The sequence below is a fragment of the Nuphar pumila genome, chromosome 10 (assembly GCF_984573655.1).
Source record: "Nuphar pumila chromosome 10, dmNupPumi1.hap1.1, whole genome shotgun sequence".
Classification (NCBI taxonomy): domain Eukaryota; kingdom Viridiplantae; phylum Streptophyta; class Magnoliopsida; order Nymphaeales; family Nymphaeaceae; genus Nuphar; species Nuphar pumila.
The window spans coordinates 84862488-84934216 of NC_143258.1; the positions used below are offsets into that span (position 1 = coordinate 84862488).

Consider the following 71729-nt stretch of genomic DNA (forward strand, 5'->3'; position numbering starts at 1 on the left):
ACATGATTAACTATCCATATTTGATTATTGTATTAAGAGTACCACTTACAAGTTGATATTTTTGTCCAAAGATTAAATATCAATGTTGTACTGGGTATCTTGTGATGAGGTTCATCGTAGTTTAAATATGTTATTTTATATTAATATATATAAAAATATATATTAATCATGAGTTTATTTTGTTCTTGATTCAGTTAATACTTCTGCTTCTACGATATCTGTAAACATAAATTTGATCCTTGTTTTGAGTGCTTCTAATTTCAAAAACTTAAAAAAGAATGTTATGATTGTTCTCAGATGCATGGATTTGAATCTTGCACTGCGAGAGGATCAACCACATGCTCTTATGGATATAAGTTCCGCTGAGGATAAAAGAAACTCTGAGCGGTGGGATTGATCCAATCGCATGAGTCTTATGATCATGAAACATGTAATTCCTGAATCCTTCAGGACTACTATGTCCGAAGAGGTAATACCAAAGGATTCCTTGAAAAAATTAAAAAATATTTTTTTTTAAAAATAAAAAGGCTAAGACGAGCACTCTCCTTTTGAGTCTTGTTTCTATGAGGCATAAAGGTAAATGGAATATTATAGAATACATTATTGAAATGTCCCATCTTGCTTTGAAAATAAAGGCACTAAAGTTAGAGTTGTATGAGGACTAACTCGTGCACTTGGTTTTGATATTTCTTCATGCACAATACAATGAGTTATAACTGCCAGAAGGATAAACAGACTCTTAATGGGCTTATTTCATACTGTATGCAAGAAAAGAAAATGATAAAGTAAGAAAAGACATAAAGTGCTCATTTGACAATAGCCTTTAAGGATAAGTTTAAGAAAAAAAAAGAATAAGAAAGTTGCAGTGGACCCTCAATCGCAGAAGAAACAGAAAAGACATCACGATCCAAAGTCCAGTTGCTTCTTTTACAAAGGAGAGGGTAACATTAAGAAGGACTGTACCAAGTATCACGCTTGGCGTGAAAAGATATGTATGCTCTTAAATTTGGTTTGTTCTTAGGTTAATTTGACTTCTGTACCCAAACACACTTGTTGGATGAATTCTGGTGTTACCACTCACATAAGTGTGTTTATATAGGGTTGCCTAAGTTGTTGAATGTCAATTGATGTTGAAAGATTCATCTATGTTGGCGATGACAAATCAATTAAAGTTGAGGCAATATGGACATTTATGTTACTTTTAAAGACTGAAAATTATTTAGATTTGAAAGAAACATATATTGTGATGCCTTTTAGACAGAATTTGATTTCTATTTCTACTTTAGACAAATATGGTTATTCTTGTTTATTTGAAAATAATAAATTTAAATTGTTTCTTAATTCAAATCTTATTGAGACCAGTTTTTATCTACGGTTGATAACCTATATTTGCTTAATACAATTGCCTCTTAGAATGAAACTTTGCATTCTAGTTCCCATGGTATAAAATGAAAATTAGTCAATGAGAATTCCACTTTATTATAGTACAAGCGCCTAGTCATATTTCTAAACAAAGAATTGAAAGGCTTGTGACAAGTGAAATTCTTGATTTTCTTGTTTTCACTGAATTTCAGGTTTGTCTTCAGTGTATAAAAGGAAAATGAAAAAACATGAGAAAATTGGGTGCCGAAAGGAGAACAAACATCTTAGGACTAATTCATACAGATATTTGGGGGTCAAATCATACGACTTCTTAGAATAGTCAATAATATTTTATTACGTTCATAGATAACTATTCTCGTTATGGGTATCTATATTTAATTCATGAAAAATCTCAGTCCCTGGATGCATTTAAATCATTTAAAGTTGAAGTTGAAAACCAACTTGGCAAAATGATTAAGGTTGTCAGTTATGACCGTGGTGATGAGTACTATAGTAGATATGATGGATCAAGTGAACAACGTCTAGGGCTCTTTGCTAAATTCCTAGAAGAATATAGAATTGTCCCTCAGTATACCATGTCAGACACTTCTAGCATGAATGGTGTTGCTAAGAGACGAAACAAGACCCTAAAGGATATGGGAAGGGGTATGATTTTTCATTCTACCTTATCAGAGTTTCTCTGGGGAGATGCATTAAAGACTGCAACTTATGTATTGGAAATAATACTATATAAAGCAGTAACCAAGACCCTATATGAAATATTGATAGGCAGAAAGCCTAGTATGAAATATTTTTATATTTGGGGATGTCCAGTTGAGGCTATGCCCTATAGGCCACATGAAAAGAAACTAGATCAAAAAGCGGTTAACTGTTATTTTGTTGGGTAATCTGAAAGGTCGAGGGGCTATCACTACAAGAAAAATGTTAATTAGAGACAGAAATTTGTGACGAATTTTTTCTGTCTCAAATTTACGATGGATTAGCTAGAGAAAACTATATGTCACTAACATTTGTATGATTTGTGAAATTAGCGACGAAAAAAAATTTCATCGTTAATCCGTCGCTATTTAGCGATGGATTAGCGACAATAGTTTTTTATCGCTAATTCTCAATACAGGAAAACATTTTAGCGACAGATTTAGCAAGGGAATTTTTCTCTCGCTAATCCGTCACTAATTAGCGATGGATTAGGGACGAAAAAATTCTCTCGCTAAATCCGTCACTAATTTTTAATTTAAACCGACCCATCTAGAGCACAAAATTTTTCCTCTTTCCCCATTTGAAATTTAAACCGACCTCTCCATCACTCGATTTAAACCGACTTCTTCCTGGAGGGCGACAAAGTTTAGACGACTTCTTCATGGAGGGCGCAAAGCAGTTTGCTACGACCAGGTTGACACCATCGCCGACGAGGTCACTGATGCTGCAAAGGTTCTTCCGATGGCTATTTCCTCGACCGTCGTCGGCGAAGCATATCAAGGCATCCCTCGCCAAGTGACAAGGAAAAGGGAAGCAGAAAATTGGAAGGGTTGATATCGGAGAACGGCGACGAGGCAGAGCGACCGTTGGACAAAAGTTTCATGGAGGACGGCAGTGCTAATATCATAGGATAGTGACGCCAGAGAGCACGCCGGTTCTGTGCAGAAGACCCCGCAGTGGCGGGTCGGTCCACTCGGGTCTAAGACTTTAAGCAATGCCTGACGGATGTGGTACAAGTCTGGCTTATTGCTGCCGGAATACCGCTCGACAAGAAGCAATTTTTTTTTTTAATTTAGCGATGGAGTAGCGATGGATAATGTCTATCGCAAAACAAAATCTGTGCTGCTTATTTAGCGATGGACTAGCGACGGATCATGTCCGTCGCTAATTTGTCATAAATTAGCGACAAAAATAACGACAGATAAGTTTTGTTACTAATTAGTGACCAAAAATTTGCGATGGGCGCTATCCATCGCTAATCCGTCGCTAAACAGTTTAGCGATGGATTAACGATGGATATCGTTTATCGCAAATCCATGATTTTCTTGTAGTGTATAAGTTTTATGACCCTATGAATAAGTCCTTTTTTGAAATGAGAAACACTTGTTTGTTTGAGAATGCTGAGTTTGAGGAGAATGATAAAGTAAAAAACATTGCTTTTATAGAAGAGTTTTTTTTTCTTCCTACAGTTATTGTTGACAATGATCAGATTTTTGTTCCTAACATTGTTCCCACAAATTTAGATCAATGCAATGCTTTAGATCTCTTTATCCAAAATCAATCATTTACTTTTGGAGTACAAACTCAACAACCTCAAGAACAAGTGCCATTAAGGAAATCCACTAGAGAGAGGAGAATGCCAATTCCAGATTATTATATTATCTTTCTACAAGAACATGAGGGTGATACTGAATTAAGAGAAGATCATTCAATCAACTTCCATTAAGCCACATAAAGTTCTAACTCTCAAAAGTGGATTGTTGCAATGCATGAGAGGATTAAATCCATGAAGAACAATGACGTGTGAGATCTTATCCCATTACCTGAAGCTATGAAACCCATTAGTTGTAAATGGATATTTAAAACCAAAAGAGATTACAAGGGTAATGTGAAAAAATATAAGGTTCGACTTGTAGCAAAAGGGTTTACTCAAAGGGAAGACATTGATTATACATAGACTTTCTCTCTTGTTTTTATGAAAGACTCTTTTAGAATTACGATGGCACTTGTGGCTCATTATGATTTAGAGCTGCATCAGATGGATGTTAAAACTGTATTTCTTAATGGTTTGATGAGACAATACATATAATCCAACCAAAATATTTTATTTCAGGCAATACAAAGAAAATGACTTGCAAATTAAAGAAATCTATCTATGGTCTTAAGCAGGTTTCTTATAAGTGGTATCATAAATTTTATCAAATTGTCCTCTTATTTAGTTTTGAGATGAATGTGATTGATGAATGCATATAGCATAAGTTCTGTGGAAGTAAATATATTTTCCTAGTTTTATATGTCGATGATATATTGCTTATCAGTAATGATATAGGCATACTGTATGAAACCAAGAGATTTCTAACAAAGAAATTTGAAATGAAAGATCTTGGTGATACCTCTTTTGTATTAGGGATCCAAATACATTGAGACTATTCTTGAAATATTTTTGGATTATCGTAAAAGCGCTATATCGAAAGGATTCTGGATAGATATGGCATGAAAGATTGTAAACCAGGTGATACTCCTATTGCAAGGGAGATAAGTTTAGTTTTGCTCAGTGCCCCAAACACCAGTCTGAAATTAAGGATATGGAACAGATTTCCTATGCGTCTGTTGTGAAAAATATTATGTATGCTCAGGTGTGTACACATAAAGATATAGCATACATTGTTGGGATGTTAGGCCGATATCTTAGTAACCCAGGTATGGATCATTGGAAAGCAGTCAAACGGGTTATGCGGTATTTGCAGAGAACAAAAGGTTAGATACTCATATAAAGGAAGTCAAATCAGTTGAAGATCATTAGGTATTCTGACTTTGTTGGATGCCAAGATAGTCACAGATCCATGTCAGGTTATGCTTTTTTGTTGTCCTAGGAAGCTATTTTCTGAAAGAGTACCAAGTAGGTACTCATTTCTTCTTTCACTATGTTAGCAGAGTTCATAGCCTGCTATGAGGCATCCAATCATGAAATATGGTTACGTAATTTTGTTACATAGCTACAGATTTTGGATAATGTTGAAAGACCGCTAAAGTTATTTTGTGACAATAATTCGGCAGTGTTATATTTCAATAACAACAGGAGCTCATCGAAGTCAAAACATATTGACATTAAGTTCCTTGTTATTAAAGAAAGAATGCATAATGATCATATATTGATATAACATATTGGTACAAACTCCATGATTGTAGATCTACTTACCAAAGGTTTGCTATCCAAGGTTTTTCACGTGCATACTGCTCGAATGGGTGTTTTATCATTTTATGATATGCTGGTTTAGTGGGAGTTTATATTTGGACATTCTATGATATAATAAAGTTTATTTTACTACTTCAGTATAAAGTTTAAAGTTTCAGTTTTATTTTGTACTCATTTGTTGTGATCTCACTAAATATTAAGGAATGACTAGTTGAAAATAGGCATGCTTGGATCACATTACATGTAATTTTTATGTTTCACATCCATACTTGATTCATGTCATTTGGTTATGTCAATATATGTGATCATTGATGGGTTCAATTACGTTATTTGTAATGAAGACCACATTGTTTTATGTTGACATGATCAATAGACCGAATTGGTAGAGATATCAATTGATAAGACAATGTTTTTTGTGCTCATAAAGATATAATGCGTGATTATAAGGTGACATGTAGCTCAAGTGAAAGATTGTTAAGAAAATTTGTGTGGGCTTACATATGTACAATCACACATTATGTATTGTCTAATGTTTAGGCCTATATTATGTGATTTAATACGGTTGGGTCATGTGATATTTCATATGATATGGTTTTATTATGTGAAGATGCCTCTTATGCCCTTATTTGTCGATCTTCAATTTTTATGATGGACTAAATTGAAAATACACTCCCAGGTGGTTACAATTAGGTTATGATCTTTAAACCATATATAGTGGCTATTCTTTGAGGCTTTCATCAACATCAAGAAAATTTTGTTTCTCTCTCATAAGGTTTAGAGAAAGACAAGGCCACCTATAGTGGTTTTGAAAGATTATACTCATCAAAGATCTATTGGGGGCACCAATGGGTTTCGGCATCAAGATTTAGTTTATATTTTTGCTTTCAACTATTTCGCACAAATAAGATTAACAAACTATTTAGTTTTTTGATGAATGCAAAATCCAACATCAGCAACCTAGTCGGGATGACTAAGCCTGCTGTACTTACAAGCTTCAGCTGAGCAAGATCCATTGCATCAAATCTTTAAATCTGAAGGGCTTTTTTTTTCCAACCTACCAGATAAGACACGACCAAGCCATTGGCTTCTTCCCGAAGAAAACTTTGAAATGATACCAACATTGGTACAACTTTAAATCAACCAACTGGCACAAGACAAAATAGGATAGCTGCACCTGTTAAGTCCCTCACATTAAATTAATCAGATCCGGTCATTTAAATATCTTAAAAAGTTGGTGATATTGAATGTTTTGGGTGATATCGAATCTGCACCAAACACGTACCGCTCTTATGGTTCTTCCATCATTGGCAAGCTGAGTGTGGAGTGTGGTCAATTGCAAATATGACCGGATTCTCTCTAACATGAGGTCTCTCAGGTCTGAATCCGGGATCAATTTCATAACCGACCTCATGAGTTACGTGATGCAAGATCATGGGGATGTGTCTCCTTGAAAGGGCCTAACACTGGTTTGGTTGAAACCAGTGTTATCAAAATCTAATCGAGGGGCATCCCTTCCTGCAAGGCCGAAGTTGGGTGTACTTTTCAGTGGGTAAGGGGACCTCAAGGGTTTTGTCAATAGGAAGCCTGCCGGCGACTGCTTGGGGGTTTTCCTTTGAATTGGCCTAAATCCGATGATTCAAGTCGAACCAGCCCTCTTGGATTCAATTTGGAAGCCAACTTAGGCCACCTACTCGATCGACCGATTCAGGCCCAATTCAGCTGTATCAAGCCCCATCCGCTCAATGTTGTCTGAATTGGGTCTGAATCGGCATATATATATATATATATATATATATATATATATATATATATATATATATATAACTTTCTGATTTTTCTTGAATTAAAAAAAAATCATTTGTTTAAATAGATCTCTCTCTCTTTCAGAAAGTTATCCAAACAAATGATTAAAAACCTAACACCATTTTTAAATTCAAACAAATAACTTTCTGTTTCTTATTTTGGTTCCTTGGCAACGTTTTTTTTTTCGGGTACATCTAACTAATATATGCCAATTAGTCCCAACAAGTTCTAAGTGTAGTCTCACCGCTAACTTGCCATAGTTAGGTTCGTCTACCTTGTAATGTTTAAGACCAAACACCATCAAGTGATACTTGTTTACTCATTACATAAATCCAAGGCAGGCCCCATGCATCTGAACTTCAAATCTCTAACAGCCACCCTACCTTGGTTCTAGACTACTTATTGATCCAGCGTTCGCTTTACTGGAATCTCCCCAGGGTGCAGATGCTTCCAAGGTTTTGACATTGGAACTTCCCGCCACAGGCACATTATTCTCAAGCTCCATAGCCTCTTTCAGCCGGTTCAGAACATCACTTATTGTGGGTCTCACGGCAGCAGTCTGTGCAGTACACTTCATGGCTGTCTCTGCTACATTCCATATGGAACTGCTATTATACTGTCCTTGAAATCTTGGATCAACCACACTCAGAATATCCTCTTGCAGAAGCTTGGGTGTAATCCATTGAACTATATGAACTGGTTCATCTGTATTAAAAATAGCCGTCCGCCCTGAAATGAGCTCAAAAAGAACCACACCAAAGCTGTAAACATCACTCTTCTTGGTGAGCTTATTTGTATTGAAATACCTGCAAAGAAGCGAGTAGCAAAGGAAAATTACATTGGGGAAGCTTTAAGATTGATGCACGATAATGCATTTAGCAATTTGACATACTCTGGGTCTATGTATCCGGGTGTGCCTGCAAATGCAGTTGAGATACATGTTGTGTCATCCGCCTGACCAGTCTTGGACAACCCAAAGTCAGAGAGTTTAGCTTCCATGTTCTTGTTTAAAAGGATGTTGGATGTCTTGACATCTCTATGGATGATTGAGGGCCTGCATCCTGAATGCAAATATTCCAGCCCTGCATCTCAAAACTACTAATTATTACTCCAAATGATAGAACATGGTGATGCACGTATGGCTGAAAAAATATCCTTCCAGAAACAGGCAGATTCAATACCAAAACCAAAACCAAACAACGAACCTAAGATATCTAGAAATAACTAGATACTAAACTATTTAGGAAATTAGAAAACATTGCTACGAGTATATATGATACAAATGCAGACCTGATGCAGCACTTAATGCTATTTGAAGTCGTTTTCCCCATGGCAATTCTGTTGCTGACTTATCTGCAAAATGGCAACATTTCTTGTAATGTTGTTTTTCAGTTTCTTTCAGATCATTCGTTCAGCCTTAATAGTTGAAACAAAGTTGTCATGTACACAAAAATAGATCTGTAGCTAGTGATAAATGGGAGAATTTAACACAGTTACGACTATACAGAACCCCCATGGAGTACTTTAGGTACTCGGTAAAAGTGTGACGGAAAACAAAGGAATGTATTTGTAGTTTTATACTTAACGAGGGTTGCAGGAGGACTGGCAAGTGAGGAATGATAGGCAAGAGTTTTACAAATGGGATTCTCGGGACTGAAGCAAAATCACAATTAGCGCAAAGATCATCTAGCTAATCATAAAGAAAAAAAAAACATGAGCTGGTGAGGAGAGTAAAAAGAAGAGGTGAATTGAGAGGGGCACAAAACATTGATCAAATCTTTGTCTATCAGTGTTGAACAATTTTCATGCCTAATTGCAAAGACAACCTGCATAGTGGAGGTATGTTACCCGCTAAAAGCTGGTGCAGATTGCCATTTGACATGTACTCATACATGAGGATCATATTGGCACCTTCCTCACAGAAGCCAATAAGAGATACTAGGCATTTATGATGAATTCTCATCAACAACTTAACCTGCAACAAGGTACAAAGTGCTCAATTGATCACTAACTGCATCATCCTTTTTGTATTTTTTTATTGTAGGTTGCTATATAAACCTCTGATGCAAACTCTTTGAGTCCTCTTCCAAGTAATCCTGTCAGCATCTTGACTGCAACTTCAGATCCATTTTTAAGGCAGCCATAGTAAACAGTAGCAGATCCCCCTTTACCAATGACTTTCTGAAAGTCACCGGTGATACCAACAATCTCAGTATACGTGAAAACCCGGTTACTCTCTAATTCCAGAGAGTCTTTTTTCTTAGCAGCAATACCTGTCTTGCAGAAAAGGAGAATCACAGGCATCAACACATGCACTTGCAACAGGAAAAAAAAAGTCAAGCTACTGGGACGATTTTCAAAGCAATATTATCTCACATCTCAAACTGAAATGAAATTAAATTCTCTATAGATGCCAAAACATATCCAGATTTACAAATTAATCATGGTCACAGATTCTCTAAACCAACAGATTTTTAGTTATTTTCAGAAGGGTTCATTCTCATGCCTACAAAAATATATATTACTAAATATTATTAAAAAACATAAAAACTATTCAAATTTTGTAAGATAATGTCACATAGAGTTTGGTACTGGCCTTGCTTTTTCCTCGTTTTGACCTTCATCTTTATAATAATCACAATTAACATCATGACTATTATGCCAACTATGCTAAGTATCACAATCAACAGCACTGCTGGGCGTCTTTGTTTTGGAACTTGATTGCAGGAATCACTTTGACAAAGCTGTGGATTGTTTTCAAGTCTGCATCCATCAAAGCCAAGTTTGAACCTCTGTATTGATTAAATAGGTGAGATCGCTTAATCCATATTGAGCATACCTTAATGAAAGCCATCCCTTTTTAGCTTTTTCTTGAAAACCACCTGGAACCTCTCCAGACAGATTATTGCTTGACAAATCTCTGAATTTAGATATCAATGTACCAATATTAGTATCGGCTACTTCTACCAATCATCTGCATAATCAGTGTCATACTCACAGTGATTTCAGTGTCGGTAGATCTGCTAGGAAAAGAGGTACTGGACCTTGCAAGTGATTCCCTGATAAGTTCCTATATCAAAAGATGAAATTGGTATTAAAGTGGCAAACATGAAACTGCTGAATATCATGCATGCTTTAGTGCACACTTACAGTGATTGGATTGCAGTAAACTCTGCTAGGAAATTGGCAATTGTACCATTTAATTCACTGTTGGAAATATCCCTATAGAGAAGTAAAATATAAAACTTAAGAAATCATATAGCTACTCTTCATTTGAAGCAGTTTTTCAGGGAAGTACATTCAATTGCTACCTACAATGCGACAATTCTTGGTGATGAAGAACTATAATTGCTACATATCACACCATCCCATGGATAATTCTGTGGTATGCATGGATCTGCTTTCCAGTTCCGCTTTATTCCATAGTATTCTTTAATTGCCATGATTGAAGCTACTGCAAATGAAACTGCGAGTTTATCTTTCTATCTTTATAATGTAAGCAAGCATTTTGCAAATAACTTTCTTATATGAAAAAGTAATTAAAACCAAAATTTTGTGGAAAACTGACCATCTTGAGCATCAGTAGCAGAGCCTGTGAGCTGATTAACTTTGTAAACATGGAAGGCGTTGAGAATCGGACCATGTGTTGAACTTGTTGGTACAGATAGTGAGAATGAATAATGGTTTGTACCCGAGGATGGTTGTATATACAATTTGTGAAACAAGGTATTTGGTAGAAAATGGACCAAAAAAGTATGCCCCATTCTCTGTTATTGTTATATTTATTGATATACTTTTTCAAGATTCATACCATCTTTTCTCTAACATGATTGTTCTCTTGATTTATTTAGTTTTTTCTTCTCCTTGCTTATTAAAGGCAAAAAAAGAAAAAGCCTTTATTTTTTGTCCTTGGTTGATTAATGATTCACTATGCACTTATTTATATGTTGTCATGAAGGGAATATATAGCTTGTCTTTTTTCCGAAAACGGATACAGCAACAAGTAAATAGAATGAGCACAGGTAGAGAGCCCCAGATTCCTCCACCGGTCGTTCTTATGGCGTTTCAGTTCCACTCTCTGAGCTGCCAGGTCTCATTGACATAACCTGACACAAAAGTTCAGGACAAGTCAATACAGGTTGCGTCTGAGAAGACTTTCACCAACTAGGGCCGGTAAACGAACCAAGTAGCTTGTGGCTCGAATTGGTTCAGCTCGGCTCGGCCCAAGCTTGTTCTTGTTCAGTTTGTTTGGATGGCGAGCTGAGCACGAGCTCCTTCATTATGGATAGCCAAGTTGACTACAAACAAAGGGTGTTCGTCTCGACTCCATAGGCTCATTTGGACAGATTGATAGAATTTATGTGTCATAAGCATGTTAACTCAACTGGTATGATTACATATACTTGCATCCAACAGGTCTAGGGTTCCATTCTCACTAGAGACCCTTTGATAAAAAAACATTTGTTTATTTAGGCAAGTCAGCTCAGGCTCCGTTCATTTTTCTTGGGCCCATAGCTGAGCTGAGCTCACACTAGCCATATGAGCAGAGCTCGAACACTACACGGCTGTAAACAAGCGAAGCCCCAACAGCTCCTGTCCAGTTCGTTCAGCTCGTTTACAGCCCTAATACTATCACCAACTCCAAGGCAAGCTGATTTGTGATCAACAAGATACTCCGTCCAATCAATGGGTGTGACACATCCTTGTTGGAAAGGGTGGGGGTAGGGGGATAGGGATCCAGAGAGCGGGTAAGAGACATGACTATTTGATGCAGCCACTCACATGACATCATTTCATGTGGGGCCTGGACTTTGTAGCTGTGGGCCCCACACAAATGCTGTCATGTGATTGGCTGCGTCCAATAGTCATGGCACTTAACCCGCTCCTTTGATCTCATTCCCGGGGGATGCGCTGCATCCATACACATCGAGCGAGTACCTTTGTGATGTACTCGCCGGGTACTGGATCTTCTGTCAACCAGAAAGCAGTTGCCTAGTCTCTTAATTGTTCTTTTTTTCTTTCAAAGGAAATATCATTAAGTAGCAGAGTAAAAATACATAAATAGGAAAACGAATCACAGAAAAACAGAGCATGATGATGAGTAATCACCCTGAACTAGCCATGTCTTAATTAATACTTACTACTATTTGCTGGAATTCACTTTATCCATGCCTGAGGTAGGGGAAGAACAGTAGCCATACACATTCTCATCATTATCAACTACCAACTCTTGTTAGTAAAATGCAATTATCGATATGCAAGATGTATGTTACTCTCTGTCAACTGGTAACTATCCCTTATTACCTGTATGATCAAATGCCCCACCCCTAAATAACCTTGTATATCATCATCTTCTCCAAAATAAACAGCATGATGGTCATACCAATGTGTAGCTTCCCTAGTGGTCTCAAAGACTGGATTGCCATTTTCAATGACCCCTATATGAACAAGCGCTGGACTCTTATCTGAGCCCCTGTATAAATCCAAGCTGTTTATAAGCAAGTGCTTGCCTGTGGAACCTTTTGGAAACACAAAAGATATTTGTTGTCTCACAGGCCTGCTCTCAGTTAGACTTCCTTCAATAGTGAACTTCTCCAAATGTTCAAATGTGGCCTCCTGTACCAGATATACTAACAAAATTAGACAGAAAAATAAGCAAATTGTGTAACACACAGACACACCTGTACGCGCAGACACATAACAACAAGAACATGATTCACACAAATGTGCATTACCTTAATTATTTTGTTCCTTAAACTGTCAGAAAGGCTGGAACAACCTTCCATCTCTAGGATTTGCAGTGATTTCAAGTTTTGAAGGCCATGAATTTGAACAAGCTTCTTGCATCCCCGTAGCAACAATTCCTTCAAATGCTTCAGGTTTGAAACATCTGTGATTTCTTCCAGAGCTTCACTATAGGAGGCAGCAAGATTGATTAGGGATGAAGGAAGTTGAGGTAGAGACTGAAGGTTTTCGCAATGATCTACGTAAAGTTCCTCAAGTCCACAAAGGGTGCTAGCAATATTTGAGGGTAGGCTATAGATATGGCTGTAGCTTAAGCCCAATTTTCTCAATGATGACAATTTTCCAAAATCACTTGGCACGCCACTCTTAGACAAGCAAGATTGAGAGGGATCCTCTTCTAGTGCAGGACAAGCAAAACAAGATGGAAGCATGGTGAGCCCAGAATTTCCCCACATTTGCAGATCCACCAACTTTGCAAGGCTGCCAATGCTTTCAGGAAGTTCCGAAATCCCAGTAAATTGTATAGATAGCTGACGCAAATTTTTTAATTGCCCAATGGATATTGGCAGTGTTCTTAGCCTTGGGGAGCTCACCACTTGAAGTTCCTCTAGTTTTTCCAGTAATCCGATGGACTCAGGCAGCTCTTCAATGACTTTGCTACCCAAGTGAAGGATCCTCAGACATTTTGCATCCCCAAGAGAGTTGGGCAATCCAACAAGTGATGTGCACTCTCTAACATTTAGTACTTGGAGATTGGTTAAACATCCAATGGTGTCTGGTATTCTTTTTATTGCAGAGTATCTTAGATTGAGCTCTTTCAACGATTCCATACCTTCCAGCTGCTCTGGCAAAGTGGAAAACTTGGAGCACCCTTCAAGGTCAAGGACTTCAAGGTAACTCAATCGGAAAACACCATTAGGTAGTTCTTCTAACTTTGAACAACTTTTCATACTCAAGAAAACCAAATACTTAAGAGTCCCGATGGATTCATCAACCTTAACAAGGCTGCCACACTTGTCCAGAGTTAATTTTTCTAGGCATGGAGTACTATGAAAATCAGTAGTAGTAACTAGATTCTGGCAATCATGAAGATCAAGCACTTTCAGCCCATGAAAGACCTGCAAATTGAAGCTCTTTTTGTTTTAATAAGATATATAAATGCAATGATGATATAATTGAGGAGGCATTCACTCTTCAGACTTACCTTAGAGCCTGATCCTTGCCAGTCCCAAACTTGGTTGATCATGCTCTCGGACAGATCAAGGACAGCAACTTTGTCAAGATTAAGTTCATGTGGAAGACAGTCCAATGGACAACCTTTCCATTCAAACCACTTTAGTTTCTTAGGGAAACAATGAAAGTCTCCTTTCAACTTGGCATTGTTGACATGAAGAAGTCTGAGATTTAACATCTTTGCAAAAGTCTCAGTGCTCAACGGCAGCTGATTTGAAGCTGCACTAGAATTTGTCTGCTCTCCAGATCCATAGCATCCATAGTATGGCCAAAAGTACAGTCCCCAATATGAGAATATCTTTCTTTCAGATTCAAAATTCAACATAATGCATTCAACATTCATTGTTCCCTAAAGACAAACAAGCAAGTTAGATTAGTATGATATTAGCTCTTAAACCAGAATTCTGACTCAGATGTTTATGTCAGTCTAAGATATGGAAATTGGATGATAAAGTTGGATTAAGTCATGGCTTAGTTGAGATCGTAACAGTCCTTGCTGCTATTGTTGAATTAAGTGATTCAATCGTTTAGATAAATTTCAAAGTTTTCTTTGTCTTCATAAGAGGAAACAAAGAAATCAGAAAAACTTTAAATCTTTGAATGGAGTTTAATATTCAAAATCTGACAACATTTTCAAACATTAAAAGTGTGCTGAAGAAAGCAAAATGTATCAGTTTTTTTTTTCAATATTTAACAAAGCGGAAGCCCTCGCCCAGGAGAGAATAATGCCCAGCCGTATAGGCCAACCCCATGCAAGTAATCCCTGCTTGCCTGCCCCCCTCACCCATGACAGCTGAGTTCAGCTTCACTAATCCTTTTGGATGGCACCGATTATAAACTTTTATCTAGAAAAACTTTCACAAGGGCTCTGAGTTTGAACTAAAACTGACGTTAAAATGATGGAAAATGAAAATAAGAAAATGAAGAGAGGAAAAGAAAAGGTTTTTCAATGTCATATAAAAAGTGATGGATAGGACTGCAAACAAGATCAATACTGGTTCTGGTTGGTCTGGTAGATAAAACACTCCATGGCCATGTTAAGGATCAGTAAGTCCCATAAATTCAGAGACTTTGCCGAGTCTTAAGCCATCTATCACATAAGATCATGTTACAGAAACTTTTGAGTCCTATATTCTTGAGTTCCATAGTTAACTTGAGTCTGAACATAACACTTGAGAAGAACAAAGTAGATCTAAACAAATCTTGGCCTCTAGCCAGAATCTTGATTTATAGAGATATATGGAAAAAGAAAACAACCAAGATAGAGTTAGACTTTACTTCGGGGTCTTCTAGAACTTCCAGAATTTCATCCTTGTTCCACAACCTGCTGCGCTTTCTGGGGTCTGTAGGGCTGTCATGCAGAACAATTTGTCTGCCCATGTCTCGAATTTGGTCATGCATTTCAAACTCATCCTTGTCACTGCTGATTTTTATAAGAGACCTATGCAATAAGGTATCAATTGCTATGTCAGGGTAGAAATCACAATCCCTCCACATGTGAATTGCATTTTCTTTACCCTTCCCAACAAAAAAACATGCAATGTCCAAAAATATTTGCTTCTCTGTTTCATCAAGTCCATCGAAACTTACTTTCAACCTTTCATGAATTTTTTTGTGTTGATCTCTCTTCAACTTCTCCAGCAAAACTTCCCACTTTCTTGGAGTTTTGAGGTCGAAAAAAAGTGATCCAAAAACCTCGAGAGCTAATGGAAGTCCATCAGTGGTCGCTACAACTCTCTTAGATAACTCCATGTACCGTTCAGCTGGCTTTTCCTTTCCAAATGCATGATAGCTGAAAAGTTCAAGAGACTGGTCAGGGTTCAATTTGGCAAGTTGGTAAATTTCATGTTTGGGAACTCTTAGAACATTCAACAGATGATCATCTCTTGCTGTGATGATTACCCTACTTCCTTTACAAAACCAGTCTTGAGTACCAGCCAATGCATTAAGCTGGTCTTGATCATCGATGTCATCAAGAATTATCAAAACCTTCTTAGCTTTAATCCTTTTCTTGATCAGGTTGACTCCTTGACTAACACTAGTTATTCTTATACTTTCATCTTTTAGAATGTCATGCATAAGCTGCTCCTGCGCAACCTCAATTTGTTTATGCCTAATATCAGAAATAAAGCTGTTGGCTTCATACTTGGAAGAAATTCTGTTGTAAATGGCCTTTGCGAGGGTGGTCTTGCCTATACCACCCATTCCATGGATACCAACCATTCGAACATCATATGCTTCGGTATCCAACATCATCAACATATCATTTACAGAAGAATCAAGACCAACAGGGTACCTAGCTACATCCATGGGAGTCTTATTAACTTCACTTAGAATCCTCTTAACAATAATTTGCGTAAGCTTTGATTCATGTCTGCAAAATGGAAGAGAGATAAACAACTCAAGTAAGACACATGCTTATCATAATCATAAATAGAAGAAAAGATCAAACATATTGAAAGAAAGAAATGAAAGCATTATACTGTTTGTCATGTATTGGAGTTGCTGAGTCTAACGTTGATAGCTAACTGTAAACAAGGATTCTGAGATTGCATCCCCTTGAGAATTATCCTCAGCTTGCTTATTAAATATAAAACAGAACAAATAAGGGATTTCTGCAAAATGGTCCCTGCCTTATGAGCAGATTTTCAAAAATGTCCCCGCCATATGTTTTTGCAAACAGTTCCCTATTTTTTTGTTAACTTTTGCAATAAAGTCTCTGAGGTTTCTGTCACCCCTTACAGAGATCGTTTAAGAGAAAAAAATGATGTTTTTACCTTTAAAGAGGGTCTTTTTGCAAAAAGAGTTACAAATGGCACCAGATCGATTTGTAAAAACGCACAAGAGAGATGTGTTTGCAAATCGCCCATAAGGCATGCTAAAAGAATTTAGCATCATTAAACTGAATGAGGGTAGGTAACCATAAGGTGGTCGTGCCATAGATCACCGAACTCTGTTTAGTGTGATTGAATGAAGAGATCTACAATGCTAAACTGGATCAAATGAATCTGCTTACATAATTTCCCAATACAACGAGCTAAAATCAACAGAGAGAGAGAGAGAGAGAGAGAGAGAGAGAGAGAGAGAGAGAGAGAGAGAGAGAGAGAGAGAGAGAGAGAGAGAGGGAATGGTCACGCACCCATCAAGCTCAGATCTGAGATCATACCCAGAAATCTCTCCTGCTTTTCTCAACGCGTCCCTCCAATCATCCACCTTCTTAGCGTCCAATTTCTTGTTCTTCCGATGCCCTCTGAATGCCGATTCGAATGTTCCGGTCTGATGCCGCACATCAGAAGGATCGACATCGAAGAACACAGGAATGATCAACCTCCCGCAATTGACGATTTTCGCGATCTCCATCAAACACCATTTAGACTCGGCATAGCGCTTCGAGAAGATGGGCACGAAGATCTCGCACCTGTCGATTACACCGAACAGTTCATCGATCCTTTTGCCCTTTTCGAGCTTCTCACTATCTATGAAAGCAGAAACACCACAGTCCACTAAAGCTCTGTAAAGATGGCCGGTGAATCCCTTGCGGGTGTCTTCTCCTCTGAAGCTCAAGAAGACATCGAACTCGAACCCACGGCTTTCTGATGATGAAGGAGAAGGTGGTGATGGTGATGGCTGGGCTTCCTTGTTGGCTATCCTTCCAGGATCTCTAATGTTTCCTTTCTTTTTTCTGAAGCAGTAGATGGCTATGGCGATGATTATGGGTGCTAGTAATCTGTTCATTTTCTGGGTTGGAAAAGTTGCTTACTGTCGCCACCTTTTCTCTCAAAGCGAGTTTTGGATACAACAGATGCTAGAATAGACACTGCTGCTCTGTTAGTGATGGACTCTATCTATAGGAGCATAGGCGGAGCTTGGGGCGGGGGGGGGGGGGGGGGGGCGGGGGGGGCGCAGAACTGGGCTGTAGCCCTTTTTTTTAAAAGCCCAGCCCTGATTCCATATGAAATAGATTTTTATCTATTTTTGTAGCCCAGTCCTGGCCCAGCCCTGACTGCAGCAAATAGTTTGATTTGTCCATATGAAATAGATTTTTATTAATAATTGTAGTCATTTTTTATTTTATCTCAAAAAAAAATTTTCCGAGGGCGCTGCCCCCGAACCCCAGACTATCACACCAATTTTTTTTTCTGCACCCCTGTTTGCACCCCCCTCACATCAATCCTAGCTAGGAGAGAGAAGATATAACAACGAGCACTTCATGTACAGATTCATACACATCCACCTTCCCTTGTAGACTAACCTCTCTCTATGAGTGTTTTGTAAACATGAAGTTAGCCAATATTGCTCCTCAACAAATACACATACAAGTGGTTTTGCAACAAATGTGTCTAGTATCATTTATTTACTATGTTAGAAGGTAAGTAAGCGCACAAGGCTGCGAAGATGTGCTGCGCGGCACCTCGGCGTGCGATGCTGAGCGCTCACGCAGTGTAGCGCGCTGCTGTAGAATGATGCGTGTTCTTGCGCGCTGCTGATAGATGGTGTGTGGCTTGCGAACACGTCGATGATGCAAGACGTTAGTTGCGCTGGATGGCTCAGCTGCGTGATTCCGGAGAAGGACAACGTGTGCAGAATGCTTGCCAGGGACGGTCCCGCACAAGTCTTGCTGATCGCCCTGTCAGGGGAGGTTCTGTCACCGGGGTTGATGATGCTCGATCCTGAAACCTTTGGTAAACTGGAATCGACTGCCGATGTGGTCTGCCGCATGCTGTACTGCATGCACCTGAGGAGCAGAAAACCTCCCTTCAGTTTTGGCAAGAGGGAGAAGGATGCACAAGGTGAAAAACCTCCCCATGCTTGTGGCAAAGGCGAGAGGGATGCACAAGACAGAAAACCTTGCAATTACGACAAATGCAAGATGAGCTTGCAATCGTGTGTCAGCTGCAAGAACGGTTCAAGGCGTGTGCTGCACATCAATAGAATGAATATACGAGACAGTAAGCGATGTGCGTCAAGTGAAATGAAAATATCTGAAAAGAAGTCAAGCACTCACCGATTCCATGGATGACATCTTCACAGCAACAATGAAGATGAAAGAACCGCAATAAAAACACGCTTGCTGAAGTTCTACCTTACGGTTGAGTCCGTCCACGACGCTCCAAAATTGCTGGTTGTGCGATGAGCAGGCTGGGACGATGCCGAGCCAACACTCTATCTGAAATGCTCAACATTCGGTTGATCAATTGGCCCAAGAGGTCTGGTTAACCCAACTCTTCAAAAATCTCACAAAGAGACCAAATGCCAAAAGGTAAAGAACTCACAATTCAATTAATTTTTCAACAATGAAATACATTTCAAAGCCTCAACTATTAATAAGCTACAAGACTCAAAACGTGGGCCGAATGAGGTTCCTGCTAGGTCGATCAGTTTGTAAGCACACATCAGCGTGTGTTTGCTCAAGTGATGAGAATGAAGCCTTGTCTGGAGCTGTGACGGAACCTATATTGTGTCCGCAGTACAGGGCAATTCTTGCGACTTATGCACCTTGACTTGTGCATGCAATGCAAGGAGGGAAAAAGGTTGGGCTTCAGCTTACTTTATTCATTCCTCACCACCGTTCATCCCATCAACCTTCCGGGTCAAAATGAATTTTCTTTTACCTGAAATTTTCTTCTATCGGTCGGCCACATCTTATTGGCCGTCAAGTGTTAGGCTACTGGTAGGCGTCGATATTAAGAACTTGTGGAACAGGTTCTTGTAACCTTCTCATACCGGCAGGGGAGCGTACCACTGGGGCCTAGCCCATACCACATAAAGGTTGCTGCTACATGGTTCTACCCCAGATCTTGGTATGTAATAAAGACTTGACCTCCTTCCACATGTCTAGAGCCTTGCTCTAAAGTTTGGTAATTTTTTATGCAGTAATTTGAGAGAACTGAATTTTCTCTCGGACTCTGTAAGATCCAAACTGAACTAAACCCTGCCCTATCTCGGCCAAACCTTGAAACTTGGTTCGTACCTTCATCAAGGTGTTTGAAATAATCCCTCAAATTTTGAGATTTTTTCTCCACCGTTTAGGCATACCAATTTTTCTATCAAACCCTGTCAGTTTACCGACCTTGTTTAACCCAGTTTTGACTTTGACATAAACCTAAACGTGCATACCCACTACCTTAAAATACCTAACCCAGCCATGAAACAGGAACACTTCAGTTAGTAACCGGATCCATATTAAGATAGAGTGACAAACTTCATTTTGTTGTTTATTTACCTTATAAGACTTGATCCTGTTATCTTCAATACGACAGTTGAATTCCTAGCATGTTTGAAAATCTAATGAAATGGTTATTTCTGGGTAACGACTACCTAGGAGAGGATAAGTATCACAGTCCCATGCCTCTGCAAGAAAAATAGAGCTCTCCATAAATCCATCAAGAAATCCCTTCTAAAGAAGGTCCTTAATCACAACCTTATTCCCTTCCCTTCATCTTCACTGCGTACACCTCAGTCCTATTTCTAACAGTGGTATCAAAGCCATAATTTTTTGGTGTGCGCAGTCCCAATGTTCGAAGGTTTCTTCTATGCTGGATGAGTCCTACGGCTAGGCCTTGCTGCCGAAAAATGATAGCTGCATTAGTCACCAGAAACCACCCACGAAAACACAATGAAGGAGAGAGAGAAATATGAAGAAGGACAAGAGTAGATGTAGAGGGTTGGCCGAGGAGGGAGGCGGGTGGAGTGGAGCATGACAGCGAGGGCATACGATTCGTGCAAGGCTCACTGGCGCTGCTCTTTTGAAGGGCAAACTCTGCCTTCTTCTGCGTTGACTGCGACGACAAGGTCCACAGGGCAAACCGGATGGCATCTTGCCACGAGCGAGTCTAGATGTGTGAGGTCTGTGAGCAAGCCAGTGGCGGAGCCAGGGGTGGGCGGTCGCCCACCCTAGAATTAGAAACCGAAAAAAAAAATCGAACAAGTGTCAGTATAATACCAGTAATAGTTTTTTGCACATTATCCAATAATTCTATTACTTTACCTTATATTTTTATATACATTAGCTTAAAAGAGTATTTAATTAGCTCGTAAATGAATTGATTCCCTCTAGTTTGGATTCGAACCTAAATTCACACGGGTCTGGACTGTAGTCCAACCTGTATGCAGCCCTAGACTCTCTCTTTCGCTCTCCCTATATGTCTCTCTCCCTCTGCCCCCAAGGCTGAAATAGAACAGGAGAAGACGACCATCTCTCTCTGAAACCGATGGCCTGCACCATTGATTTTCGACGTCTAGATGAAGGGCTGGGAGGCCAAAACAACAACAAGCGGAAGAGATCGGCTGCCGACGACGGTGGTCAGCCCCTCGCCATGGAGATCGATGACCACCCATCTTCAAAGAGGGCAGCCCTCCCTTCCACCGAGGACCCGGACAGACCCACCTTCGGCAAGCCCACCTACGATGGAGTCATCGTCGGGAGCTTCTGGCATTGTCCCTGAGACCCGAAGTCTGCCCACCCAACGAAAAACTTCTGGCTCCGCCACTGGAGCAAGCCCTCGCCAACGTCACCTACAAGGCTAGCACAACCGTGCTTTGCATTGCATGTAACAACGACATCCACTTGGCCAACCCACTCACCTGGCACCACGAGTGATTGTCAGTGGTGCCTTTCTTCAAACCCGTCGGGGCCATCGTGAAGTCAGTAGCAGCAACGAGCCTGCTCATACTGACCATCGACCCAAACGACCTGCTAAAGGTAAACCATGCTAGAAATGACAGGGAGGACAACAGTGATGACATTGAGGAGTCCAACACCCAAGCTGACGAGGCAGAGGCAGCCTCGTGGCTCCTTCCCAACCCTAAGATGTGCGCTCAGGAGTGCGAGCTCAAATTTGATGAGCATTTCTTATTGAAAGATGATCCTTACCTCTATCTGGATTATGCCTCATCCATGGACCATAATTTCCATCAGAACAACGGCTCAGATATCACCATTCCCATCCAGAACAAATCCTCGGCTCCGACATCCCTTTCGGCAACTGTCGGCTGGTCCGATCTGTATCTGGAGAATGATTTATGTCGTTCGAAGGGTGGATTCAGCTACACCATGGTCTCACTAAGTCATAGCGTCTTGTCATCGTCTTTGGACATCAAAGTGGTGCGAGGTAGCTCCTTGACAGATATCTCAAACCCGTATAGCAGGAGCATGAAATGTGTGGGAGGGATGAAATGAACCCACTGAGGAGGTTGATCAATGAGATCAGGAAATCACTTCTCTTCAAATTCAGGAGTGATACACACATGATGAGATTAGATGGCGCCAACACTCTAGGATTTAGTGGCTGCCATACTAGCACTGAAGAAGGGCACCTCTCGCTTAGGCCTCATCTCGCTAACGAGGGCCCTCTCGGCCTCATCATCATCTACTTGCGCCTTCAATACCTCTGCTCATTTGCACGACTACGACGATGTTGATCATAGGGAGGGTGCTCTTACAGTGCATCACCGTGATGTTCTTGGAATCTTTAGCGATGTGTTTGATCCCTTCTTCCCATCTAAGAACCTGAACCACCTTCTAAACATCATTGACCAGTTTCTGAAAAACCCGGTGTTGACCGCGACATGAGGGATAACGGGCGTGACGAGAAGAGGTTGGGACGTAAGGGAGGATGACAACGCTTTCTAGTTGAGGATGGACATGTCAGGCCTGGACAAGGATCACGTCAAGGTGTCTGCCAAGCAGAACACACTCACCATCTGTAGTGAGGCCCCATCAAAGGTTGAGGATGAGGAATCAGGTAGGAGGCACAACAGAAGACACTGACGGTGGTGGTGCTCACGTGAGGCACAATAAAAGCATCAATTAATTTTCAGGAGGAGGTATTTGAGGGAACGATGAGTGGATGCACTAGAGGGCACGGCTACCCTCTTTTCTTGCTATGTGTGCATCATTGTCGGTAGAGGGCACAATGAGGGGCATCATCTTAATGATGTTTTTTTCGATATCGGCCGACAATCTCACCGAAGGTGGTGGTGGTTCTTTCACCGGACGGGCCAGAAGGTGGTGGAGACACCCCCCCTTTCATGGGGTGGTTGCATTGGAGGCGGAGAGAGTTGAGGCTCGGAGATGGTGAAGCCTCTCTTGCCGGCCAATGATTGTCGAATCTCACGACGAAGGTGGCGGCGAGGGCTAAGGCCATCATGACCCCTTCCGTGGTTTCCCCTTTTCGTAAAAGGGGAAAACCCTAAGGGTCTCTCTTTTATGAAAGAGGGTAAAAAAAACCAAAAGGAAGGTTTGAAAGAATTGAGAACCCCTTAAAAGTCTCTTTGTTGTTTTTCAGTTCTAATTCTTTTTTTCTGCATAATTTCCTTTTGATCCCTATTTTTTACATAACAATGGCCACTATTTTTGAAAATTCTAGAAAGAGACCCTCTCTATAAATATTATCTAAAATAGAGTTGTTATTTATGTTTTGTTCAAAATAGTTGTTGGACTTTCTGAAAAATTCAAAAAGCCTTCTGAGTTTTTTTATTTAACTCAAAAATTTCTTAATATTATGTTATAGTGCTCTGGATTGTTGATTTTACCCAGAATTGTTTCTAACTTTTCTAATTTTTCCAAAAAGTGTTTTTGGTTATTAGAATACCTCCCAGAGCTTTATCCAGACAAGTTTGGATCTTGATTGGATCAATTCGATATAGGTATTTTCTTATACACCTGGTTGAATCCGGTAAATTTTCTTTTAAACCCAGTTATAATCTGCTTTGGATCTCTACCTTGATATTGGAGAGATTATTTTTTTTTTTTACGTGCATCTGACTTGGATCTTGAAATATTGTATTATGTTCATGTTTTGGATCATTTTATATTTTGATCTAGTGTGCCTTTTTTATCCAGTTTTATATGGATCAAGTGTAATTGAATTAGGATTCATTAGATCTAATGTTTGGGTCAAGGTTGAATCTGATTAGATCAGATGTTGGGATCTAGTAAGGTGATATAGACCTTGATTTAATTTAATAAAGTATCTTATTGAATCTATATGAATCTGGATAGATCAAAATGATAATTATAAGATCAAATTGATTGAGTATAGATCCAATTGAATGAGTTTAAATCCAGACAAAGCTATTAGATCTTGTTGAACTTCAATGGATCTAAATATATCTAGTTAATAAGTCATGGATAAAGAAAATATCATCAAGCATACTTGAATGAGACATTTTATGAATGTTTTAAGGTTATTTATATGTTGAACAAATAACTCAACTTGGATAAGTATTAAGATCCAGTCTGAAATTGTTTCTTACTCAAGCTTCTAATATGATACATACCCAATTATGGTTTGATGCATGGATAGTCTCTTATTGAATGAATTTAATGTTGGATCCAAATAGTATAATTCTCAGATATGAGATATCCAATTTGTTATGAAACTGGATAAGTATAATTATTGTATATGGGATAGATTTGATCCAAGATTCATGGTTGATTTCGGATAAGTTTTATGCCCTGATATGAGATATGGATTTGGATTATGATTAAATCCTTTATGATTCATGGTTTTATTTTGCATAAGATGCATTTAAATTCTAATATGGATCATGTTGGACTTGATAGATAACATCTTTAGTCGATTTTAGATATGGACTCATATAAATATATTTTGTTTGTGTGGATCCGGTAATATATATAAACTTATATGTTCACAAGCTTGTGGTTTGATTAAAGCCTTGAAAATGGTTATCATGTTTGACACATCCAAATGGTAATAGGATAAATTCCATTGGATATGGATCTGGTATATATCCAAATTGAATTTGTATATGAGATTTATGCTTTACCTCATGATGTCATGATTTAATGCAAATATTGCTTAAATGTAAAACATTGGAATAGTGGGAGCTGAATTATATTTTTGCACATGCATATATGAATATTTATTTGATAATGTTTCCTATGGTATGCTTGTATGAATGCATGAAAAGATAATTTTTTATGCTTTAAAAGATTTTTCATAAAATGCAACTTGGTCAGTCACATTTATGATTATTTGAAACTAGATATACTGGTCTAAACTGATCAGGTGGTGATCAAAATGTGATAGTGCACATGAATAGTAGGAGTATAAACTATGGTGAAAGTTTGAAAATTAGTAGAATTTAATATGTTTGGCAAATCATGAATTTATAAATTAATAAATTTCATAGTACTCCACTAGTGTGCATGCCTATAGTATGGTCATGGAAGAGCCAATAGAACCTCATAACTATGTGAGACCCATATTATGATATAGTCACTTTTCTTTAGAACTATGGATTGTATGACTCAATATGCAGTGAATGGTGAATACTTGAAATAAACTTTATAAATTTATAACATGATGAAAAAATAACCTAGTTTGTGAATAGCCTTATGATAGAGATATATGATGAAGAAAAAATTCAACTATCGTATGTAAAATCTCATGATGTCATATAATTATGAGTGTGATACATAATGCACTGGTTATGATATGATGTAGGTGTTCACCCCATATATCCAAGTGGAGATGTTGGAACCAATGTGGCTAATGAGTTTCACATATGGAACTCATATGTTGGATTCATGTAATGAATCTAAAATATAGATCTAGGTAATTGGATCTAATGATTCAGAGTAGTGAGCTAGAAACCTAATTAATGACCTACTTGTGTAGTGAGCTATTGAGATATGAACCACTATGATAGTGATGGCCCCACTTCACATTGGATTCCCAGTATGTTTGGAAATCTAATGAGATAATTATAGTTGGGTAACAGCTACCTAGAGGAGGATAAGTATCCCAACCCCTACCTCCGTAGGAAAATAGAGCTCTCGATAAATCCATCAAGAAATCCCTCATGAAGAAGGTCGTTAATCTCAACGCTATTCCCTTACCTTCGTCTTTCATGCCCCTCCTTTATTTTTATAGTGTTTAGGGGTTAGGTCAAGGGTCAGGCTAATCTCAATCCTTAATCTAATTTCCTTTCTTCTTTCCTATCTTCTAAAATCATATTTCCTTTTCTCTTTTGTTTCATTCATTTTTTTATAGTAGACTTAGGTTAATACTTTAATATGTATTATATGTATAATATATCATACCATATACCATATGAAGGATATCAATATGGCTAGTCGATACTCTCCTTGGGGGTTTCCAACCTTTCCATATTGCAAAGGTTGTCAAACTTTGACTAGGTCAAGTTTTATTTTCTTTTTATTATATTTTTTATCTAGACTTTGATTAATGTATATCACATATACAATATGTACTATATATATAATATACCTTATATGAGTAGGGTGTATGGGCTGGTCGACACCCCCATGGGATCTCAACCTTTCCATATTCCAAGTTGTCTAACTTGCTCTAATTTTTTTTTCTTTTCTTTTCTTTTATCATTTCCATTTTCTTTCTTCATCTTCTTTCTAGCATTCCCATCCTAGAAGATTCTAGGATGGGACACCCCCCCTCTTGGGAGGCTTCCTATCAATTTAGGTAAGTTTTGACTATTGATGTTAAACCTTGGCTTTTGAAAAGTTTTAAAAACCCTTTGTATTTAAAGTTTTAATTTAATTTTATTTTTTTAAAATTAGCAAGGAGGTGCCACATAGGATGAGACTGTCCACATATAGACTCCTACCTTTTTATTCAATTAAATTGAGTTATATTTTTTATTTCAATTAATTATTTCTTAATTAATTGAGTTTAGTATTTTGGATTTCAATTATTTAAAAACTAGAATTTAAATTTAAATAAAATGACTCTAAATGCAATTCAAATTATTTTCAAATAAACATGGACTTCTCTAAACCAAAATTTGGCTAGCTTAAATTATATTTTTATCTAACAAAATTCTAATTTCTAAAAAAATGTATTTCAAAAAGAAATTTTCACTAGGTTTGATACCCTTAGCGTGTGAGTATATATATATATATATATATATATATATATATATATATATATATATATTTCTAAGTCTTACATAATCTATTGTATAATACTTAGTACATAATAGCATTATCAATTTATCACATATAAAGGCATTTGAAAAAATTTATAAAAATTCCTCGAAAAATCACGGTCATTACATCTAACCCCCCTTAAAAAAAATTTCATCCTCAAAATTTGGTTAAGGTTGCATATTGAATAGGTTTGTATGTTTTGCTTTCATCTCTGCTTCTAGCTCCCTTATAAATTCTTCGAGTCCATGGTGTTGCCATCATACCTTCACTAAAAGAATTGTCTTATTTCGCAATACTTGTTCTCGTCGATCCAAAATCTATATCGGACGCTCCTTAATCGTGAGATCCTTCTGCACTTCTTTCTCGTCGTACTGAATAATATGTGTAGGGTCTAACGCATATTTTCTCAACATCGACACATAGAAAATATCATGTATATTTAAAAACTGAAGCGGGAGTACTAATCTATAAGCTACGCCTCCAATCTTCTCAAGGATGAGAAAATGTCCTACATACCTTGAACTTAACTTACCCTTCTTGCCAAACCGAAATGCACTTCTTGTCGGCGACACCTTAATGAATACATGATCTCCAACTTTAAATAAGACTTCTCAACACTTTTGATATGCATAACTTTTGTGACGGCTCTAAGCGGTCAAAAGTCTCTTCTGTATCAACTGTACTTGATTAGTGTAGTATTGCAGAACTATTGGTGGCTCGATAGCTTGATCACCAACCTCATTCCAACATGCTGAAGATCTACATGGTCACCCATATAAAGCCTCATATAGAGCGATACCGATGCTCAAGTAGTAACTATTGTTTTAGGCAAACTCGGCTAGTTTCAAATGTTTACCCCAATCGTCTTTCCACTCCAATACACAAGAACACAACATGTCTTTTAGGGTCTGGATTGTCCTCTACGACTATTCGTTCGTCTGCGGGTAAAAAACCGTACTAAACTTAAACTTTGTACCCAAAACTTGGATGTAAACTTCAGTTCTTTATCAGAAATAATCGAAACATGTACTCCATATAACTTGGCGATTTCATCAACATATAAATCTACTAAACTCTCTAATGTCTAATTCACCCTGGTCAGTAGAAAGTGTGTCGACTTCGTAAGGTGATCTATGATGACCCATATAGTGTCACATTGATGTTATGTCCTGGGCAGGCCTTCCACAAAGTCTATGATAATGTCTTTTCACTTTCACTAAGGTATCTCGATCATCTGCAGTGTTCTGCCAAGTCGTTGATGTTCTATCTTGGTTTGCTGACAAACTAAGCATCTCGACATATATTCTCCGATATCTCTCTTCATGCCATTCCACAAGTAGTTTCTTTGAAGATCCTTATACATCTTAGTGCTATCTAGATATATAATGTACTTAGTTCGATTCGCCTCATCAAGTAACTCCCTTTGTAGCTACTGATTCACTGGCACCCATAACCTCTTATTGTACACCACAGTCATATTTCTAATACAAGCAGAGGCGATCCTGAAATGAGTTGGAGCCCGCCTGACCGAACATGGCCTAGGGAAAATCGAAGCCATTGGAGAAGAACTTTCCCATGCTGGCAATGACAATTGTTGATCGTGATAAGAACTCCGACTGGACCCAATCGAGGGTAGACTGTATCGAGTCTATGACATTTGGGCACAGATGATGCTCGTCGTCTCCAACCAGGGTGAGGAGCCACACTCCGCCGTGGTTGGCGGTTCTCTAGCATGCTTATCTCTCTCTCTCTTCACCAAAGAATGGGGATGGTTTCTATCGCATATTTAGCACCAAGGCAAAGTCTGGAGCATTGATTTGGGTAATCTAACGATTTAAATGAGAGGAAAAAGTATATTTGTTAATAAACATGAGAAAAAAAATAATAATAAATTGATAATTTTTAAAAGATTTCTCAAGTTATCAAAACAATGAAATTTGGAGATCGAGAATTCTCATTCATGACTTTTCTTTGAATGAGAATTCAACTTTGCGAGAGAATTCTCTCTCAGAATATCCAAACGCATTAGTAAGTGACCACAAAAGATATGCTAGAATTCTACCAAATAAATCCCATTAGCGAAGATTACGACCCAATGTTGTAATAAAGGGTAGTAGAAGTAGCTATCCAAGTTTCCTTTGAGATGCCAATGATAAGTATGTGGGAACAAGAGTCTTTCCCCCTGCTGGAACAATCATTGCAACGCCACTGACAATACAAAGATAAAAAAACAGACAGAGTTCGAGAGAGAAACACATATAGGTGATGAAAAGCAGAACTGCCGAAGTGATGTAAATCGAGAGGGCTCATAAAGCTATGTTACCATACTCGTATATGCATGAAATCCAAAGAAAAACAGAAAAACTAAGAAAGAACTAGAAATTAATGAAATAATTGAGAACTTAACAAGAAAATAACAGGGATTCTCGTCCTTCTACCTAAGGCTCTCATTCTTTTTATAGACGAGGTCTTCTAAATTCCAATCCAAATAAGCTACCTAAATTGATAAACTTCTAAAAAGACAAAATTCATCTTTAATTATCCTAATCTAATTAAATCTGAATATTGAATCCAAGATTTGTTACAAAATGATGTGAATACTAAAATATTTAAACTAAAGAATATGGATCTCTAATGATCCAATAAATGAAGTGGACCTGGACATGCATCGCTTGGTTGTTGCATCATTCTCTTCGGGTTGGAGAAAATTTGCTCTTAAGTCTTGATCTTGTTTATGCTTCTTTCAATTGCGCTTTAATCTCAGGAAACAATTAAGTGTTGAAACTTCTGAAAGGCATACATCTGCCAACATTGGTGTGATCCAATCCGAAGAATTTTCAAATACATGCATAATGAAGATCAAATAATCTGATGGTTGGAGTAGCACTTAACCAAGTGGATCTTCATATCGAACATGGGGCAAATTATGATGTTCCAACTTAAGAAGCAGTTTGATCCATGTAGTATCAATTGAACCAAGTATTCCTTAAATGGATCAAAGTAGGCTTGGACAGGTCCTAGGTCAAATGGATGGGATAAGCTTTGAAGGTGGCTTAGTTTTAGAGTTAGTTTGGGTTGAATGGATTTGTGATGGTTTAATAGTACTAGGATTTGTTTGGACGAGTTTAAATGGGTTTTGGATAGGGCTTAGATCAAATTAGATCGGGTTAGGCAGGTTTAAGTTCAGGTTTAGGTTTATATTAAGGTTAAAAGGATCAAATGGGTCTTGGATCACAACTGAACCAAAATTAAGACATGAGATTGCCCAAGAACATATGCAATTGCTGCCAGTCAATCATTCCCATTAAAGAGGTTAATGCATAAAACCTTATCAACAATGAATTAAACTGATGATTAAGCCCATATTACGAGGGGAGCATTGAGTTTCAAATGAATACAGGACGGGCAAAAGAGCTTGACAATAATAGCTCCTAGAGCAGCACGACATGTCCATAAGAAACTAAAGAGTGTAAATAGTTAGCAAAGGGCAACTCTGCAATACTACAAATGTAAGCATGCATGATATTGGACAAAATTTTGCATGGCAACGAATGCACATGCACGGGGACAACATTCTTATAGAATAACGCAAAAGTCTCCATGTGCAGATGCTCATATTGAATGTACTATACATGCACATTGATCACTTTGAATTATAAAAAGAAGATAAACACTGCCGGTGCAGAATGAGCCATCATTAGCTAACTTCTAGTGTGTCTTGCAGTGCAATTCAAGCATATCATCATCCTCATCATTCTCCTATCCCAAGGCATCTGGTGTTGTAGTAGGAGATTTACAAAAAGACAAAACAAAATTGAGCCATCAGTTGCTAATTAGCGTGTCTTGACGTGCACTTCAAGCATATCATCATTCTCCAATCCCAGGGCATCTGGTGTTGCAGTAGGAGACACCTTATCCCCATCAAAGCAGAACACCAACTTTTCCAGATCTCCCTTCACTTTCTCAGCATACATTTTGAATAGCTTTTCAAACTTGTCATCCTACAAAATATCATTACTTTAAGGCAGAGAGAGAGAGAGCATGTTCTTAGCATCATAAAAGATGTAAAACCCTTCACATGGAGGCTTTTCATATGAAAAATGGAGTACCACGGTCATTCATCCTAGTCATGCACATCTTGTTCTAACATAATCAGTTTTCAGTCACTAGAAGTATATGCACAAGAAAGTAATGGATACACGTCAAAGTGTCAGATAACCAGCCAACAGTGAGAACTGAAAAATAAAGCTCTGTGAATATTGAAAATATCCGCCAATCAGGACGCTATCAAGCGTTTAACTTTGCTTACCATCTGGCTCAGAAAGTACCAACCCATGATGAGAAAAAAGGACCTGAAAAAATCACAACTCTCACATATTTGAAAGAGTAACCATATGTGCAATCTCATATAGTGGGCTCCTTATTGATTAAACTCTCCACTTTTTGGCTCATCATACTCAGAGCTTTTCCCAAAAATTCCAACAGAAAGCCTTCCAGATATATTTGTGACATTTCTAGTCAAACACAAAAAGTATCCTAACCATGTTTACTAAATACATAGTTTACATATCAATCGCAATCAACATGCACATTTAATGCTTCTATTGGAATCGGAATCAGTCAAGGAACTGCTGCAGGGCAAGCTGTACAAGGCATCGCTAGAAAACCACAAGCAGAGGCAAAAAAAGAGTTATTTTATTGGTTAGACTGGCTTTTATGGAAGTTTAACAGTTCACAGATGGGTCATGGCATTAGCTCTTTTATTTGCAAATCCTTTTGTGTAATCCTAGAAAGGTGAAAACATGAAAAATTGCTCTAGATATCCACCATGAAAAAGTGCTTTAAATACATGTATTGGAGAAAAATTGTTTCATGCATTATTCTATAATCTACAGGATACTTGGCACCATAACACAGAAGTTGCAGGCCAATGAGAGGCTATTACAATTCTCACTATAAGTTTCCATTTGAAGATTAAAAAGCACATACCTAAGTTGTACTCATATTTTAGAAATGATGCTTCAAACCTGAAGAATGTGGTCGACAAAGATATCGAGCCTGTGTCCAGCATCAGTTTGCGGGAGCAATAGCAGTATCTTTATCGAGTATAAATTATTGGCTTTTTTTTAATTTCAAAGCCAAAGGGAGCCCTCCTTCCTTCCCTCTACAATGATCCCATTTCCTAAGTCAAACAGTATAGCCTGATAGCAGTAAATCCAAAACTTCAATAACCTCAATCTGCATTAAGATTTGCCAACAACTGCTCTCCTTGAAGTTGAAATTTCTGATAAAAGAAATGGAAAATAAAAAATACCCTATTACGGGTACTAACCTATGCACAGCCCATGGTTACCAAAAACTCCTAGATACCCTCAAAAGTTGGCTTGTTCTAAAGCTACAAGAACCTAGGTGCTTATGAAGACTGCTTCATAAGTTACGTGATACACACTTCCAAGAACATGGAAAATCATTATTTCCACTCTTATAAAGCCTGCTTCATGATCAATGTCATAGACCTTTCATTGATTTCATTTAGTAATTGATCTTACTGGTTACTGCAATATACAAACTGCCTTTCTTGTTGTTTTCTGCATATCAATATTCAACTATGTAGGTACATGGTGGAAAACCCTAGAGAATCGTTATAGGCCATAGGAGCATCATATTATTGTCAATTTATTGCAAAATCAAGAATTTAATTAGTTAATAATAAATTGTACTGCTAGTATCATATGGCATGACAATTGTAATTTCTTTTACTTGTATAAATCTGAATTGTGTTGCTTCATAATTCCATTTTTCTCCCTGGCAACCTTGCTAAAGCAACACATATGCTACTTGGTGTGTGTGTGTAAATCAGATCAAGAAATTTGATACAAATAGTTGAAGTTCAATGACAAGAAAATCTTAAACCAAGAAAGGATAAACCAATTCTATTCCCAGACAAGCTTCAAAGAAAACAGGCAGTTTTCCTTTATAGAAATGGCCAACAAAGAATTCGTTCTGGAAGTGTATCTACTGCCAACAACCTAGGAAGCTATTGTTTCCGTGTTATTTAGCCTAGAAGGCTAGAATCATGATAGCTATGCATAGATAAAATTTGTGCTTTCGTTTACAAGTGGACTATGGATGATTAAAGTATTCAGAATTCTCTTTGCTGCTGCATAAGAACCTCCCATAAGACCCATGTTTGTCAGGATTTGGAAAGCCCATTCCCAGAACAAGCAACCTGAGATGCACATCTATACATAAAAACATCTGATGTCTCTATGTATTTTTGACACCACACTTCTATATCTACCACATCCAACCAACTTTGATAAAGGCATGACCCACTCCATTAATCCAAATGCATTCTAATTCTCTTATTGACACAATTTTTATGTGTGCATTTGCATCATCATCATCTTCAAATATCCAGGCGTACAGGCAAATGCAGAATGAGCTAACATTGGTTCGGTTAGAGACCGTTCAATGGTAAGTCGTCTAAAAGAAATTTAAATAAAGTTGCACCAACATTAATAGACAAACATAAGTTTTGAATTCAAACTTTGAAACCTACAACATCAACCTATGTCCACAAAGGAATGACCTGCTCTGTTTATCCAAATGAACTTTAATTCTCTTATTCAAACAATTTTGACATGTGTGCACTCGCGCCATAATTTTCAAGGATCTAGGCATACTGACAAATACAAAATGGAGCAATCATTGGTTAGTTCAGAGACCAATCCAATGGTAAGTCTTCAAATAATAACTTTAAAATAAAGCTACACGTACATTAATATACCAATATATGCACATAGAAATCCTAACCTTGTACATACGGAATTGTTTAAGTCCATCCTTGTCTTGAATAGAAACTAAAATCTTCTCTCTTTCTTGATGCAACCTTAATGATTCTTGTTCTTCTACTTTTTCACCAGACTCCATAGAACTATGGAGTTCTCTTCTAGCAGACTCCTCTGCAACACGGAACACTTCATCAACTGATTGTGAAGTCAATGTTGCCAACTCCTGCCTCTTTGTTCTATAGAGGAAAGCATGATTGGAATCACCCACAAATGTAAGAGCAATGAGAAAAATAAATGACAGATATTTTTCCATGTCAAACACATTCACAAAATTAATAGCATCAACTTTCAAAGTCTAAAATGTTTCAAGATACCATCGATCAATAACAGTTCTGTTGAGCTAATGATCAATTAAGAAGATGATACCAGATATGCAAGCATCCAATACTGTGACTGGATAAAAAATAACTATACAGTCATACCGTCTGTGCTTCCAGCCATGTTCCAGATATATGCTATAATCACTTAAATAAAGACTCGATAAAATTTGCTCTAGTGCATTTTGCAAAAAATTATGCTTTAGTTCAAGGATGAAAACCTTATTGCAAATTCCAACTACTTCCATGCTTTTGGTTCACAGAAGCCTCAAGTATGCAAGAATAACCAGCCTTTTATATTCCCACTTTTGTTCCATATGATGCTCAACAGCAACAGTAACAAAATTTACAACCTCCCCAAATGAATCAACCAACCCTTGATTCGTAGGTAAAAGTTCTCTTTCTGTTAGATAAAAGCAAATGTTCTAATGTAATGTTAGCCAGAAAAATCTGACGGTCCATATTACAAAGACCACTAACGCTTCATGTACTGACTGGATCACAATTCAAGCAAACACTAGAAGTCGCATCAAAGAATTAACTAATGTAATGGATACCTCAGCTCCAGTAGGATAGGGTTCTCCTGTGAGACACTCCCGTTGTCAGAAGTCGTCTTTGGTGGAGAAGGCAACCAGTCTTCTTCATCGTCCACCACTACAACTGAGGCATTCTCTACCTTCTCCTAAAACATTCAATCAATATCGAGACTAACCCTCCCTTGACCTTATTAAAAAAAAGGAGGAAAAATATTACAAAAAGAATAGAACTCACAGTCGAAGCTAAGCACTTCTGCCGCTTCTGAGAGTGAGTTGGAGGCAATGAATCCGAAGATTCGTCTACAAAATGATGAAAATAACGACACTAACGATAAATAGAAATTATTTCAAAGATCAAGAATTCTAATAAAAAAAATACGAATAAAAAAAAGATCCACCATCAGAGAGAATTATCGGCTGAACTCGGCTGTAATCGAAGAGAGGTTCGAGCTCCTCGTCGCCTTCTTCCTATAAATGGATCAAAATTGAGAGGAAAAACAACTTATTTTCTGATATATCAGAAAAAAGTTTAAAAAATAGAAACACCTAAAATATGCCATATGCAAACAACATAAGAAATGCAATTACCAATGCAAACTGCAGAGAAAGCCATGGAAGTCGAAAGCCGTAATTCGACAGAACTCCATGGTGAACAAGTCCTCACAAAAAGCACTTTAAAATGGCTCCAGGACCAAGTCTCTTACACCATCTTTTGGACAAGGAGTGAGAGGGAATAAAGATCGAACAAAGAGAGGAGAAACCCAATTTGGTGGAATTTGCAAGGAGAATTCCATTCTTGTTGTGAGAGGGTGGATCAAAGTCAAATAGGCTTTACACATCTGAGTATGGGTTTTACAAAACCGCTTGATGAAATCAATCGTTCACATCCGATATCTTGAAATGTTTTCATATCTGAGCGTGGGTTCAAGCCAGATTCGAAGGAGATCACATATCTCAGCGTGGGTTTTACAAACTCCTTACTAAATGATATGAAAACCTTCAAACCTCTACTAAACCTGCAACCCTCATGGGTTTCCACCTTCCAAAGAGAGCCCAAGGGTCATCCGTCATACAGAGAGAGAGAGAGAGAGAGAGAGAGAGAGAGTACCTGAGTGGGGAGGGAGGAGGCAGCGTCCATGGGAGGAAAGAGGAAGCGTCAACAGAGAGGAGAAGCAGCGGGAATGTGAATTTTTTTATTAGAGGGAGGACGGCCTAAAAAGAAAAAGTATTCATATGAAAAAGTTCTCCGTCCCTTAAAGATGAGAAAACTTTCATATAAAATCAGGCTATTTTAGAAAGTTTCGCATCAATGTTTTTTTTCTCGTTTGGAACTATGAGAAAAAATAAAACTTGTTCTTTCCTACCCCCATTTTCCTATCATTCTCCTGCTTCGGAACGTGCCCTATGTATATTTTGTTATGTATATCAGTATATATAGTAAAAGAAGTGATAAAGTGTCACCCAGAAGAGAAGGAAGCGGATCAGGTCATGCTAAACATGAGGGTTTTTGCTCATGCTGACATCATGGCCATCCGATTTGCATTTTAAAAAGTTCAAAAGTAACAAAACCACGTGGCATTCATCGAAAATGCAAGCAGACGGCCACGATGTCAGCATGAGCAAAAACGCTCATGTTCAGCATGACCTGATCTTCGCCCAGAAGAGAAGGGTAGATACCAAGACAGAAAAACGGTGACATGTACACCTCTAGCAGTTGTCACAGCTTCCTCGGGTAATTTGGTATATTTCTCATACGATTTCTTTAAAGGCATGATCAGGAAATGGCTGAAAGCAATAAGAGAGTATCAAGTCAGAGGCAGCTCTAAGGATAATCCGTCAGTGCTGCCTCTCACACCCTTCATCCATAGGATGAACTGCTCCGGAACACATGGTTTTTGGATAAGTTTGGGCCATTCGTTTTGTATGATCTAGATCTTATCATCTAAAGCTTAAATGGCCCTGAAAAAAAACTTGTGGGATCCATCTAAGATCAGAGTTGCCTCTGACGTGATCCTCTCTCGAAAGCAATTAGTTAGGATTTAGTACTTCAAGCTCAAAAATCTGATGCTCATTCACCATTAGAACATTTTCTACATGATTACCTCTGCTTGTAATACTGGTCCTATTTCAGATAGAAAACCAAACTCCATCCAAGCTTCCACTGTTAAAATTCAACTCGTTTAGGCTCTAGCCAGACTCAGGCTCATCATGAGCTCGAGCTCATTTTCTGGGTGCTAGTTTGCTGCTATCCCAGCTGAGCCCGAGCTGGCTTGTCTCAAATGAGTCATATCTGTAGTGGCTGACCTACCAAAAAAAACTGAAAAAATGTGCAGGAATGCCATGTTATACACATCATGACAGAGAAACAAATAACAGTGATATTTTGAGAATATTTTGATTTTATTATAATGCTTTCGAAACCCAATATAATCCCAAAAAAAATGTGATATTCTTGAAATGTTGCTTATTTTAAAATTATTGGCAATTTTATCATAATATCACTGCATTATTAACATGATATTAACATTTATATATTTTAATGTTGTTATTCTATTCCACATATTCCTTTATATATTTTTTAAATTTAAACGTGCTGATATTTTTCTAAGCAAAACATATTAAAAAAAACCACGAGATTATCCCTTCCGAGATAATCCCCAAACTGAGATTTGTAACTGTTTTATGACATAATGGCAACCTGACCAAATATTCACCCCTCTTTACAGGTTGATTAACATCTTAAAATATTAGAGAGAGAGAGGTAACTGCCAAAGTTTGGCGGCTCAAGCCCACAAGGGATCCGCTCATCTGATAGGGCGCAACTTGTGAATCTCTTGCTGCAAGGTCCAAGCTGGATGTAATCGTTAGGAGGCAGAGAGGACCTCAAGGGTTTTACCAACCAGAGGCCCGCCAATTTACAGTCAGTGATGACTGATGAGAGGGTTTTCCCCTTGGCCTAACCCAAAAAAAAGGGGGTTAGCGCTCAAAACGTCACATGATACATGCCAACACGACATACTTTAAATACTGGTATTCATGTCATGAGTTGTTTATATATACAGATCACTCACAGGGATGCATACCATAAGAATTACATAGACGAATTGAGCAATGCACATCCCACAACCGGCACAACCTCTAGTAAGAACTTATCCTAGACATGGAGGGGCAACCTCCTTGTGGTCCGTCCACATCCACCCACACTTCATTAGTGCGCCAGATGAACCGGAAGGGGCTATTGTACTGTGAAATCGAGTAAGCATACTTGTCTTCATCAAAAACAGTTGAGTTCGCCCACGAAGACCGACCAAGACTGAATGCCAAACTCTGTGCCTCCTTGACAATATTATTATCGCGAGCAAAACCAGAGAACTTCCTAACTGCAACGCATCGACCCTCCCATTTCTCTGCTTGCAGGTTCAGTTCTGGAAGTGGAAGTGGTGGCAGTTCTTGAAATTTTGAGGGGAGATAAAACCTCACAATGTAGCCAGAGGAATGCAGTGGTCCAGCTCCAGGAACAATGCTTGTAAGTACTGGCACAGTCATGGAGATCCGTGAGGAATTCAGATTAGCACCCTGAATGTACTGAAACAACCTGTTTAAAAAGAAATAGCACCAAGATTCAATATAGAGATACATGGATGGTATGAAGGCATGTCGACCCTGTAGTCGAATGATCAATTTGGGAGATTCATAGAAGGCTATAAACATTCTTGTAGTTGCAAAATTCTTATAGAATCTGAGCACCTCCCCTTACCAATTAGCCTTTTACTGTATAAGCTTGACAAGGTAGCCAATTTGGCCCAATTTTAACTTATTCCATCCAAGTTCTTCAAACCATAACAAAATAATCCTCCAACAGACATTTTCATTTGGTCGAAGACAATTCAATCAACCCGACTCTGTGATATGCCATTAAATAAGGAGAAGCTATCAAATTCCACAAAACAGATTATGGCCTCTAAACAAGTATGTTGATCAAATTCTGTTCACATAAATCAAGCCTAGAAAATTTGCCAACTCTACAGTGACCAAATGAAATCTTCAACTACAGATCAATTCCTGCCACAAACATGTGGAGTTGATTCATGGTTTTACAATGATGCCTTCCAGAAATATAACGTCTAAACTTGAACAACAACAACAACTACTACGCCTTCATCCCAAAACAATTGGGGTCGGCGATATGAACCAAAAAAGAAAATCATTCTGGGTCTTCCACATGAATCCTTCTCCTCCAATCATTTCTATCCAATGCCATGTCCTCGGTGAGGTTCAAAGCATTCATATCCTTTCCTATCACCTCCATCCATGTCTTCCTAGGCCTACCCCGACCTCTTTTAACTAATATATTTCCCCATTTCTCCATCCTTCTAACTTCAGTTTGCAAAAATACTACTGAGTTGGGTTAACCATCTGTAACTTCAGCTTGCAAAATACTACTGAATTGGTTAACCATCCGAACTTCAGATTGCAGAATACCACTGAAATGTTAATCACGTATTCTGCTAAATGGGCTTTAAATGATGTGGCACAATTGATGACAATCAAAATGCATATGAAACATTTCAGAAAACCTATGAAAGGCATAGTAGAACTCTCTATTTGCAAAGCTGTATACGAAGGTGATATAACTAGTATACACAATCTCCACTAGGTGAAAGAAAATTCTAATTTATTTTGCATGTGGAATGAACATATCCGTCACAGTTCCATAAAAGAAAACTTTTTGTGTTCAATATTGTGGGCAGTGTGTGTGCATTTCCTATTTCTTTTGCACATCAGATTAAAACAAAAAGACTAGCCACATAAATGTGGTTTAGAGGAATGAAATATCCTTCACAATACTTTGATAGTAATCAATTTTAAATTAAATTCACTTGGCGTAATGAAAACATAATATGTGGGATGTCCAAAGGTTCAGATTCAGGTCAGATATCAACTGGATCCATTCAACCAGATTCAGCAAAGTAAACATCTGGTCAATAATTGGACTCAGATTTGGCATAAAGTTTCAATCTGAAGTGAAAGTCCCTAAGGTATATCAGTAGCCATTTAAGGTAGTTGGATCCGGATTAAATAATACTCTTTTCCATCCGACTGCAACTCCAATAGATTAGGCAACATCCAATTAGGTTGGATCCAGTAATGCCTAACCTGAACCAAATCTGATCCATTTTACACCCATAATAACAAGATGATCAAATTCGAGATGAAAGTCATCAAATTCTTTTAATTATGTAAAAAGGCTGAATTTTTTATGGAACATTGCCTTGAAACTTCCTCAAGCTACGTTGAAACTGCACGCAATACATAAAAGGCACTAAAGTTAACTGAATTCTACTTTGCATGTATTGGTTCTTGAAGTAACTCTGATTACACAGCATTGGTTATAGATGGAGATCAATTTCCTCAAAACTGAAGAACTTCTGAATCTTCACACACACACACACACACGGTAGGTGCAACTCAGCTTGGATGGTCGTCTATCAACTTGGTTCAGGGGAAGAAATACGGAAACTCCAGCTGTCGAAGATATGGGCCATGGAGTGAGATAAGAATTATATAGCATTTTCTCCTGGGATAAAACCAGTATTAGATCCCAGGGTTTAATGATTCAGCAAAGACTCTCAAAGTCCACTCAAATTAACAAAAGACGGGCTAGACAGGACAAGAACAGGAAGGTTTCTATTCCTTGAGGCTTTACATGAAGGACATGGTTGCCTGACTAAAAGGTCAGGTTGAAGAAAATTTTACATAACTGTTTTTTATTCTAGGCTTTCTTCACTTGTTCAACCCAAGCATCAAAAGAGAAAAACAATCGCCAATCCCTTTTCTTTGTTATTATTCTGTTTCTCTTCTGTCTTTACCTTCTTATCACTAGAACCATATATACACAATCATGCATTTCTAATATAAAGCAAAGTTATTCATCAAGTTCCTCCAGTCTAAGTACCCGACAAACACAACAATTTTACCAATAGAAACGAATAGAATTGCACACCAAATTAAATCTTAGTACGAGTGTATCAATGCCCATAAAAACAGGAACACTGAGATGAAAAGGTTCCATCTTTCCAGGAAACCCACAAACTAAATTAAACAAGGGAAGAAAAGAAACAATAGTTCCTCGCGTGAGGTAATAATAGTTTCCATGATGGAAGAACCATCGACACACTGCCGATTCTAAGGAAAACCATCTAAATACAAGTAACTTCTCAACAAAATTGTTTCTTTCTTTCCCCTATGAAAACCATAAACATACCACATACCACCGAGGTAACCTCTCTACCAAAATGATTCTTCCCTTGCCTAAGCACCCAAAAATTCAATGAGATCAAAGCCAAAAGTATTAAAAAAAAAAAGGTTTTCTGTACGGGAAAAATTCATGAAGAAAAAAAGAAAACAATCAGAAACAGAAGGATGGGTACATGAGTACCTGTGGAAACCTTCCTTGGTGGACTTCTCGAAGGAGATGTCTTGGACTAAAGCAGACATCCATGAGGATTCCCCGTACAGCCTGATCTCAAATTCAGACTCCGAATGGATAAGGGTAAATTGGGGGGATTCGATCCCCAGACCTCCTCGGAGAGATAAGCCTAAAAAGGTCAGAAGAAACAAAGGGAGGAAATTCTTCTCCATCTTCGTTGCCTGGAACAAGGGGGACAATGGAAACTGGTTGGAGCAGAATTATATTACTTTCAACAGCCTAACCACCATTCTTCCGGCCATTTGTTTATTTTGTATTAACCAAATTACGCAAGGGTCTTTTCGATACACCAACTTATCCAGATGTATCCACTTATCCGGATAAATGGGATAAGTTGGGAAATTGCAATATGGGGAGCAGAAAGCAAGCTCTCGAGTCTCTACTTCTCCCACTCTTTTGGGCAGGTAAATGGATCCAAAAGCACAAAAGGTGGGGCTCAAGCAAGACATATAGCCCTTGAAGACCTTAACTGGGTCTGCATATGGCTGGGCTTGTTGGTAAACAAGCCAAATCAGTCGGGCCTGAAGTGTTCGGACAAAGCGTTTTAGCTCCGCTCATTCTTGTGGCTAGCAGAGCCGAGCTTGAGATGGCTTGTTTGAAAAAAAAAATTCATGTTTCAGAGCAACCTGTCCAGTAATTTATCAGGCGTTCAATGCTTACAGGTCTAATCAGTTGCTCTAATGGAAATGGGTCCCGTGAGATAAAGTCCGATCCACTGGAGCATATCAAAACCGGTTAGGGGGGGTCCTTCATCCGAGGGTCCACATCCACAGACAGTCTCTAGGTCCGGGTCTAACCTGACCTTTCTGGGTTGAATTGCTTTTCTTTCTTCAAAAATCACTTACAAACCAAGATAAATTGGCCTACAAGGGCTCTTTTCATCTGGTAGGGACAACTTTTGAATGTCACCAAATTGACCCAATGTCACAAGTTCTAAACCTACAGGCGGCATCCCTTACCACAAGGTCAATGCTGGGTGTACTCCCTTGTGGGCAGGGGGACCTCAAGGATTTTACCAACAGGCAATTTACAGTTGTTGATGAGGGAGTCTTCCCTTGGTATAGTGAAAAAAAAAAGAGATAGATTGGTTTGGATCTAGGTTAGAAAATCCAGAAAGGTCTCACTTGACAATAATATGAATCTTTACTCTAAAAAAAAAGGAGACGATAATATGAATCTTGCTTAACTCGACAAGATGACCCTCCGGACAAACTCTAGAGACCTATCAAATGAACATGAGAAGGTTCATATGCCCAGATCACCTTACTGGGCCAGGTGAAGGTTTGATACCGTGTCTTAAGATTGATTTTGCAGGTCATAGAGTTACAACTAGGGGTGCCAATGGATCGGGTTTGACCCGGAGCCGACCCGTACCATACCCTATAGGGTCAGGGTTTGGTAATAAACAAGAAGGTCCGATTAGAATCTGGGTCTGACCCAAAGAGTCTAATTAATATATGGAGCCAGGTATGGTTTGTGGAATTTCATACCAGACATGGGCTGACCCAAGTTCCGTCTAAGATCCACAAATTTTCAATGTAAAAAAGATAAAAAATATTATTTTACCAGGTGGTAAGGGTCGTGGTTTATGGAATCCTTATAGAATCCTAGTATAGTTAATTTTATGGTGAGTCCAATTAAATTCAGGTCTGGACCCAGTACCATAATCTCAAATCAGGTCTGGGTTTGGCAGAACCGTACCTGTGTTTTATAGGGCCTGAGGCCAAGGGAAAAAATGGCCCCCCTATTAATAGTAGGAGTTTGGGGGCAGCGCCTCCGAATTTTTTTTAAAAGAATCAAAATAACAATAAAATTTGCATTCACATTAAACAAATATAATATTCCAAATATTTATATTATATTAAATAAAATAGGGGAGCTCAGGCCTTAAAAATGGTCCCCTAAAATTTTTTTTGGCCCAAGGACCCTGAGGCCCAAGCCTCATTGGCCTCTTTACAGGTCCAGCTCTGGGGTTTGGCTCCGCCTGGGTACCAACCAAACCAGACCCATTGACACCCCTAGTTACTGAAAACTGCCCAAGCATCATTCGTTTGATGCATCGTACTCTTGGCATCTATAGCAAATGCCTTAACTTTGGTGCCAGCCTGCGCACTCAAGAATGCAGCCAATATGCTGAGATCATTAACTACAGTAATTTACAAAAAGCTGCCCAACATTTTATAACCTGAGGGCAAACTCCTCAACCCCGAGGAGTCACTACGCTTCAGCTTGCACGGGAATGACGTTCATGGGATTTGAACCTAGACCATCCGCCTAGCAGCCTAGGCCCCATCCCACTGCACCAAACCACTCGGGGCCCTGCCCTGCGTGATCTGAAAACCAACCTTCATCTTACCCACGTAGCTGAGCAGCTTTTTCATTTTTTCACTAATCAAGCTTAAACAGTAGCCAACCGAACAGATTGTGTAGGTCTTTACCATGCCCGCGTTTTATTGATCACCAGCTTTGTGTTAGGCCAAGATAAAAAGCAACAAAACCTCTTATGTTTAATTTATAAGTTTGCATAGAACAAGAGTTGGACAAGAAATACATTATTTGCAGAGAATTTATGCTTGAATGAAAGTTGTTTATGACTCAATTAGAGTGGGGTTATATTAAAAAATGACGAAGTTCAAAGGATAACAGACTGAGGAACGTTCAGGAGGAGCTGGAAGCTACAGAGCCTGCACCTTCAAATTCTTTCGCTTCAAGAATTCGGCCCACTCAACAGGCTTCCGAGAACTTCCTCCATAGATGACATGCTTCGGGAGTTCTTTACCATGAGTTACAAAAGTCCCACCACTCACTACAGCCTTAGCAACCGCAGTTGCCTGTGATCCATCACTAAAGTTTATAGCAGCACTGGGGCTTAACTCACTAACCAAACGTTTCATGTACCTGCGTAGTTCAGATTCAGAGTAAGGAACTGGTATAGAATCATTCCTTGGAGGAGGAACTGATGCATCATGAAATATGCAAAGTTGCAATGGAAGAACATTACAATTTTTTTTCATATTCCTTTTAATAATGAGAATAGCAGATGCCATTGCTATTATACCTTCAACAAAACATGAAATAAAGGAGCAGTGTTGGTTGGATATCATTCACATAAATTCTTGCCGATCATTGCAACTTTTTTATTATGATGGATTAACAATTAAAAGGAGAGAAGCACCAAGTTTTTGTGTAACTCTCTGGCACGACTATATCTGCCCCAAGGGCCTTGAGATCTTCAATAGTTTCAGGATTCCCAGGATTGTCTTCAATTATGCTGATAGTCTGAAACTTGTGCTCCTTGGATAATTCAATGACCGCTTTACCTATGTCACTATCACCACAATTTTGCACCAGAGTGCCGCCTGCCATAGTAGAAGATTCATCAACCAACATTATAAAAATTTGCAGAACCAAACAGTTACGAAGCAATTCAAACAACAATGAGAAATAAGATCTGGATGCACACGGACAGGTAGAATGTGGAGATTATTTTGGTTGTTCAAGTATAGTTGATAATTGCAGTCTATGCTCTTCTGCCAATTCAAGGATAAGTTTACCTAAGTCACTATCACCACAGTTTTGTACCAAAGTGCCATCTGACACTGTAAGAGGTTGGGATTCGTCCAGCAAAATTCCAAAAGTTTCACACCAGAGAGCCAGAAATATAAATAATTCAAGCACTAGTCAAACTGAGCTCTCAAAGCACATAGTGGGAGATCATTTTGGTTATTCAAGTTAATTGATCATCACCATAATTTTGTAGTTGCCTGTATTTATTATAATTTTCCATTATTATACTTTTCCATTATTTTCAGACATGGTTTATCTCAAAGTCTCAAACTACTCAACTCCATATACAGAAGGGTTGTACCTGATACACCCCGTATTCTAAGGTGTGGGGAAGAGGTGGACTGAAGACGACCCTATAAACCTGCTTTTTACATGAAGTGGCTGCCCTCAAGACTTGAATCCACATTTTCCCCTAAGCCTGCATGGTTTACGACATCACCAACCAATGGCCTTTCTCGTAGGTGACACTATACAAAGTAAAATTCAATCAATGTCGTGTGGCTGCCACGGCTAACAAAGTTGCAGACACTTTTGAAAAGGGAAGAGAGAAGGTTACACCAAAATTTCTTTGGGACTGATTTTTTGAAAACTGATTGATTTTCAGTAATCAGCATCCTTTAGCCTATTATTACATTCATGTGTGCTTCTTGTATGTATTGGCCATTTTATCCCTAGGTAGGTAGATAGTTTAACTTTAACACCAGTCAACCCTTGTACTTTAATCATTTTACACATATAAAGCTCAACAAGGGAAGCCTTTCCAGAACAACAGGAAAATGATAGAGGATTAGTTCTGTCCATCTCATGAACGATCAGTTGACAAACAAAGGCCTTGCCAAGCATTCACATTTCCCACTAGCTGGAAGGAAAAGAAAGGCACACCACCTTTAGTCAAGATTTTGGGATGGATGCCCATCAGTAAGGCAAGGCCCTTGAAGCTTATTTTGGTGAGTGGAAAGGGTCCATAGCTTCATGGCCAGGCCTAATGGAATATTATCACCATTTTGTCAGCCACTTTCTACATAGCCTTCCACTGAGAGCACATTCGTGCAAATGAAAGTAGGAAAAAAAATGCTATGCTGTTTATCATATGCTATGCTGGTTCATGTAGTATAAAGTTTCAAACCCCAGTAACATACTCGAGTGAGATAATTTGCATGAGCTTCATGTAGAAAAGGTTTTTCTATTTAGAAAGTGAGAGATCAGAACACTTTCAATTCATGCAAGCTGGTGAATGGATATTGGAAAGGAGAACTTATATAATCCATGACTTCAAGTTTATAGAAAAGCAATACCACAAAGCCCTTTGGAATCAAGAGAAAACCTAAGAGCAGATCTATAACCACATCTCATGTTGACAGATCTTAACCAGATAGTTTGCACCCCTACCAGACAATCACAGTGAATTGGAATGCATGATCAGCTTCTCAGTAATTAAAACTCACATACACTTATGATCCAGTACAAAGAGCTGTAACGGTAACTGGTATCTCATATCATATTACTTCATGATGTAACCCAACTAGTGCGAAGTCAAACAAACAAAGATATCACCTTCTCTTTTCTCAAGGACTATGCTCCCCTATAATTATGCACAAAATTTTTGCCATTTTAACTTGGGAAACATATTTGATATCAGCTACAGTCAATAGTAAGCACAACCGACCTAGCGCTTCTTTCTTCTTTCTTTTAGTAAATCTAACCCTATAGATGTGATCTACATGGTCCACTTAGTGGGGATCGGCAATTGGATCACCAGGTTCCAACATCAGAACAGGTTTTTACAGTGTTTCAAAAAACATGCTTTCAATTTTATGTGACTAATTTTGTATGACAAGAAACCCTCATCGAGAATCAGGTTACTTAATGGGCCTATCCCCTTGTGCGGCAAACCCACTGTACGGTCACCGACACCCAAGTTTTCATGGAGTTCACTCAGTTAAAGGCACCCACACATTGGGTGAGAGTCAAACCTGAGATGAAGGGGTTAGCACCTTCTCCCCAAGTCCACTACCACTCAGGCGACCTAGATGTGTGTAACTATTTTCTTGACTCCATGGCCGTTAATCACTCTAATAGCATAGTAAGTATAGGAATCAGGGTAGAGGAGGATGGTTTGACATCTGTATACAATGGTCACAATTCATCCAAAGTGGGATGCAAAGACCCTTTGGGATCACGTTTGATGCACCATCCCCCACCCGAAATGTGACGGCGGGGCAGTTGGAGATGGTGCAATCCACAAACATTGGATGTGGCGGATGCACAGAACGACCCCCGACTCTCTCTCTCTCTCTCTCTCTCTCTCTCTCTCTCTCTCTCTATATATATATATATATATATATATATATATATATATATATATATATATATATATATATATATCTTGCCGGTCCCTGATGCTCTCTTCCCAACGTTGACCCCTCGACCCCTTTCCTCCCCTCACGAGAGGGTGGTGTATGTTCGCCCCCGATGATTCACTGAATCCCACATCTGTGTTCGGGGCTTTGAATGAGCACCACGTATACAAGCACATGAGGCTCGTATTCCCATGTATGTTGACATTACTTTGCATCGGACTCTGGTGTTGTTGCAAAGACTTAAGTACCCTTTCTTGCTATTCTTCTCATAAAGTGATGGTTTGAGAAAATGACAAAAATGCCCTTCATTCAAAAAAGAAAAAACAAACAGTTCAAAAAAAAAACAAACATGTCCTCCATCCAGAAAGTCGAGGATGATGTTGACTCTTCAAAGTCTTCTTTTTCTTTCTCCGTAAAACATTGTAAAACCCTCTCTCTCTCTCTAGAGAAGAAATCAAGGGAGGCAAAGAGTTCTCCCTGGAGAAGGCCATGAACATCAACCCTCTCACTCTCTCTCTACTTCTATGCCTGATTTAGAGTTTTTGCTCTTACAGGAGGGGGTCCGGGGGCTCCCCCCCGGACCAATTTTTTTTGGGCCTTCCAACAACGATTTGTAGTATTATCAAGCTTTCCTACAACAATTTGTAGTATTTTCGGGTCTCCAACGAAATGCTATAGTGATTTGCGGAAGACACTACAAATCACAAATCGCTATAGCGATTTGTAGTGTCTTCCGTAAATCGCTATAGCGATTTGTAGTGTCTTCCGCAAATCGCTATAGCGATTTGTAGTGTCTTCCGCAAATCACTATAGCGATTTGTAGTGTTATTCAGTAAGCACATCGTTGTAAATCGCTATCCGAATTAGAACAAACTTGTCAGGGTCATATCTCCCTAACCGGAGATCATATTTCAAATCCGTAAAAACTGGTGTCTTCGTTATTGAGTCTAGTTTATTTCTGTAAATTTTTAGTGATTTCTATTGTCATTTCATTCCTCATTTTAACTAAAAACCAAACCCCTATTATTTTGTGTTATTTGAGTTGCACAACACCATTCTCGCTTGACATCCATAGCTTGATTCTGGCATGCTCCTTGTTAGATTTTCCATTGATTTCTTTCAATCAGGCTCCACAACAGTCAATGTGCAGGACAACCGGTGCTTGATGGAGCAATGTAAGATCTTCTGTGGGATGTGCATAGAAGCAGAAAGAGAAGGGAGAGAGAGTGTGTGAGAATGAGAGGGTTGATGTTCAGGGCCTCCTCCAGAGGAGATTTCTTTCTCAGATAATCCTGCGGTGCAGAGACTGGGTCTTAAATAATCATCTTCGGGGCATAAAAATATGTCTTTCTCACCACGATACCCTGTGCATTTTTTGACTACGACACCCGGGACCCGTGCCGGGGGGAGCCCACGGACCCCCCTTCTGTAAGGGCAAAAACTCTAAATCAGGCTCCACAACGAATCAAGTTGAACGATGCTACCCACGCTGGGAGGAGCCCCCAAACCCTCCTCCTATAACGGCAAAAACTCTAAATCAAGCTCCACAATGAATCAAGTTGAACGATGCTATCCACGCTGGGAGGAGCCCTCAAACCCTCCTCCTATAAGGGCAAAAACTCTGAATCAGACTCCACAACTCATCAAGTTGAATGATGCTACCCACGCTGGGAGGAGCCCTCAGACCCCCCTTTCTGTAAGGGTAAAAACTCTGAATCAGACTCCACAACTCTTCAAGTTGAATGATGCTACCCACGTTGGGAGGAGCCCCCAGACCCCCCTCCTGTAAGGGCAAAAACTCTAAATCAGGCTCCACAACGAATTAAGTTGAACGATGCTACCCACGCTGAGAAGAGCCCCCAAACCCTCCTCCTATAAAGGCAAAAACTCTAAATCAAGCTCCACAATGAATCAAGTTGAACAATGCTATCCACGCTGGGAGGAGCCTCCAAACCCTCCTTCTATAAGGGCCAAAACTCTGAATCAGACTCTACAACTCATCAAGTTGAATGATGCTACCCACGCTGGGAGGAACCTTCAGACCCCCCTTTCTGTAAGGGTAAAAACTCTGAATTAGACTCCACAACTCTTCAAGTTGAATGATGCTACCCACGTTGGGAGGAGCCCCAAGACCCCTCTCCTGTAAGGGCAAAAACTCTGAATCAGGCTCTACAACGAATCAAGTTGAATGATGCTACCCACGCTGGGAGGAGCCCCCAAACTCTCCTCCTGTAAGGGTAAAAACTCTGAATCAGGATCTACAACTCATTTAGTTGAATGATGCTACCAACGCTGGGAGGAGCCCCCAAACCCTCCTCCTGTAAGGGTAAAAACTCTGAATTGGGCTCCACAACAGTGAATGTGCAGGTCAACCGGTGCTTGATGGAGCAATGTAAGATCTTCTGTTGGATGTGTATAGAAGCAGAAAGAGAAGGGAGAGAGAGAGAGAGTGAGAGGGTTGATGTTCATGGCCTCCTCCAGGGGAGATTTCTTTCTCAGATAATCCTGCAATGCAGAGACTGAGTCTTAAATAATCATCTTCGGGGCAATTAAGTCTTTACAACCACTCCTTTTCAAGAATTGTCATTTTTTTGGCACCAATGGAGGAGAGGGTACTTAAGTCTTTGCAATCGCATTAAACTCCAATGCTAATTAATGCTGACAAACATGGGGATACGAGACACATATGCTTACATACATGGTGCTCTTTGGGACCCCCGAACATGAGATGTACCTAACTGCCCTGTTCGGGGGGGGGGGGGGGGGGGGGGGGGACATATAACCTGCTTTTCCCCTCACTCTCTATGCGCTTTCGTCTCCCTGATGCTCTCTTCCCAGTTGCTCTCCCTTCCTCTCTATCTCTCTCTCTTTCATGAATTAACCCTAACTTTATTTTAGGGTTAGGGTTTGTTCTATCCGATTGTTAGAGATTTTAGGAATTTGAGGAATTTTAAGGAATTTACGGTTAGGGTTTATGATTATTTTTTTCTTTTTCTTGTTTGATCTTCATCTTGTTTAGGGATTTTATGGTTTGTGCTCTGTTGTTTTGCTTTCCACATGTCACCCTCTCACTAGATGGGCACGGGGCCCTAGTAGGTAAAACATTTTATGGTCTCTCCATTTTTTAATGAAGCCATGCCTACATGAATGCTGGAAGAAGAGAGAGAGAACTTAAATTTTGTATCATGGCACCTTTTCATCATACTTATTTTGAATTTTCTTTTCATTTTGTGCAATTTGAGTTTCAAACTTGTCAAGTTGTATGATTTGTGTTTCTCATTTGGAAAGAATTTTTTATTCCTCTTATCCCATGCCAAGGCAATTATTATTTCAAATATATGATTTGTTAAAAATATATGCAAGAGGTAAATGCTACATGAGCTCATTCAGCAGTGTACTTGTGTTTATCTTTTCTGCGAGCTTTCATCCGGCCAACCTTTCTATTCATCCTCTAGTAATTGTTGTGATGCTTTGGTCTACATGAATGTATAATCCATATTCAGTATGCAGATAATACAATCAAACACTTGACAATCCATTCACTTGATGCCTTCATAACAGAAGATCTTCTGAAGTCCAAAATATTGGTTATGCACCTGAAGCAACAACAACAACAACTACGCCATCATCCCAAAACAATTGGGGTCGGCGATATGAACAAAAAAATAAAATCATTCTGGGTCTTCCACATGAATCCTTCTCCTCCAATCATTTTTTATCCAATGCCATGTCCTCGGTGAGGTTCAAAGCATTCATATCCTTTCCTATCATCTCCATCCAAGTCTTCTTAGGCCTACTCCGACCTCTTTTAACTAATATATTTTTCTATTTCTCCATCCTTCTAATTGGATCATCATTAGGCCTTCGCCAAATATGTCCAAACCACCGTAAATGATTTTTTCTTATCTTATTTTAAAAAAATTTGAGGTTATAGTTTTCATGCATCCTAGTCATACCAACACTTATGCATGACTAGTCAATTTTATGCACATGAAGCAAGATGCAATTTATCAATTTAGATAGGAAAATTTCAAACACAAGTAAAACAAAAGTAACATGGAACTGAAATCGTGGAGTTCATATGAAGGCCTAAATTCGTCAGTTTTTTATTTGTATCAACTTTCTACTGCATCTCCTTTGCTTGGTTGGTGTTGTAAAAGCCCAACTGATGGTGAAAGAGTGGGTATTATAATTTGATCGCAAATCAGTAATGGTGATTCTGAGAACCAATGATGTGGTTTCATATGTTTTTTTATGTTTTAGTATTCGGATCCAATTCAAGATCCATATTCATGTAAAAAAACCATGATTTTAGACATACCTTCATAATTGGAAACATATCTGATATCGATTATAACGCCAGGATATGAAAAATCCATGATGTTTTGGTTTTTGTTTTATGTTTTGGTATTTGAATCCAATTCCAAATCTACACTCGGGGCAAAAATCTATATTCGGGTCAAAGATTCATAATAAATTTGTTAAAACATATAAAATGGTGGGCGGATTTGTCCAAAACTAAGTAATCTGACCCATTATCTATGTCTGTCCAAGTTGTCAACACATCGTCATCAAACAACAGACATTCGAAACACAACATCCAAGTACTATCCTAACAAATGTTAGACTTGATACAGTTGTTACAGAACGAACAAAACCAGTGTCCTGTCCTGTCAAGATCATTCATTTTGTCCAATTCGAACAAGCCATCAAACAAGCCCTTGAGTCCTGCTTTGGCAGGACACCCATATCCTGCGTTTGATACAAGACGTGGGGTTGTGCTTGGCAAAAAGCAGTCATCTAGGCGGACGATTGCATCCCACCAATCCAATGGGTCAAGGGATTCTGTACCTTTAACCTACAAAACCTCAACGTTATGACCAAAGAAACATTTGGTAATGCCAACATGTGGTACAAAACACCTCTTTTTTATTTTTTTCACGAAACTAACCTTACAAATGTGATCTACGTGTTTTTCTTAGTGAGAATTGGCTCTTAAATCGTCGGATTATGACACGTAGGTTTTTTTTATAAGGTTTAAAAAATCAATGGCCTATAATGTATGATACTTGCCTATAATGTATGATACCTTCCTGGGCGTAAAATTGTATTTTTTTAGTCAAAAAAATATGAACTGAAAGCCCATTCTCACTATTTTGAATTACATGTTGAATCCAACCATGAGGTCGGATTGTATCAAAACAACCTCCACCATAGAGATCCAGAGGCGTTTATATGTAACGACACCATTATTACCAAATGTTTTTTCTTGAGAGAAGAATAAAGTATTCATTATAATAGAATAATTACCAAATGTTACCCCTTATGTAACTTCAACGCCACATCTCATTCTTAGGATTTTCTTGGCAAAAAAGAATCTCGTACAAAAACTAAATATTTATGTTACTATGGAGAAATCATAGATAGTTGTTTCCTTATGTAAGATTTAAAATTTTAAGAAAATATATAAAAACATATATAAAAAACCAAATAATAAAAATTGAAAACATAATAACATGATAATATCTTAGTAGCCCACAATATTTTGATTAGCAATCGTATTTGTTTTTTTATAGGTTTTTGAGAATATCACAATAAAATTAAAATGTTATGGATACTTGTGATTGTACATGCGCTCAAGTGCACTTACACATGCGCGCACACACACACACACAGAGAGAGAGAGAGAGAGAGAGAGAGAGAGAGAGAGAGACTCAAGTTTATTTGTTCTGGTGGTCTGACTTCAATGTTTTGCAACCATGTAACTTCACAAGTGTCACAGTTCTCATTATTAGGATTTCTCAGCAATTCAAAGAATAATCTTGTAGTAAATTAAACTTTTGGTTATCATGGAAAAACGTTAGATAATTGTCGGCCTATACAGGATTTAAAATTTTAAGAATATATATAGAAAAACAATATATAAAAGTTAAGAGCATGTTTATAACATGATAATATCCTGATAAACCGTAATATTCTGAGATCTAGCAATTCTATTGGCATTTTTTAGGTTTTTGAAATATTCCAATGAAATCATGGTATTTTCAGTATTGCCCATATTAATGAATATAAACACACACATGCACACATTCAACTATGAACACAAAAGAGAGAGAGTCTCTAAAGTCTTGAACACAATTTTTTTTATTGGCCAAGCAAAATGATGTAGGAGCAAAGCGACCGTATCCAGCTCCACATAGTTTATTGGATCATTTGAGATCCATATTATTTAGTTTGGTTATTTAAGTATTTGAATAATTTAGAATGGATCTTGGTTCTGAAATTCAAGTTTTATTAGATTAGGATAAGTTTTATCTTTTAGAGGGTTAGTAGATTAGGGAGTCCATTAGGATTATAATTCTTCTCCTATAAATATAAGGCAGATTTAGAGTTGGAGACTGTTAAGTTGAGAGCCAAGACACTTGAGTAAAACATCACTAGAGCCAAACTTTAAAAGGAAAAGGGGGACAAAGAAAACTTCCTCGTGGAAAACTTTATTGAAAGGAAGAATACTTAAACCTTTTGGAAGTGAGTGGTGGGGCATCACATTATGAAGATTCTATTTTGATAACTTGAGATTGTGATGTAAATTGAGAGGGCCCGATTTATGAGAAAACTATGAACTACGATTAACTCTATTGTAGATCTAGGAAAAACTGTAAAAAACAAGAATGTAACTGGAAAATAAAAAACAATTCAATTCAATATTTTTAAATCAATTATTAACTTCCTAATCTTTTCTATATTTATAGGGGAAGAATTTTAATCCCAATAGACTCCTTAATCCGATAACCCTCTAAAAGATAAAACTTATCCTGATCTAATAAAACCTAGATCTTGGATCTAAGATCTATTATAAATGATTCAAATACTAAAATAACCAAACTAAATAATATGGATCTTAAATGATCCAACAGTAGACTGTGTAGATTGGGATATGGTCGCTTCACTCCTGCATCATTCTCCCTCGGTTGGAGAAGACTTGCCCTCAAGTCTTGATATGGATTTTGCTTTTTCCAATTGCGCTCTAATCGCATGAAATAATGAACTGCTGGAACTTCTGAAAGGCATAGATCCGCTAATACTGGTCATGGTATGATCCGAAGAATGTCCAAAAAAGTGTGAACTGACAAAGCAATCATTCATTGTTTGATGTAGCATATAACCAAATGGGTCTTCATGTAGAACATAAAAAAAGCTAGGAAGATCCATCTTAAGATGCACTCAGATCTAAATAGAATCAATCAAATCTAAGTTAATCTTAATAGGACCCAAATGAGTTATGGTAGGTCCAGGGTCAAATAGATAGGTTAGGTCAAGTTGGGTAAGAGTTAAAAATGGGGTTCAAGGACTCATATGGGTAAGAAAACAGGTTTTGGGTCAAATATTTTGGAGTGAGACTCAAAACATGGGTTTAAAATTGATACGAAAGAGAGACTGAACCAAAATCAAGTGATTGGGCCCAATTCAGAGGTGGGACTGGACCCACAACATATGAAAGTGTGGCATTATGGGCCAAAATTGGTGGGAACTAATCCAAATTCTGACCCAAACCCACTGAAATATGCTTTTGCACCTGGAAATCGAGTTGGAAACCAGTTCTTGATCTGAACCGGTTGTGAGAATTGATTTGACCAATTCTCGTTTCACAGGATACCCTTCATGCTTTAGGGCAAGAGATAATCCCCTTGGTTTTGACTACACTAGAGCAAGGGAGGGGCCTCCAGCCTCTGACCGGCCACCACGCTGGTCAGAGAGCACCGACAGCCGATGGTCAGTGGTGTTCCCGTCAAGGGTGGGCCCAGTGGCAGCTTGAGATAACACAACGGTGGAGGTGGCAACCTCCACTGCTGCCATCTCCCTGTTCATGTTGGCATTGCTTCTGACAGGCTGGGCTTGAGTCAGATAGAAAGATCTAATCGATGGGGCAACACCGATCGGGCTCCCCTTTGCGGTGGGGTTGGAAAGCATAGGAGGATCAGGTAGCCTCCCACCTGATTCACTGTAAGAAAGAGGGGCAAACAGTGGTCCTAATGGTCTGTCACCTTCTGTAGGCTGGGGTCAGTTGACGGATGGTCGCCAGAGCTAGATCTAGTGCAGGGTCAGGCTGGTTGAAGTCGGCAGTGGTGGGGTCATAGCCACACTGGGAGCGAGCCTAGTTGAAGAATCTGAGGGGGACAAAGATGGAGGGAGGGAGACAAATGAGGCAAAAGGGCCGGGGAGACCTTTTGCAAACGGAAAGGAATTTCGTTGATCAGCCGAATGAGTTTGGCTGGGTGTTCTCCATTAGTGGGGATGAAATTGATGAAACACACTCTCTTTTCCTTTGTTGTAAACACCAACATCATTTTCTACAGGTAAGTGGTGTGTCGACAGTGTGGCACCTTTCATTGGTGTAGGGTCCGACTAGCTGGATCCACCGACTGGCGGTTTGTCGTGAGGGGTAATGAGAGAGGGAGGTGATGAAGGACAAATCGGGGAGGGTGGAGAAACCGGAGCAAGGTTCACTGACAGTGGTGGTAGTGGATTTGTCGGTGGTTCTTTATTTGATTTGATAGTCTATTGGCAGAGTATCTTCCTCAACAATGCTAAGTCTCCCCGTATTAAATCAATTCTTTTTTCATCCTTTCACCTAATTGATCTATCAAAATATCTTCTCCCCACTCAGTGCTTGAACTGTGAGACATCACGAACATACGATCGAAGTGTTGCTCTTATATCAATTGAAGTAAATCGAGAGAGACCAATTTATGAGAAAACTATGAACTGCAATTACCTCTACTGTAGATCTAGAAAAATCTGTAGAAAATAGAAAAGTAATTGAAAAACAAAAAATAATTCAATTCAATATTTTCAAATCAACTATTAACTTGACTATATGCAATCCTACATCTTCCCTATTTTTATAGGGGAAGAATTATAATCCTAATAGAGTCCCTAATCTGATAACCCTGTAAAAGATAAAACTTATCATAACTTAATAAAACCTGGACCTTGGATTTAAGATCCATTACAAATGATTCAAATACTAAAATAACCAAATTAAATAGTATGGATCTTAAATGATCCAATAGACTGTGTAGATTTGGATATGGTTGCTTCTCTCCTGCATCACTCTCACTTGGTTGAAGAAATCTTTCCATCAAGTCTTGATCTTACTTTTGCTTCCTCTAATTGTGCTCTAATCACATGAAATAATGAACTACTGAAACTTCTAGAGGGCATAGCTCCACTAACAATGATAATGGTATGAACCGAAGAATGTCCAAACAAGTGCGAACTGACAAATTATTCATTCATTGTTTGGTGTAGCATATAACCAAATAGGTCTTCATGTAGAACTTCAATAAAGCTAGAAAGATTCATCTTAAGATGCACTCAGATCAAATAGAATCAATCAGATCCAAGTTAATCTTAATAGGACCCAAATGGGCTATGGTAGGTCCAGGTCAAATGGATAGGTTAGGTCAAGTTGGGTAAGAGTTAAAAATGGGGTTCAAGGACTCAAATGGGTAAGGAAACAAGTTTTGTGTCAGATATTTGGGAGTGAGACTCAAAACATGGATTTGAAATTGATCCAAAAGAGAGACTGGACCAAAATCAAGTGATTAGGCTCAATCTAGAGGTGGGACCAGACCCACAACATATGAAACAATAGCATTATGGGTCAGAACTAGTTCGAATTCAGACCCAAACCCATCGAAATCTTCTTTTGCACCTAGAAACCGAGTTGGGAACCAGTTCTCGGTCTGAACCGGTTATGAGAACTGGTTCAGCCAATTATCATTTCACGGGATACCCTTCCCATTTCAGGGCAAGAGACACCCCCCTTGGTTCTGACTGCACCAGAGCAAGGGAGGGGCCTCCAGCCTCCAACTAGCCACCACGCTAGTCAGAGAGCACTGACAGTCGATGGTCAGTGGTGTTCCCATTAGGGGTGGGCCCATTGGCGGCTTACGACAACATGACGATGGAGGCGGAAACCTCTATTGTTGTCGTCTCCCTATTCAAGTTGGTCTCACTTTCGACAGGCAGGGGTTGTGTCAACCTGCAAGATCTAGCGAGTGGGGGCAACACCGACCGAGCGCCCCTCTACGGTGGGGCTGGAAAGCACGGGAGGATCAAGTGGCCTTCCACTTGATTCACTGCAAGAAAGAGGAGCATGTGGTGGGTCAGACAGTGGTCCTGCTGGCCTGGTCACCTCCTGCAGGCTGGGGTTAGTTGCTGGATGGTTGCTAGACTTGGTTCTAGTGCGGGGTCTGATTGGTCAAACCCAGCAGTGGTGGGGTCGTAGTCACGCTTGGAGCGAGCCCAGTTGAAGATTTTGAGGGAGACAATGATGGTGGGAAGGAGCCGAATGAGGCAAAAGGTCAGGGAGACTTGCTGCAGGTGGGAAGGGGTTCCAGCTATCAGCCGAACGAGTTCGGTTGGGCATTCTCAGTAAGTGGGGATGAAATAGATAGGGTACACACCCTCTTTTCTTTTGTTGTGCACACCGACATTGTTGTTTGCATGTAGGGGGTGTGCCGACCATGAGGCACCCTCTATTGGTGTGGGGTCCAACTTGTCGAATCTATCGGGTGGCGGTTTGCCGTAAGGGGTAATGAGAGAGGGAGGTGGTGAAGGACAAACTAGGGAGGGTGGAAAAACTGGAGAAAGGTTCATCGACAGTGGTGGTAGTGGATTTGCCATTGGTTTCTGATTTGTTTTGACAATTTTTTGGCATAGTATCTTCCTCAACAACGCTAGGTATCACCGTATTAAATCAATTTTTTTTCATCAATTCACCTAATTGATCTATCAAAATATCTTCGCCCCACTCGGTGCTCGAATTGTGAGACATCACAAACATACGATTGAAGTGTTGCTCTGATATCAATTGATGTAAACCGAGGGGGCTTGATTTATGAGAAAACTATGAACTACAATGATCTCTATTGTATATATAGGAAAAGCTATAAAAAATAGAAATAAAAGAAAAATAACTAGAAAACAAGAAATAATTTAATTTGATTACTAGGTTCTCTAACTGGGTTAGCCATACCAACTTCTGATATTGACTAGACATGATTTTGTATCTGGTTATGGTACTTTTGAATCCATCTTGAAATCCTAGTTTTCCAAAGATTACATATGAACAAGGTTGTAAATCAGTCGTATTTGGTTCGGATGTTGGTGTTACTGAGTCCAACCTAATCGGATACTACATAATCAGAATTGGAGTTGGGTTCAGATTTGTATGAGATAAATTAAAATTGAATCCATATTATGTGATGGGCAATCAAAGCAAAGGTTGAGCCTAAGCACGTGTTCAGAAGGTTTGTCAGACCCCTGCATTGTGCCTCCTCATCAATGGGCATTCACCAAGTCTTCCTTCGCATTCCACCTCCCAACACTTGCATTTCACAATCATGTTTTATTAATCATTGTAGCATCAATTACGTTTGGCTCAGAAAAGAAAACATTAACATTTCAGCTTTTTTGTTTCCCTTCTATCTGGATTCGGAAAAAAAAAACATGTTTTATTTTCTTTTTGATTGAAAGTAATGTTGGTTTTTGCATCGAATCAGATCTAACCTAAATAAGACCCATATTGATATGGGCACATCAAGGGATATACATGGGAGAGGCTCTTGGGTTTTGGGGGTTGTAGGACAATTATGAGACCTCATAACTGTCATGTAACCCCCAAAACCCAAGTGCCTCTCCCATGTATGTTCCTTGATGTGTCCATGTCAATACGGGTCACATTTAGGTTGGATCCGATTCGATCCAAAATTCAACATTCTTCCACTTGACCCATTGACATGGAAAAACACTTCATCAAGGTTCATTACCGTTATCTCGATTCAATTTTTATGTGTGTTCACATGCTATCCTGCACATCAAGGGACATACTTGGGAGAGGCTCCTGAGTTTTGGGGGTTACATAATAGCTATGAGGTCTCATAACTACCCATTCTTGCCTATTATGGACCTCAAATCTTTCTATAAATAGAGGCTCATAGTGGTGTGATGAGTGCCACATACATGTGTGATTTCTCTCTCTGTGTACGAGGCTCTTGCTCACCATTCGATATTTTGGCCTGGGCTCATTGAGGGTGTCGATTGGATGAGGAGAATGACTATCACCTGCATCCACTGAAGCGTCGTTTGGACCGTTCATAGTTGTATACGGTAAGTGGCTCTTCTACGATCTATTTTATGCCAACATTGGGTTATGGGTTGCTCAAGTAATATGGATAAGAAGCTTAATTTTGGGTCTTGATATAGAGCTCACTGACGACCTTTTGTGATAATAAAGTTATTGTGCCCTTCTCAAATAACAACAAGAGATCCAACTCATGTTGAAATAACTTAAAATCATTTAGTGTGTATTGATACAATCGGTACTAAAGAAATGACTGTGAATCCTCTTACTAAAGTGCTAACACCGTGATTTTATTTTCAACATGTAATGAGGATGAGTTTATTTGTTTCCTTCTGACGTATGACAATACATTATGGTTATATGTGATCACAATTATGAAATTAAATTAATTCTCTATGGTTTTGTGTATTGTTGATTATGTGTAAAGTATCGCTCATTTTGAGAATAGAGAATAACAGAATAACAATATTAAGATGACCAATAAAATAGGTTAGAAATCATCCTGTTCATAAAGGTGTTCTTAACATGCTAAACGCTAAAAATGAATAATACTGTAGTACATGAAAATATGACATCTCGTATAGAGATGTTCATTTTCATGACTCGTATGATTCATTCTTGTTATAAGGATAGCATGTGAACCCACATGGTAATTGAATCAAGATAACAATAATGAACTTTGATGAAGTATTTTTTCATGTCAATGGGTCAAGTGGGAGAAATAACTCCCAAAACCCAAGAGCCTATCCGATGTATGTCCCTTGATGTGCCCATGTTAATACGGTTCACATCATATTTTTTTTTAATCTAGATAGGAAGGCAGAAAAAAAGCCAAAATGATCTGTTTGTGAACTCAAATGACGAGTCAAACTTTGTTGATGCTACAATGATCAATAAAACATGATTGTGAAATGCAAGTGTTGGGAGGTGGAATGCCAAGGAAGACTTGGTGAATGCCCATTGATGAGGAGACGCAGTGCAGGGGTCCAACCAACCTTCTGAACAAGTGCTTATGCTCAACCTTTGCTTTGACTGCCCATCACATAATATGGATTCAATTTTAATTTATCTCATGCTTTCATGTGGTTTCATAATTGTCCAATAACCCCCAAAACCCAAGTGCCTCTTCCTTGTATGTCCCTTGATGTGTCCATGACAATACGAGTCACATCCAGGTTGGATTCGATTCGATCTAAAATCCAATATTCTCTCATTTTACCCATTGACATGGAAAAGAACATTAAGAGATATACATGGGAGAGGCTCTTGGGTTTTGGGGGTTACATGTCACATAATTGTCCATTCATGCCTATTATGGATCTCCATTCAATGCACATTATAGACCCAATAAGGACCTCTACCAGATCTTCTTATAAAATAGAGACCCATAGTGGTGTGATGAGTTTCGCATACATATGTGATTTCTCTTTCTGGGTTCAAGGGTCCTGCTCATCATTCGACATTTTAGCCTGGTTTCATTGAGGGCGTTGATTGGCTAAGGAGAATGTCGACCACCCGCATCCACCTAAGTGTCGTCCTGATCATCCATGGCTGCATATGGTAAGTGGTTCTTCTGCGGTCCATTTTATGCCAACCAGTAATTCTCCTTGAGGAAGTGTAGAATCACCCCTAGCTGTAGTAAGCTTCTTGTCCTCTTTTTTCTAAGTGGAGAAACAAGCTCTAGTTACTTGTTTTGTTCCTTGTAAAGCTTCATTGTTATACCAATAGTTGTCGTTTGCTTCTCTTAAACTGAGAGTAAGGATTTCCTATTTTTAGAGGGGAGAAGGGGATCAAGTAGCTTTGCCAGGTTTGTTGTCTTCCTTTTAACCACAGAGGAGAAGTTCATCGGTAACCTTTTCTAATATAACGTTTATATGTATTTGCTTTTTTATGCAATGCTGCATATGAATCTGGATCCAATTTTAATCACATACTGCCTTCCTATAACAATTCAGACCCAACTCGGATATCTGACATGAATCTGAACCCTTGATATCTATATGCGCGTGAATAAACTCTTTGGAAGGACAGACACTGCAACCATGTCCAATTTAAGGTGGACTTTGGTTGTCACCTAACCTCATCTGAGAAGCCTCTTGAGCTTGACAATCACCAGGTCTGACAGTCTCTGTTGTTCATGCCACAAAAGCTTTAACTTTTCAATAAACCTTTGAGTTGGGGCAAGCAAAAGAAGAAGATCCTCAAGATTTCTTTCCTCAAGGTTCATGGGTCTAGTGGTCCACAAAATCATTCACCCCATGGTGGTGCACTATTGACTGGCTTTTTGTGGTTGTAGTCCAAAAGGGCAATCATCTCTAGTGTCTCTCAACATTCTTCTGTCAAGTCCCACCAAACCCATCGTTTTGGACCATTGGCTTAGTGATCTAGCGTTCCACTCAATCTTTGTGCACCAGTGCATATGGGCCTTGCCAAAAGCATGCAATCATCTAGTATACAAGGACTCTTGGGCCACTCAACACTGCCTTTTCGTCTGTTTGTTCAGAGGCTTGGAAATTCTGGCAACATGGTTTACTGTCATTTTTATAAAATTCAGTATCTTTTTCAGCATGCTGAGAATTTGGGCTTATTGTGATAAATTTTTTTTTTTTTTTAATGACGAGGAAACACATACTGAGGACTGGGTCGCTTAATGGGCCCGGCCCCCTGTGATAAAAGTTGAACTATCGTTTAATGACTTTGAATTGTAAATACAGGAAAAAGACCTTGGTGTCTGTTTCTATGTGGGTTTATGTGTCCTTGGGGGATTCTAAATCATCATGGTAAATGATGGCCAAGTTCACAAACGCCCGTTTCTAGTTAAAAAATGAAGATTTTACACTGGTACAAGCGGGTGCCAGTGTGAGAATTGCCACAAATGTGTCCTGGGTACAAGCTAAGCTCCTGTGACACCTATGTTACTAACAATAATGGAATTTCTTTCTTTTCATTTCTTGAATGAAAGAAAAATTCATTGCTAATGGGAAGAATTAAGCAAAAATTGCTTCTCTCAAAAAGGAGGAAAACAAAAATAGCATTCAATTATGCTATATAGCCCGTAGTGCTAAGATGAAATGGAAATAGGCATGATTACAACTTATTTATTCGATCTCTCTAAATTATCTGTTTATGCAACTGAGATCATTAATAAGTTCTTAGATACAAGAAAATTGCACCAAATGGCTCAGTGGTTCCTAGAGCTGTAAACATGAAACACAAAGTTAAAAGGACAAAGCAAAAAATTAAACATTTTACCTGGATGAGACATGAAGGGTGACCAACTTCATGTTGCAATTCAGACATTAGAGTTTATAATATCCACATTAACATGATAATAGACATGTACATTAAGGGGTATTTGTGTTCTGGAAATCGATTTGTTAGATGTGACCTCCACAGCATATATAGTACAAACAACACGGATATTTTGAAAATATCATGAATTTAGTAAGATATTCTGAATGCCATTACTTTGCCCTTATTAAAAATGTAATATTTAGAAACAAATCACCTATTCTAAAAATGACACCTTTTTAAAACCGTTAATATAGCATTAAAATTGCATTAAAATGTTTCTTTGAGAATCTTTATATTATTTATACTTTTTCTTATATATATATATATATTAAGAATGATTATGTTCAAATAATAACGCCTTGTGGGATGTAAGAAAAATTAAAATATATGCTACAAGTTGTGGAAGGTTTGAGGATTTGCATCATGGAAGCAATAGACCAAGCACAATTACTCCAAAAGATAATTGATCTTTACATTCATGGAAGATCTTCAAAGGTAACATTACCAATTAACCTTGAGAATCACCAACTATTATGGAAGTGCAGCAACAGTCTACAACAATTCAAAGCAACAAGTGAAAAAGCTACGTTTCATTGTGCAATGAATAATGTTGATGGTCCAACATCTTGGCAGGTCCCCGTGCTATTTTAATCAGGCGTGCTGCTTGAAGGGTTCATGGGGCCAATCAAGGTGCACTATTATTGACTCATAAAAATGACTTTGCGTAGAGCTAGCCAATCTGCACAAGAACTGTGGCTACTTCTCCTAGACTAAGTGAGCTTTATCACCCTACGGATAAATAATTTATTTGGTACATAGGCTTAAGGGCCATTCTTTAGTTCCATTTGTTTCTTAACATAGTTACTGAAAGCTTTTGAAATAGTTAACTTCAGAATTGCGAAACCACACCACCGATGTGGTATCCCATGTGGTAAGCGGGGTTCTGTGTTAAGCTGAAGGCCCAGGATCGAATCCCTCTGCCACATGAGGCGGCTATTGTTCTGATAAGGGTCTGCATAACCCCGGCTTGCCTTTCAAAAAAAAAAAATTTAAATCACATGCTTCCTAAAGACTGAAATTCTATGAGAAGCTCGCCTTCTCAAAAAATGAAAAAACCTTTCCTAAATATGAATCAATTTTCTTGATGTTGGAAATATACTTTAGGGATAAAATAATTGTACTTTTTATTGACATGTAAAAGTAAAACCTACATATGTAACAGATCTGGGTACAAAATACCTAGTTCAATAATCTTCATGCTTTTTAGCCCCAGCATCATCTTTGTTGTTCCCCACTGGGGGGAGAAAATGAAAAGCAGAAAACAGAGAGAAGATAATGATCCAGTGATCCCATACCCTAAAAAATTAAAAGGAAAAGACACTTGAAAGATAAAAATGCACGAGAAGGGCGACACAATTTTGTGCAATAAAAATGCAATGGGCATCTTTCTATCTTATAGATAAGATTGTAAAGGTGACTAGATTTTTAAATGATCAAATACCTTTACAATTTAAATGGTTAATTTGTTAACTATTTTTTCACCAACCAAATCCTTTGAGACACTGTTTGGTTATCAATATATTGTTGTACTGATAAAATGATAAAGTACTATATAACCATTTATGAAAATATCGTGAGAAATTACCCGAAACATAAAAACAGTAATTTCATGCTATATTTTCAATTTCTCATGAGTTTTTCATCAGAAACATAGATGTCGCATTTAAAACATGATATTTATGCTTTTATCGGCTATTTATCAAGAAAAAACAGTGTGGTTTTATTTTTAAATATTTTTTATTTATATTTTGTTATAACAATAATGTTTATTTTTTTAATATGTTTTTATTTATATTTTCTTATAAAAATAAATTTAAAACTTTTATTATATTTTTATTGCCGAGATTTTGCTGAAAAAAAACATGAGATTTAAAAAAAAAAAATCAAATTCTCGTGAGTTTTTGGCTGCTGATATTTTGCCCTTTTTAACTTTTGTTACTATGGTGCTAACTTTAATGTATTCCCATATTTAATTGGTGATTCATCTCTAGGAGGGAACTACTTTATGTAGATTAAAAAAGAATAGTGCTAGTGTTAATTTTATAATTTGAGATATTATTATGAGATGGTGACTGCAACTGTTTGGGAGTCAAAATAATTCTGGTAAAGAAGGTATTTAGAATGCCTCTTCCTCACTAATCATCTCCTTATCTTTGGTATGAGACTTGCATTTTCTAGCACCATGGTATGAGACTTGCTGAAAACAGGTAGGGTGGAACAAGTGTCAGATTGTGCCGAAATTGATAAAATGGCACTAACCATGTTGCCACATGCAATGTGATTGCACATATTTAGTGTGCTGCTGCACCTGATCTCCTTCCATCTTTGGGATACAGCCTGTCAGCTGTGGGGCCCAACAGCAGATGGTGGGTAATCGGGTGCAGCAGCACATCAAAAGTGTGTAATCACATTGCACCCGATCTACCCTCCACTTTTAAGAGTTTATGAATCTCGACACTCCAATCATGCCAATCAAAGCAATGATTCTCTTCTGGTATAATAGGGGTCTATAATCAACTCAATTATTGGTGTCAAGCGTACGTGTGTGAAGCAGAAATGTTACCATTGGCTTTTAGCTGTTTTAAGGCCAAAAATTGTCAAAGGATAGGACTTACCAACTGCAGAAGTTTTACTGATTATGGGGTGCACTCAACTGAGCAATTTTTCTTTTACTCACTTTGACCTCATAACGTGTTCAGCATGGTTTATTTGCTATTAGTTTTTCTAAATAATATTATAATTTTTTTGAAACTTCAAATTTTAATACATTATGAGTTGTTGTTCTTTTAATCCCTTGAAAATCTTTATTTCACATTTCAATCACATGACTAAAACATGTTTTTTACTAAAACAAAGCATGTTAATCACATATATAATGCATGTTTTTTTATAGGCATCTATAATGCTCTTTTGACTAATTTGGTTGGATAGTTTAATGTGGGGGAGACTAGGGGTGTCAACGGGTTGGGTTTTGTTAGGACCAAGGTGAAACTAGATTTAGATCAGATTTTTGGGTATGGTATCGGGTCTGAACCTGAGTTTAATTGGGTCCACTTTAAGAAAAACATACCTGAATCCAATAAGAACTACATGAACCAAACCCAGTAAAACCATATTTTTTATCATTTTTACATTGAAAATTTGCAGGTCTTAATCAGAACTCGGGTCAGGTTTGAGTCTGGTATAAAATTTCACAAACTATACCCGGATCCATGTATTAATCGGACCTTCGGGTCCGAACCCAGGTCTTAATCAGGTATTCTTATTTATCACCATACCCGGACCCTATAGGGTTTGGTTCGGGTCGGGTCGGGGTAAACCAAAAGCACAAGAAAACAAACAACAAAAAAAAACATCAAAAAGAAAAGATGACGCCTGCATCACGTTATCCTTGCACATCACTCCTAGCTCATTGCATCAAAAACTTTAGCTCATTGCATCAAAAACTTGCACAAACGGGCCCAGTTTACTTTTATCTCCATCTTGTCTTGCACTATCTTCTACCAAACAAGAAATATAGAGATCCCCCCCCCCCCCACACCCACACACACACACACATTTGAAAGTTTTGCAAACACGTATGCATGAATCACACACGAGCCCACTAGTGCAGGCACATGAGCATGTGCAGGTGCTCTACACCCACAAAGCATGCACAGATGTGCCTCTACACGCTTAAATAATGTGGTCTATATGCTTTTTGAGCAATCATGCCCTTTCCCTACCATGGCATGTTAGTATATTACTCTCTCTTTATGGTGAATGCCTTCAAAAGAAAAGCATCCATGGCAGCCTTTGCACATGTGCAAAGACAAATTAATTGAATTAGTCTAATCGAGTCCTGGTCCAAGGCAAATATGACCATACCTCTTTAAGGTTACTTTTATTTAAACTTCTTTGTAGATTTGAATTGCTTTAGCTTTTAGCAGGATTAAGCAGAAATTAACAAATAACATAGTTCACAAAAGGTGAAAAAGAATAAAGATGGGGGTGATGGCCACTGTAAGAAATACTATTAACAAACTGTGTGTATTGACGCGGAGTTTTGCACCATGTCATAGGGTATCATGAACAATTTTTACCAGTGGTTGCCAAACTTTATTTTAACTGTCAAAGCCTAATTACCAACATAAAAAAAAATCAATTTCCCACAACGGTTCCTCCTATCTCACCAAGGGCGACCATGGTTTGTCACCTGATAGGGTCGACCACTGTTCGAAACTCGACAAGGATGTCTCTTACTGCAAGGGTCAAAACTGGATGTACTCCTGGGTGCCCAAGAGATTGACATACTTTTTTTTTTTTTTACTTTGTGTTTTGTTGTTTTGAGATATAAGCCAAGTTGTTTATAAAAGGTCAAAAGACACCATTTTCTATTTGTTTAAAGAGATGAATGTTGACTCGAACGGACTGCCTTGAGTGGCACATAAAATAAAAAATAAACTTGAATAAGAAATCTAATTGTTTGTCCTAATCTATGCAAACTACAAGGCTTTTAATGTAAAATATTAGGGAGTGATATTTCCTTGAGGGTGGTGATAGAATCGATTCTTGCAACTCTTCACGCTTAGGTTTTGCAATGGGAGGTACACTTTGTGGGCCCACATTCCCCTCAAAAGCTTTTCTTTTTATTAGTTAATGGGTCTTATATGAAAGTGTGAAGTGGCAAGCATCATTGCCATAAAGCCGAAAAAGTAAGCCATGAAAAGGCCCAACCTTGGTGCTCCTGACCATAGAATAACAACAACCACAATAATAATCATAATATTATTATTAGTAATTATAATATTATTAATAAGATTCATATTAATATTTATACCTCACAAATACGCCTTGTCTTTAGGTACCTTGAAGAATAATCCCCCTGAGCTAATAATACAAGGCAAGCTTAAAATGGAAAAACTTAATACCTGCCCACTTGTTTAGGATTCTAAAACAAACCCTAAAAGGGCACCCAAATTTTGATGTTTGTACATGCGGCAGCCATAGCTGCACGGCTTTCTTTTCAAATTCAAACCCATTGTTTTTTCGTAACAGCCAAAATAGAAAAGAAAAACAAAACTCTAAGAAAATTATATATAGGAGTGTCAAATTTGCTAACTGAGAATTTAAAAAAAAAACAAAGAATCCTGTTTCCTTTGGGCTACAAAGCCACAAGTCTCTCTCTCTCTCTCTCTCTCTCTCTCTCTCTCTCGATCTCGCACTTGCGAAGCATGTGGCTGAGAGCCTTATCGTCCTTCAGAGATCAAATTGAGGATACAGGTAATTATGATCAGTGGTTGCATTGGGCTATTGCACCAAATGGTGCGTTCCACACCCATAAAGTGTATAGATCGTTGCTCCCCCAGGGGCAGATTGGTTCCCTAAGTATGCGTTATGGGGTAAGGGCCCTACCCCAAGATCCCAGGTCTTGGCTTGGTTAATTTTGCATGATAGAGTTCAGACTCATAGTTATTTAAAGAAGTTGGGCTTTCAGTTCCCAAGTTGGTGTGTGCTTTGTCAAGCTGCTGAAGAAACTACTTTTCATTTATTCTGGTCCTGCCCAATCTTCGTGGCCCTATTTAATAGCACGTGGAGATCTCCAAACGTAATTGTTAAAGAGGAGTCTTTTGCGCTTGATCTGCTCCTAGGCCCTATTGAAATTAGACGTTGCAAGCGGTGGAGACTGATCTGGAAGACATGGTTGCTTACTACTTGGTGGTTTGTTTGGATGGCACGCAATGATGCTACTTTCCGTCAAATTCCGGTCATCCTTAACAATCTTGTCCATAAAATCTTGGTTGATGTATACGTGATTCTGCGTATGCATCTTAGAGACCTCTCCTTCCGTCTGAACAACGTTCACTCATCGGTGGTTCCTTCTTTTCTAGAGGATCCTGGTTGAGCTTGGCTTTGTTGTTGCTTTGTTGTTTGTTGCTAGCTGGCTGTAGTTTCTTTTCCTTTTGCTTTTGTTTTTCTATATATTTTAGTTTTGTTTTCTATTTTGTTGGGTTCAACATTTTGTTGATCTTCATGTGTGATAATGTTGATCCTCTTTCGGCTCTCTCTCTCTCTCTCTCTCTCTCTCTCTCTCTCTCTCTCTCTCACAGTAGACTGTACATGCAATTTAGTAGAGCAGCAGTTTGTTTTTTTCTTCCACTTTTTTTGCGGATCTAACACTACAGACATGATATGCATGGTTAGTTCAGTAAAACAGGTTTAGATCATGTGGTTATGATAGGTTTTTTCAGGAGGCTTTAAGAATCAACAGCCCATAATGTACCACAAAATTGTATGAGTACAAAAATTATTTTTTTACATTAGAAAAACATGAGTAATGGTAATCCCTTGCAAACAAACGCCATGTTAAACACATCTAAAAGGTCGGACTGTAGAGACGTTATATCTATGATCTTCTAACTAGATCGTATGTACCGTTGGTTATGGCATATACAAGGCTGATTCCATACACTGTGCAGGCCACCTGATGGATTTTTACTACTTTTAGTGACAGTGATGTTGGAAAGGAATAAAGTTGGCACCATCTTTATGCACTAGAATTGTCGATTTAGATATCATAATTGAATTTTGGTCATGATTATGAGGGCATTATGTCTGTGATATGCTCTTATGCTTGGTATGGATATGTGAAACTGCCCATAATAGCTGGTGCAACTCTATCAATTTTTAGCCAAATTGACAATAAAGTATTTTAAAGAATGCTTTTGGTTTTAAGGGTGTTTAAGTCATCTCAAATTGTTAAAACACTTAACATTAATATAACTAGTTTAAACTAAGATAGACTCTCTCTCTCTCTCTATTATATATATACACTCTACGAACCATGGTATGAATTCAAAATTTTAAGGGTTTTGTTTTTCTTTAAAATCTGATTACAGACGTGATCTTATATACTTGATTTTATAGGAATATGCTCTTGGAACGTCTAGTTATCATACATAAGCAGTTTTCTTAAAACTTGAAAAATCAAAGAATTAGAATTTATGTAAATATTTAAACCTCAAAAAACATATTTATTCAGTAAAAAAGACGATTGAAGTGTCAATTTCTAACAAATAAACTATGTCGAACACATCTACAAGGTTTATTTTGTCAAAAAAATAGATTGAACGTGAAAATTTCTGTAGCATATATATATATATATATATATAGGAGAATGAATTTTGGATGGAAAAAATGGTATTTGGAGCCTAAAAAATTTATGAAAATTGTTTGACGTTGATTTTGAAACTTATAAAAACTAACCATACATCGGAATCAAATACTCTAAGAACTGATTCATATAAAAACAAACATACAGATCACATCTGTATGAACAGAATTTTGAAAAAAACAACAAAAATCCAATAAAACATCTATTAGGGAGGTTTGGGAGGGCTTTCCATTGGGGAGGTTTTCATTTCACTATATATATAAGCCCCGAAGGGGTTTGGCATAGTGGGATGGGGCCTAGGCTGCTAGGTTGGAGGTGTAGATTTAAATCTAATGGGTGTCACTCCTTGCACAAACAGAAGCGTGACAACTCCCAAGGGGTAAGCCCACAAAGTTTTACGCGGCTAGAACGATGATCTTAAGTACAACAGGCAGAGTCAAAGTGGCTAGGTCTCTATTCCCGAAAGCGGTTTTTCATTATATATATATATATATAATGAGCATGATGCTAAATGAAACATGCTATTGGATTTTTGGTAATTTTTTTTCAAATTTATGACCCCATATATGTGTTCTCATTGATTTACTAGAAATAAATACTTGGATCATGCATTTTTTATGAAAAAAAATGGTATTTGGAGCCTCAAAAATTTATGAAAATTGTAGGCCGCTGATTTTTAAAACCTTATAAAAACCTATCCATATGCATCAGAATCAAATGCTCTTCCTCGTAATCAATGCTCTTCAAAGTGATTCCTTTAAAAAAACAAGCATATAGATCACATCTGTACTATCCAAATTTCAAAAAAATGCCTAAAATCTAATAGCATGTTTCATTTAGTATCATTACCATTTTATAAGATTTCATTCCCCCAACCACCACCCCCCCCCTCCCCCCACACACACACACGCATTATATATATATATATATATTGACATTTTTGTTGGAGGCCAAAATTAATGATGTTCCCTTGCTTTTAGTACTCCAAACTACAATGAGCCATAGTTCCCGAGAGGAACATCTAGAAAAGTGAGAAAAAGAAATTTGAACTGAGATCTCTCTCTCTCTCCAGACACGCACAATACAAAAGAACAGGAAAAAACAGAACCCAGAAAGAAAAAGTCACCCTTCATTATTTCCAATTGTTTTTTAATAAAATCTTTAAAGGTAAAGTTGCAGGCATGCCATTGGGCATTGTAATTACACCATTTTCTCCGCCAGCCCACATGGGGAAAACCCCCTAAAAAAACCCACCCATCCTTACACCTATTTTTTTTTTAACTCTGCTCGTGCTTGATCACTCTCTCTGTCCCCTCCTCCCCCTCACTTCAGTCACTTTGTGCTCTTCCTTTTCTCTCCTCCTATCCCCCCTTTTTCTATACCCTTGGTTGTGGTGAAAAAGAATGAGTTGGAATCACATCAATGTGGCTCTGCTCCACCTTGGATGGACCTTCTTGGCCATCTTAATAATTATACAAGAGGACAACAGAAATGGTTGAAACAAGCCTTCACAGACTCTCAAAATTCTTCCAAAATGGATTCTAGCAAACTCAGAATCTCACCAACAACCATCACCGTCTCTCTCATTTATCTACTTCTCCTTGTCTGCACCTGCCCTGCTTCGTCATCGTCGTCGTCGATCTCTCCTGATCCCGGCGTCCCCTCTGCAAACCGAACGTTCAATGCCAGTAAGGAATTGTGGAAGATAAGGAGGATTAGAGCTCACCTCAGGAAGATCAACAAACCTGCTGTGAAGACAATTAAGGCAATTTTTTAAGCTTCTGCTGCTCTTTTTTTGAGTTTTTTTTTTCACTTTCCGGTGTGCCGGAAAACCATTCTTTCTTGGTAGGTGGTACATTCTAATCCATGGCAGAAGAACTCAAATTAATGAGAACAGATGCTTAGTCTACCAATGGACTAAATATGGTGTACCCAATTCACCATTTTAGTACTT

General features: G+C 38.4%; 6 protein-coding genes across 6 annotated transcripts in view; 1 reads left to right on the forward strand and 5 right to left on the reverse strand.

Annotated features, from left to right (window-relative positions):
- Positions 1–7202: 7202 nt before the first annotated feature.
- On the reverse strand, positions 7203–10998 carry LOC149827141 (LRR receptor-like serine/threonine-protein kinase IOS1). Its single transcript, XM_090018447.1, has 11 exons — positions 10650–10998; positions 10397–10535; positions 10232–10303; positions 10080–10151; positions 9921–10001; positions 9678–9844; positions 9140–9354; positions 8930–9056; positions 8372–8434; positions 7974–8163; positions 7203–7887 (listed from the first exon to the last, which is right to left on the reverse strand). Exons 1-11 carry the CDS (start codon positions 10843–10845, stop codon positions 7461–7463), a joined length of 1749 nt encoding a protein of 582 aa, XP_089874573.1. The 5' UTR covers positions 10846–10998; the 3' UTR covers positions 7203–7460.
- Positions 10999–12227: 1229 nt separating this feature from the next.
- Positions 12228–17877, reverse strand: LOC149827142 (disease resistance protein RUN1-like). Its single transcript, XM_090019184.1, has 5 exons — positions 17199–17877; positions 15338–16433; positions 14031–14408; positions 12817–13944; positions 12228–12697 (listed from the first exon to the last, which is right to left on the reverse strand). The coding sequence occupies exons 1-5, from the start codon at positions 17792–17794 to the stop codon at positions 12329–12331; spliced, it is 3567 nt and encodes a 1188-aa protein (XP_089875310.1). The 5' UTR covers positions 17795–17877; the 3' UTR covers positions 12228–12328.
- Positions 17878–30519: 12642 nt separating this feature from the next.
- On the reverse strand, positions 30520–35940 carry LOC149827143 (Ubiquitin-like superfamily protein). The gene is made up of 6 exons (XM_090020236.1): positions 35809–35940; positions 35099–35168; positions 34936–35000; positions 34722–34846; positions 33810–34023; positions 30520–30994 (listed from the first exon to the last, which is right to left on the reverse strand). Exons 1-6 carry the CDS (start codon positions 35836–35838, stop codon positions 30827–30829), a joined length of 672 nt encoding a protein of 223 aa, XP_089876362.1. The 5' UTR covers positions 35839–35940; the 3' UTR covers positions 30520–30826.
- A 1780-nt stretch (positions 35941–37720) lies between these two features.
- Positions 37721–41430, reverse strand: LOC149827144 (uncharacterized). The gene is made up of 2 exons (XM_090020237.1): positions 41140–41430; positions 37721–38295 (listed from the first exon to the last, which is right to left on the reverse strand). The coding sequence occupies exons 1-2, from the start codon at positions 41340–41342 to the stop codon at positions 37839–37841; spliced, it is 660 nt and encodes a 219-aa protein (XP_089876363.1). The 5' UTR covers positions 41343–41430; the 3' UTR covers positions 37721–37838.
- Positions 41431–43865: 2435 nt separating this feature from the next.
- On the reverse strand, positions 43866–44556 carry LOC149827145 (uncharacterized). Its single transcript, XM_090018448.1, has 2 exons — positions 44382–44556; positions 43866–44146 (listed from the first exon to the last, which is right to left on the reverse strand). Exons 1-2 carry the CDS (start codon positions 44554–44556, stop codon positions 43866–43868), a joined length of 456 nt encoding a protein of 151 aa, XP_089874574.1.
- Positions 44557–71309: 26753 nt separating this feature from the next.
- The window catches only part of LOC149827146 (protein neprosin-like), a 7992-nt gene continuing 7572 nt past the window's right edge, over positions 71310–71729 (forward strand). The window contains exon 1 of the mRNA XM_090018449.1: positions 71310–71540. Within this exon, the coding sequence (XP_089874575.1) occupies positions 71310–71540 (231 nt within the window). The remainder of the gene's footprint in view (positions 71541–71729) is intronic.

What these genes read in the sequence shown, in the direction of transcription:
- LOC149827141 (XM_090018447.1), bottom strand. Translation starts at nt 10,845, where the DNA reads ATGGGGCATACTTTTTTGGTCCATTTTCTACCAAATACCTTGTTTCAC. An exon ending in TCACCAAGAATTGTCGCATT is followed by an intron (nt 10,304 to 10,396) that starts GTAGGTAGCAAT and finishes ACTTCTCTATAG; the next exon opens with GGATATTTCCAACAGTGAAT. An exon ending in CCCGGATACATAGACCCAGA is followed by an intron (nt 7,888 to 7,973) that starts GTATGTCAAATT and finishes GCTTCTTTGCAG; the next exon opens with GTATTTCAATACAAATAAGC.
- LOC149827142 (XM_090019184.1), bottom strand. Translation starts at nt 17,794, where the DNA reads ATGAACAGATTACTAGCACCCATAATCATCGCCATAGCCATCTACTGC. An exon ending in GGCAAGGATCAGGCTCTAAG is followed by an intron (nt 13,945 to 14,030) that starts GTAAGTCTGAAG and finishes TTCAATTTGCAG; the next exon opens with GTCTTTCATGGGCTGAAAGT. An exon ending in TAAGGAACAAAATAATTAAG is followed by an intron (nt 12,698 to 12,816) that starts GTAATGCACATT and finishes TATCTGGTACAG; the next exon opens with GAGGCCACATTTGAACATTT.
- LOC149827143 (XM_090020236.1), bottom strand. Translation starts at nt 35,838, where the DNA reads ATGGACGCTGCCTCCTCCCTCCCCACTCAG. An exon ending in CCTCCTCCCTCCCCACTCAG is followed by an intron (nt 35,169 to 35,808) that starts GTACTCTCTCTC and finishes ATCCATTTATAG; the next exon opens with GAAGAAGGCGACGAGGAGCT. An exon ending in AGAAGTGCTTAGCTTCGACT is followed by an intron (nt 34,847 to 34,935) that starts GTGAGTTCTATT and finishes TGAATGTTTTAG; the next exon opens with GAGAAGGTAGAGAATGCCTC.
- LOC149827144 (XM_090020237.1), bottom strand. Translation starts at nt 41,342, where the DNA reads ATGGAGAAGAATTTCCTCCCTTTGTTTCTTCTGACCTTTTTAGGCTTA. An exon ending in ACCAAGGAAGGTTTCCACAG is followed by an intron (nt 38,296 to 41,139) that starts GTACTCATGTAC and finishes CTTTTTAAACAG; the next exon opens with GTTGTTTCAGTACATTCAGG.
- LOC149827145 (XM_090018448.1), bottom strand. Translation starts at nt 44,556, where the DNA reads ATGGCAGGCGGCACTCTGGTGCAAAATTGTGGTGATAGTGACATAGGT. An exon ending in AGATATAGTCGTGCCAGAGA is followed by an intron (nt 44,147 to 44,381) that starts GTTACACAAAAA and finishes ATGATGCATCAG; the next exon opens with TTCCTCCTCCAAGGAATGAT.